This window comes from Dermacentor silvarum, chromosome 6, assembly GCF_013339745.2.
Source record: "Dermacentor silvarum isolate Dsil-2018 chromosome 6, BIME_Dsil_1.4, whole genome shotgun sequence".
In the NCBI taxonomy this organism is placed as follows: Eukaryota; Metazoa; Arthropoda; class Arachnida; order Ixodida; family Ixodidae; genus Dermacentor; species Dermacentor silvarum.
Window position 1 is genome coordinate 23,901,355 of NC_051159.1, and position 72,089 is coordinate 23,973,443.

General features: G+C 47.9%; 1 protein-coding gene across 1 annotated transcript; it reads left to right on the plus strand.

The window, feature by feature from the left end:
- Positions 1–20,585: 20,585 nt before the first annotated feature.
- LOC119455334 (39S ribosomal protein L32, mitochondrial-like) lies at positions 20,586–57,743 on the plus strand (the record flags this gene model as incomplete). Its single annotated transcript, XM_037716724.2, has 2 exons — positions 20,586–20,793; positions 57,494–57,743. Coding segments are annotated over 2 exons (405 nt in total), but the record flags the coding sequence as incomplete, so codon positions are not given.
- Positions 57,744–72,089: the final 14,346 nt, after the last annotated feature.

Consider the following 72,089-nt stretch of genomic DNA (forward strand, 5'->3'; position numbering starts at 1 on the left):
CTTGCTGTCAGCGTTTTTGACCGTCGTTGTCTGCAGTCATTCAGTGTGCTCTATTCGTGTTTGTTTGTGCGCGCTCACACCACGCTTGTTCATTCAATTAGTAATAGTCAGGCCACATTTCCAACGCACGCTACACATGCAATGCTCCCGGATCGGCAGTGCAGCGCTACAGGTGTGTCCCTTCGCACGCGCTGCCCACGGGAAGCGCTTCTCATCACACCACCGTTTCACACGCGCCTTCTCGTGGTCATCGAGTCTCTCTTCATGTCGGTCTACTTACGCCGCAGCACACCTGCTTACTTAATCAGCTCATGTTTACTAAAAATTCATATTGCTACCAAAGCCGCTCACCTTACTTCGTATGACATTGCTGTGTTGCTATCGCATTCATTGCTTCGCCCTAAGGCCGAACTGTGACATTTTTTAGCATTTTGAAGAAGAGAGAAGAAGAAGAAGAAGAAGAAGAAGAAGAAGAAGAAACGAGATAATAAGCTTTATTTAAAGAGCCGGCACGGCAGCCAATGGTGCGCGTGCCGGCGCAGAGAACGACGTCACTAACGGCGCTGCCAATGGCGCGCGCGCTGGGTGCGACGAAGAGAACGACGTAACTGATACCGCAGCCAATGAAGACCTTTATCGAAACACATGTGGCGAACGGTTTTTCGTTTCGCCTAGGCATATACAGCTTTCGCTGTAAAACAAAGGAGAGGCCCTCACGGTCACTCTAAGTTGGCGTTACTCGCCTTCTTGTCGGGGCAGATTCTCCTCTCTTGTTTCTCGCCTTCGGCGCGCAACCACGCGGGCTGCGCGGACGCGCTGCAGCGATCCGACCAACGGTCCACGGTGTCGCGATTCCGTCCCTAAGTCACTTCGTTCCGAGTGTTGTGCCTTTTAAAGGAGTCATAAGAACACCGCAAGTTCGACTGTGTGCCACCCGGCTTTTTTTTTTTTTTTTTATAAACCTGCGCATTCTAACTGCACTGCAAGAATGCACATCACGACACGGCTAGCCCGTCTGCAGTTTGCGAGAACAAACACGTATGCTGGTCTCGACATTGCTTCACTGGATGAGTTTCGGGCCGCCACTCACCGCGAAGTGACGAGCCACAGCGCGCGCACGAAAGCAGAGGAGAGCGTCGTTACGCGTTTAAGTGCACTGGCTGCGGCCTGAGGTTATTAGGGCGAAAGCCTTAGGTGTTGGCGGTGCCCTTGGCGAAACTGGGCCGTGACGAAAAATGGACGACGCACAAAAATGTTTGGATTGACGTCACATTTCTTAGGGAGGTTCTTGTAAACAAATTAAATTAGTGGCTTTGAAAAGAAAAATTTGGTACATTCAGTCTTGGTGGAATCGAACCTCAGGGGTGCGAGCACGCTTCCACGGTGCTCCACGGTTCTCGCGGTGCGTGCGTCATTGAACACGTCACGTCACAGCCATCTGGCTGACTAAAGGTGTGCGCGTGCTGCACTTTTGGTACTACGCTAAGTGTTCAAGTGTGGCGTTCAGGAGGAGTGCCACACCTGTACTCCCATTGCGGCTTGTTAAGTCTTGCAACAAGTCCGATGTATAGCTTAATGCATTACGAATATGTCTTACAGACCAGTCTAATCGGATTGTATAACTTGATGTATTACCAAATGTGCAGCAGGCCTCTTGTGTTAAAACCTGCCGAACGTTATTTGTTCTCACGGTAAGTGAAGCTTCACGGTTCTGTGGCATCCTCCGCGCGGTGCCGCGAACAGCGAGCGCATTGACCGGTGTGCGCAGGCGCAGTACGTTCCTCCCTCGAGCCTTATTCACTCTTAACCTCCCTGCCCCTCGTGCACATGATGTTTGCGGTTCGTCGGGTTCGCCCCTTTATTACTCACAGCGGCCGCTTCACTCCCATCCTTCCATATGGCTGTTTTACGCATGCCAAAATGCATCGTCCGCTGTCGAAAGCAGGACACTGCACAGCTGGCACTGACCTGCAAGGCGCTTATCATACACGCTCTGAAGCACAGCGGTTCCAGTCTGTGATGACACGTTATAGTCGGATACAAGTAAGCCTGCAGTGAAGCCCCGCCTCATAACCGTCAGCCACTGTTCCTCCGCGAGGCTGCAACTAGTTCGTGCTTCATACTTTCCCTGTTACCTAAATAAGGCGGTAACCACAAAAATAAATTATAAGGGCGTAATTTTATACGTCTTCACACGTCTATTATAGTGGAAAGTACGACAAGTACAGTCGTATCAAGTACGACGCCATTTGATAAAGGTCGCATAACATCGTTTGTATGCTTCTATGATTGGCTGGCTGAGTAACACAACCCCGCGCGGTCCGTGTGCCTTTGTTGCCAACTGCTGTTTTTTTTAATTGCATCCTCCTGTAGCAAGATCTACTAAAGACGGCAAGTATATTCCCAAATCGTCCTCCTCCTGTGGGTGGGTAAAAGGCGTATACGGGTGTTGCGTGTGCGCTCGTTTCACGCTTTCTACAGCGAAGCGGTATATTTCACCGTCCGTGCGTGTACACCGTCGCTTCGCGTAGACAAAGACAATTTTCGTCGCCAGAGCAAGTGTAATTTTGAGTTTCCGCGAAACAGAGTTGTGCTTTCACGTATGTTCAAATTACAATCCGATGCTCTCACGTCTGCAGGTTGTGTGTAAGTCGTACTTTACGAATTTTGTGACACACTTTACTTTGAGAAATTGAATCGTTCAATAACGCGCTTGCGCCAGCCGGAGGTTTTAGTAGAATGAGAACATAAGTTCACGCCTGCGTGCGCGCGTGACGAAAATGTGCACACGATGAACCTGTTCTTGATGAGCGGGCGCTCTGTCCTTTGCTTCAGTCGCACAGAGTGTGCCAAAACCACGATCTGATTATGAGGTACGCCGTAGTGGGCGACTCCGGATTAACTGGACCACCTGGGGTTTTGACGTGCACCCAATCTAAGTACAAGGGTGTTTTCGCATTTCACCCCCATCGAAATGCGGCCGCCGTGGCCGGGATTTGATCCCGCACCTCGTGCTCAGCAGCCCAACACCATAGCCACTGAACAACCACGGCGGGTAGAGCGCAGGTTCACGCGAGCGTATGCACCACGGGGCTGGTGTGTAACTCGGCAACAGCTTCGCTGTACGCCCACTTTCACAGGGAGGACTTTTTCTTACTTTTCCAGTCCCACCTAAAGTCCCTATATTGGAAAAGTACTGCCATCCTTTGATCAACGCCGCTTCTCTCTTTCCTGTATCTCCCACTGGACGGTGATAGCGCGTGCGTTCACTTCTTCATATTTTGTTTTGTTTGTTTGGTATATATTTGTAAGGAAGATGACGAACGATGACGCAGAGTCAGCAGCATCGGCAGCATCAAGCGCGCAGCAGAAGCTCGAGCGAGAGGACTGTGCTCGGTGCATCCTACGACCGCTGTCGCTACCAACCAATAAATCCCCTTTATAAGTGGTGGAGCCGTGCTGGGTAACGTTCACTCTACCATCCTGGAACTTCGTTCGCGGACGCTACCCTCTGCCATGCCGGACGCCGACCAGCAGACTCTTCCATCGCACCCGTCCTTGCACTGGCACCGTTCGCCAGCGGGAACCTCCCATCTTCAGCGGAACCGACGACAACGACGTTGAAGAGTGGCTGTCATCTTATGAACGGGTGAGCGTTCACAACAAATGGAATGACTCGGACAAGCTGGCTTACGTATCCTTCTATCTTGCGGGCGTCGCCAGTCTCTGGTTCAGGAATCATGAGAGGGATATCCGAACGTGGTCGGCGTTCAAGACGTCGATTACCGAAGTATTTGACCGGCCCGCCGTCAGGATACTCCGAGCCGAGCAGCGTTTGCGTACACGCGCACAGGACACGGGTGAGACGTTCACCAGCTATATAGAAGACGTCCTCGATTTGTGCAGGCGCGTGAACGCTGCCATGACGGAAGCGGGAAAGATTAAGCACGTCATGAAGGGAATCGATGATGACGCATTCCAGATGCTTCTGGCCAAGGACCCGCGCACTGTTGGCGACGTTATCAGCTTGTGCCAGAGCTATGATGAATTGCGAAAGCAGCGAGCTCTGACAAGGCGACATCCCACACCTAATGCGGCGTCACTCTGCAGCCTGACCACCGGCCCCGAACAAGCCTCCTTGATAGCCCAAATCAAAGATTTCGTCCGCGAAGAAGTCGCACGACAGCTGTCTCTGGTGTCCATCACTCCGGAGTCTGCCAGCACTTTGCCGTCTCCTCTCCGTAATGTGATCATGAAGAGGTCACGAAAGCGCTGCCAGCTGTTCACCAGCAGGATGCCGTGGCTACACCGTTAACTTATGCTGCGGTTGCTGCAATGGCCGCTCGCAGTGCGCTCGTACCACGTTTCCAGCAGCCTGTGCACTGCCCTCCTCCTCCTGCTCCCTGGGCCAGCACTGCCGTCGCTAACCCGTGGCGTACGCCGGACAATCGGCCTATATGCTTTGCATGCAGGTATCCTGGTCACGGTCGCAAGGTTCTGCCGCCGCCGATCGCAGGCGTTCGATGACGATCGACGAGTGTCCTATGTGCCGCCCAATCCAAGTGCGCCTTACGGACCCTTCGATCCATCACCACCTCGCTCCCAGACTAATCGCCGTCCTCGCTTCGAACGCTTCCGGTCACCCTCCCCACGTCGCCGATCGCTTTCCCCTATGCGTCAGCGACCCGTCTCTAACGAAGAGGGAAACTACACGACGCAGTTCCTGAGGCAAGAACTGCGCAAGTGTCGACATGCCGAAGTCCTCCTCCTTTACCTGCCAATGTCATGATGTGTTTGTCGAAGATGTCGCTACAGTCGCCCTCGTCGATACCGGTGCCGCTATTTCAGTTATGGATGCCAGGTTTTGCCGCTTGCTTGGTAAAGTGACGACGTCTCTGTCTGGATTGTCGCTTCGAACGGCAAGTGCTCAACCCATTCGCCCTACCGCTGCTTGTACAGCCCGTGTAACCATACAGGACGTTTTATACACGATTGAGTTCATAGTTCTTTCATCGTGCTCCCACGCCGTTATTCTAGGATGGGATTTTCTCTCACGCCACAATGCCATCATAAATTGCACTCGGGCTGAGATTGAACTTTCCCACCTTGGTGACCTGGCCTCGGTCGATGCTCATCCTGCCGCTAAACTTCTCGTGCAAGAAGACACCTGTATTCCCCCGTGCACTTCAGCATTCGTACCGGTCTCGTGTAGTGCTATATCACACGGGACGGTCTTATTCATGCCCTCTCATCACTTTGTTACCCGAAAAGCGCTTCCTTTGCCCTTTGCAGCTCTTGACCTCGCCGCCGGTGTCAGCACGATGCCCATTTACAATCATCTTTCGTCGCCGCTATCACTGCTCCGCCGCGAATGCCTTGGTTACGTCGAGTCGATTGATTCAACCCGAATTGTCTCCGTCCTCGACGAAATGCCTTCTACTGCCGTTCATGAACTGAGTGCCCTCTCCGTAGCCGACTCAGCATGGGAAGATGTGTTCAGCCCATTCATCGCCGACGATCTGACACATTCGCAGCGATCTCAACTTCTCGCACTCCTTCAGCACTTCCACCGTTCTTTCGACGTTGCGCAAACATCTCTTGGCCGTGCGTCGACAGTCGAGCATCACATCGACACTGGCTCTCACTCACCGCTGCGACAAAGACCATATCGCGTGTCTGCTGCGGAACTGTCGCGTCATTGCAGAACAGGTCGATGACATGCTTCGTCGGGGCGTCATTCAACCTTCACAGAGCCCATGGGCCTCTCCCGTGGTACTCGTCACGAAGAAAGACGGTTCCATCCGCTTCTGTGTTGATTTTCGACGGTTGAACAAGATCACACTGAAGGACGTCTACCCATTACCACTGCATCGATGATGCTCTGGACTGTTTGCAGGGAGCCGAGTTCTTTTCTTCGCTGGATTTGCGGCAGGTTCCGATGGCAGAGGCCGATCGCCCGAAAACTGCCTTTGTTACACCAGACGGCTTGTATGAATTCACCGTCATGCCTTTCGGACTTTGCAACGCACCTGCTACGTTCGAAAGAATGATGGATAATGTTCTGCGTGGCCTCAAATGGAAAATCTGTCTTTGCTATCTTGACGACATTGTGCTGTTCGCCCCTGATTTCGCAACGCACCTGCTCCGCCTCCAGCACGTACTCACTTGCTTGACCAACGCCGGGTTGCAACTTAACCTGAAGAAATGTCGATTTGCTGTTCGTCAGCTCACAATTTTAGGCCATGTTGTGTCAAAGGAGGGCGTTCGCCCGGATCCCGAGAAGCTACGTGCTGTTACTGCGTTCCCAAAACCTACCACTATCAAAGAGCTACGCAGTTTCATCGGCCTCTGCTCTTACTTTCGGCGATTCGTTCGAAACTTTGCGTCAATTATATCACCTCTCACGCAGCTCCTTGGTGGCTCTAGAGATCTCTCATCATGGTCTCCAGAGTGTGACGACGCCTTCACAACCTTGCGCCGTCTTCTCACGACGCCACCCATTCTTCGCCATTTTGACCCTCAAGCGCCAACCGAACTTCATACTGACGCAAGTGGTGTAGGCCTTGGTGCTGTGTTGGCACGTCAACCTGGCCACACAGAATACGTCGTCGCATACGCGAGTCGCACGTTAACCAAGGCGGAGGCCAATTACAGCGTAACAGAAAAGGAGTGTTTGGCCATTGTGTGGGCGCTTGGCAAGTTTCGCCCATATTTATACGGCCGATCTTTTGACGTAGTGACCGACCACCACGCACTACGTTGGCTTTCGACGCTAAAAGACCCATCGGGCCGCCTTGCCCGCTGGGCATTGCGAATTCAAGAATATGACATCCGCGTGGTTTACCGTTCCGGGCGAAAGCACTCCGACGCTGACGCGCTATCCCGATCACCGCTTCCCCCGAAGGCCAGTCACGACTCCTCCTGCGAGTGCACATCGTCATCTCTGGACTTTGACACTATCGCCTCTGCACAGCGTGATGATCCCTGGACTGCATCTCTGTTCGACCTTCTCTCGGATACGTCGAAAGTTCCAGCGTCACGAACGCTTCGGCGCCAAGTTCCTCATTTTGCGATTCGAGACCAGCTACTGTATCGCCGCAACTATGCCCCAGAGGGTCGCACATGGTTACTCGTCATTCCGCCAACCTTGCGATCAGAGATTTGCTCCTCGTTCCACGTCGACCCTCAGTGTGGCCACGCAGGAGTCTTCAAGACCTACGAAAGACTTCAACACCGCTATTACTGGCGGGGAATGTACAATTTCGTTCGCAACTTCGTCCGCTCTTGTCATGAGTGCCAACGTCGCAAAGCGCCACCGCACAACTCCGCCAGTGAACTCCAGCCTTTACAATGCCCATCCCGACCCTTTGATCGCGTGGGCATCAATCTCTACGGGCCACTTCCGTTGACTCCTACCGGCAACAGGTGGATCATCGTTGCGGTAGACCACTTAACACGTTATGCGGAGACTGCTGCTCTACCAAATGCTACAGCGCAGGAAGTCGCCAATTTCATACTACGCCGTTTTCTCCTTCGTCATGGCGGTCCACGTGAACTTTTGAGCGACAGAGGCTGCACCTTCTTATCTGAAGTCATCGAACAACTGCTTGCTGCATGCGCTATTGTTCATCGTAAATGCACTGCCTATCACCCACAGACTAACGGCACCACGGAACGCTTCAACCGAACTCTTGGTGACATGCTCGCCATGTACGTCTTACCTGATCACTCTAATTGGGATCTAGTTCTTCGGTTTGTCACCTACGCCTACAACACCGCGACTCAGGCCACTACCGGATTCTCACCCTTTTACCTTCTTCACGGCCGTCATCCTTCGCACACAATCGACACCATTCTGCCCTACCGGCCGGACCCATCCGAATGCCTGCCGATCTCGGAAGCAGCCAGACACGCCAAAGAATGTCGCCAGCTGGCCCGCCAATTCACCTCAGACGACCAGAACAGTCAAAAAGCCGTTCACGACGCCCGGAACTCGACTCCCAATTTTCTCCCGGGTGCCCTCGTCTGGTTGTTAGTGCCACACCACACGCCTGGGCACGCTTCAAAACTCCTTCCGAAGTACGACGGGCCATACCGCGTTCTCGAGAGAACATCACCCGTTAATTACCTGGTTGAGCCGCTCACGCCGCCGTCCGACATGCGACGTCGGAACCATGAAGTCGTTCACGTTCAGCGCCTCAAGCCGTATCACCTTTCTATCGTCCTTCGGGACAACTAAGTCGCCAGGATGGCTCCTTTATTTCCGCGGGGCCCTTGTAAGGAAGATGACGAACGTCGACGCAGAGTCAGCAGCATCGGCAGCATCAAGCGCGCAGCAGAAGCTCGAGCGAAAGGACTGGGCTCGGTGCATCCTACGACCCGCTGTCGCTACGAACCCCAATAAATCCCCTTTATAATATGTATATATATTGTACCGGAGCACATCGGCACCAGCTCTTCTTTGCCAGCCATTGTGGAAGACGACGTTGACGATCGTGTGGTTCGCGCTAGGTCGGTTTTCAACGAGCCAGCTTGTTTAACCACTTCATCAAGTCTACCTGCAAAATACTCTTGTTGCATTTGGTAGAGGTGCTGAGTTGTCCCCTTCAGCGTCCTGGAACTCCGCAGCCGTACGCTACCATCTGCCTTCGCTATGACTGAGGACGCCGGCCCCTCGCGCGCTTCTTCTGCTCCCACACCTGTTGTGTGCTCTGGGGTGCTTTGTCAGCGTAATCCTCCAGTCTTCAGTGGCACTGACGGTCACGACGTGGAAGACTGGCTGGCCGAGTATGAACGTGTTAGCGTACACAACAAGTGGGATGACCGCGACAAGCTGACTCATGCCATCTTTTATCTTACCGGCGTGGCCAACCTGTGGTTCAAGAACCACGAAGCTGATTTTACCACCTGATCAGCGTTCAAAGAGACCCTCATTTCGTTTTTCGGCCGCCCAGCGGTGCGCAAGCTTCGCACTGAACACAGCCTCCGCGGACGATCTCAACAAATTGGTGAGACCTTCACAAGCTACATTGAGGATGTCATCGGCCTCTGTAGGCGGGTGAATGCGTCCATGTTGGAACCTGACAGAATCAAACACATAACGAAAGGCATCATCGATGATGCCTTTCATATGCTCGTGGCCAAAAACCCACGGAGTGTTACTCAAGTTATTGAACTTTTCCAAAGTTTTGACGAGCTGCGTAAGCAGCGCATCTCCACACGTTGCCCTGGAATGCAAACGGCTGACCTTTCAGCTTTGGCTCCTAGCAGCTCTGGTATTGATTACACGTCGTTGCTGCCTCAAATTCAGCAATACGTATGCTGCACGTCAGCTCTCTCTTGTGGCATCGGTCACTGAGCCTCTCCCCCCACTGGACCAGTGGCTTCATCGGGTTATCCAGACGCAAGTTGCTGAGGCCCTCCTGTCTCCCACTTCGCCGCCGCAAGTTACGGCGCCGCTAACTTATGTTGAGGCCCTTACACGATCTCATGCCCAACCACCAGCTTCTACATGCCGCCAAGTCCGGTACGGCCGGTTTACGTACCGTTCTCGCATCCGAGACCACCTATAAACCCCTGGTGCACTCTGGACAACCGGCCAGTGTGCTACGCTTGCGGTATTCCGGGACATGTTGCGCGCCTTTGTCGCCGCCGCGGACTCTATTTTTGTGATGGCGCTCCCAACCTTAGCCATGTCTCTCAACAAGCTACACACCGTCTCGCATCTGACGCCACGGACTCGTATTCACATCACCTCGCCTTCAATTCACGCCGATCTTCTCCCCGCCGCCGCTCCCTTTCCCCCATGATTCGTCGTTCCAACCATGCCCAGGAGGAAAACAGCCACAGTTCTTGAAGCAAGAACTGCGCCGTCATCGAAATTTGCAAGGCCTTTTCTTTTGCCGTCTAACGAGATTGTAATGTTTATAGACATGGTCGCGACGAACGCTCTTGTCGACACAGGAGCAGCTGTTTGTGTGATTAGTGAGATTCTCTGCCGCAAACTGAACAAAGTGACGACTCCCCGTTTTGATATTTCGCTACGCACAGCGAGCTCGCAGCACGTCAAGCCTTCGCCCACCTTCACCGCTCGTGTTTTAATTGGAGATGCGCTCTACATTGTCGAATTTGTCACCGTTTCTTATGCACCGCATGCCGTTATCCTGGGCTGGGACTTCCTTTCCGCGCATCATGCAGTTGTCAACTGCGCTCGTGCACAACTCGCCTCATCTCCGTTCTGTGCCACAACCGCCGATGACCCTCACCCGTCTGCTAAAGTGGTTGTCGCTACTGACGTCGTCATCCCTGCTTTCTCTGTCGCCTTAGTGTCCATCACCTGTGACGCTGTCCCCAATTCAGCTGCACTTTTTGTACCGTCTGATGAATGTGCGCGTCGCCGGAATGTTGTCCTACTGTTCGCATTCGTCACACTTGATAATGATTCCAGTGCAGTTTACGCATGCAATCTGTTTCCCTGCCCTTCAACTCTATTACATGGTGAATCTGTTGGGCGTCTTGACACTTTTGATGCCATCTTTCCGTTTGGTGCACCTTGCGATATGACACCACTGCCTATCGATGCCGTCACTTCTGCCGCCGCTCCCGCCTCACCTGACTACGACGTCTTGTTGCGCAGCTTCGATAACGCGCTCCCGCAAGCTCAGCGCAATCAGCTCGTTCAACTCCTTGACCGTTTTCGGATCTCTTTCGACCTCGGCCAACCGTGTTTGGGGTGCACGTCAGCGATTGTTCACCGTATTGACACCGGTCACCATTTGCGCTGCTGAGCACGAGGTCGCGGGATCGAATCCCAGCCGCAGCCGCCGCATTTCGATGGAGGCGAAATGCAAAAACGCCCGTGTGTTGCACAACGCAAGCACACGGGCGTTTTTGCATTTTTAACGTGCACTACAACAGTGCACGTTAAAGAACCCCAAGTGGTCAAAATTAGTCCGGAGCCCTCCACTACGGCGTGCCTCATAATCAGAACTGGTTTTGGCACATAAAACCCTAGAAAGAAGAAGACACCGGTCACCATGCTCCATTGCCTCAGCGTCCCTACCGAGTGTCGCAAACCGAACGCAGCGTCATTAGTGAATAAGTCGATTACATGCTGCAACGTGGCGTGATCCAGCAGTCACACAGTCCTTGGGCTTCTCCGGTCGTACTGGTGCAGAAAAAGGACGGCTCAGTCAGATTTTGCGTGGATTACCGCCAACTAAACAGGATCACACGTAGGGATGTTTATCCTCTACCACGAATATATGATGCTCTTGATTGTCTATAAGGTGCTGAATTTTTTCTTCCCTGGATCTTCGCTCTGGATACTGGCAAGTGCCAATGGTTGAAGCGCATCACTATGTCGTTCGCGAAGGCTTGTTGTACCGCCGCAATTACCTAACCGATGGCCGCAGGTGGCTGCTTATCCCCCGTCATCTGCGCTCGCACATATGCACCGCCTTCCACGACGATCCTCAATGCGGCCACGCTGACATATTCAAGACCTACTCCTGCCTACGCCTGAGGTATTACTGGCGCGGCATGTATCGATACATTCGCCAGTACGTGCAGTCATGCCTTTCGTACCAACGCCGCAAGACTCCCCCTCATAGCACCGCTGGTCCTCTACAATCTTTACCGTGCCCTGCATGACCATTTAACCGTGTTGGCATTGATCATTACGGTCCCCTCCCGAACATTCCTTCAGGCAACCGGTGGATCTTTGTCGCCGTCGACCATCTCAGACGGTACGCTGAAACATCTGCGCTGCCAGCTGCCACCGCGACAGACGTTGCTCGCTTCCTTCTTCGCCACCTCATTTTGCGACACGGTGCGCCCCGTGAATTATTAAGCGATCGTGGCCGCGTCTTCCTCTCAAGCGCTATTGAGGCACAGCTCCAAGAATGCCGCATTGTTCACCGCACCACCTCTGCGTACCATCCTCAAATGGCATGACGGAGCGTTGCAACCGTACCCTTGGAGATATGCTTGCGATGTACGTGTTTGATGATCACTCCAATTGGGACCGCGTGCTCCCCTTCGTCACGTATGCCTATAACTCTGTGCCACAAGCTACCACCGGCTTCTCTCCTTTTTCTTCTATACGGACGTGAACCATCATGTTCCTTCAACACCATTCTCCCCTACCGACCCGACGTCTCTGAAGCCACGCCCGTTTCCGAAGCGGCTGCTTATGCTGAAGAGTGTCGTCAACTGGCTCGCTCGTTTACCCCGCAAGACCAATGTCGCCAAAAATCTCGCCATGACGAATCCGCATCTAGCGCCCACTATTCCCCGGAAATTCTAGTTTGGCTCTGAGTCCCGTCCACTACTCCCAGCCTTTCCACCAAGCTTCTCTTGAATTACCACGGTCCCTACCGAGTAGCAGAGCAAACATCTCCCATCAACTATATCATCGAGCCGCTCGAGCCATCTTCCGACCACCGCTGCCGAGGGCGTGAAGCAGTTCACGTCGCACGGCTGAAACCGTGCTACGACCCACCTGTGCTGTCATTCCCCCAAGTTGCCAGGTTGGCTCCTTTCTGCATGGGGAGTGATTGTACTGGAGCACATTGGCACCAGCTCTGTGCCAGCCAATGTGGAAGACGTTGACGATCGTGTGGTTCGCGCTAGGTCGGTTTTCAACGAGCCAGCTTGTTTAACAACTTCATCAAGTCTGCCTGCAAAATACTCTTGTTGCAATATATATATATATATATATATATATATATATATATATATATATATATATGTATATACATATATACCCCTTGCTAGCAATTTTCTATTTCTTGCACTTATATCGACACTCCAGGCAAATTTTAGGGGCGAAGCTCCTTAGGGCGTGGGTCTGTCCTTCCTCCGTATGTAGCCACCTGTAGTTTTATGAAGTGTTCACTAGATGAAGTAAGTCCGTAGCTCTGGTTGGCATGGAGACCGCTATGTATGTATGTATACGCATATATACATATATATGTATAGTATAACCGGAAGCCGACTTCCTCTTCTGTTTCCGGTTCCGGATCCGGAAGCCAGCTTCCGGCTTCCGGAGAACGCTTCCGGCATTTTCTCTCTCGTCTGTAGCTAGGTGCGCTGCGGTGCACAAGGGCGTTCGTTCCCGACGCGCGTTCTCTTTCTCTCGTTCCCGACGCGCCCTCTCTTTCTTTCTCGTCCGTAGCTAGGGGCGCTGCGGTGCACAAGGGCGTTCGTTCCCGACGCATGCTCTCTTTATCTCTCGTCCGTAGCTGTGGATTACCAGAATGATCCCCCGGTGCTTCGCCCACTCATCATCATTCACTTCGTGGATATGCTGTGATTTTTTTGCTGTTGTCGTCGCCGTGATGTTCCGTATTAATTCCAAAAGCCATATAAATGAGCGACCCATACACAGTGGGTGCGGGAAAAAGCATGTAACAGTCAGCTGAAAAGGATGGCGGCTTGATGGGCATTATCTTCCCACGTGCTCAATATTCGGGTTAATTGTAGGTCACGTAATCAAACGTGAATGGCAAGGAGGGCACGCATCTTCTCCTGTAGACCTGCTGTAGATGTGAATGACTGTGTGCGGCTGACGCTTATGTGGCCCGCGTGCCATATCTAATTGTTGGTAATCATTGGTGGGTGCAATGATAAAGGGCGAGCAGGGATGGCTGCTAACTTCATGCCCGCTTGTCTTCCTTGCCGGGCTGTCTGTCTGTGTCCCTAGTGTTGCAGAGTTAAAAGACAGAGGTCATTGCAGATCACTGACAGAGGCCGTCAGTAGTGGACATAAAAATAGGCTGATAATGATGATGAATCTAATTTTCTGAGTTGCGGTGAATAACGCGACTGTACGAACCGATCGCCTTCGGTGCCGGCGTTCTTCATAATGCTTGCGTTGTGAAAGTGAGTGCTCGAGATCATCCAGTGCTGTATTTGCAGGTTTACATGGTCCGTGCATGACACTATGCTTGGTATTTTAATTATAAGTGAATGTTTACTACAATTTATATCGCCACTATAACTAGCGTATAGACTCATGTAAGGGCTGCACTTTTCTGTTGTGATTTTGACGGGCTTTCTATGGGACCGGGCCGTTTGACCTCATTTTTCCAACTACGACTATGAAATCCGCTGTAAACCATCGCGATCGCCTCCTCTCGACATCCAGTAGCGACGCGCGAAAGTACGCTGTACGCGACAATTCGCTGTTGAGCCCGATCGGAATCAGCGCACGGAACGCGATTGCTTCTCGGTTGGATGTATGTGTGTTTTTTTTTTTTTTAATATTGGCTTTTAAGTTGGGGGTGCGGCCCTTACACGGGTGTGATCCTTACACGGATTTACACGGTAAGAATCTTCCTCTGTGTAATTGTCTGTTACTTCGCCATCGCTAATACTGCTTTGCCTTCCCGTCCAAACTGCACCTCTTTTTTCTTTTTTTTGGTACATTGAGTCCAAGTATAAGCGCTTCTGCGCATGACTTCTAGACATATTTATTCTGATTTCGAGTGAATCCGGCTTGGTATCATTTCGGTTACTGAGTGAATTCTATATACAAGGTGTTTCAGTGAACACTTTGGATTGGATTGGGAAAACGTTTATTGAGCCTCCAGCAAAGCGCGTACGCAAAGTAATTTGAAGTGAGGTGAACATACATCAACATATTCATTCTCTAGGCATAGGCTACCCATTTAGTTGGCTACCTCCTTCTCTTTAAAATATATTTGAATATATTGTGTCTGTGCATGGGGTCTTCTCAGCCAGTGGCGTAGCCAGAAATTTTGTTCGGGTGGGGGGGGCTCAGGTTGCAGCACGGCCTCCTCCTTATAGAATATGTCGAGGGATCAAATGCATGAATAATAACTGCATTGCCAATGCCATTGTATATTAGATGCTGCAAACGAATTATTGAACGCTATGCACTGTCAAGTAAAATATGTATTTTTTCATAAAGGCATATATTCGTATGCCGCAAAAATTGTGGCAGAAATAAATGATATCAGTGCTTCCGCATTTTTTTTTTGTCTATTTAATAAGTAAAGAAAATATCACTCGAGCTTTAGAACTATATCAGTTCGAAACCAGCAAAGCAGTGCATGCTGCTGATATGAAAAACGTAAAGGCCATGAAATGAATAAGTTGAGGACAAATATTTTGATGAATCTTTGCCATTCAAGAACCTTGTTTACATTTTTGCACATATGAAACGGCCAGGAAAAAACCTCAATGATGCTGTCCCTCGTTGCAATAGATTACGCAGGAGCAGCTGTAACCGGTCGTGTATTGTAATTACACCGAGATTATACTCGCAACAATGAGTACAAATAAAAAGTAGGAGTTCTGCAAAATATGCATTAGAAATGCGAAGATAGAATGGAATATACAAATGCGAAAACACAACTCGCTAAAGGGCAAAAAAGAGTCGCTGGAAACAAAGTTCACTGCTTGTATACACAAAACCTCCCAACAAAATATTTAAATATACGTCTAAGTCTACAATAAATGTACGTATTTAAGCAAACGTCACTCTATCTAATGCGTCAAACAAGACAAATAAACATGTTGCGCAGTCACAGATAGTAAACGTTGCGCACAGAAAGACAGATGATCTAGGCAAGAACAATACTATGATTGCAGAAATCGTGATATGTACTCGGGCCATGCAGCGGTCGCGATAGCGCCATGTGGGTAGAATATTATAGGAATAATGCAGAAATCAGTACGAAAATGTGTAATTTAACTGCCTGCACAGCGGCAACAATTATTCTGCACCCAAAATTAAAGGAGGGTATTGCTTCATTTCAATAAAGAAATAAAAGCAGGTAGCTAAAAAGGAAAGAAAAGGACAAACGAAAGCCACAGATGATGGCGGCAAGTTGAACTACCCAATATCCAAGTGTGTTTTTGGCAAACACCGCGTGGGCCGAGCTTTCAATAAGCAAGGTCGGTCAAAATTGGTTATTGATGTCCTCGTAATTTTCGTATTCGCATAATTTTTATCATGATGCTAACTGCTAGAATAAACGGTGAAAATTTCTGTGGTTTTAAAAGCTAATGAACAGTCATACGTTTTCATAATTAAGACCTTATGGACCTGAAGGAACAGAGCTTTTTACTTGCACTCATTTTTGCTGCTTCGCTATCTAAAGGACAAACTTCACTCAGTGGGGAAGTTGCCAACGTCTCTGTGGGCGTATAGAAGCGCCAGCCTAACCATGCGTTCCCCCGACATTGTAGAGCGCAAGTAGTTTTTTTAGTAAACTCTTGTTAAAAAATATTCTCTCTGCGCTGGCAGTGGTCACTGTAAGAGTGACGAGAGTCTGCAGCAGTATTTACATTTACATAAAACCTGCAGTCGCAATGAGAGATGGGCATCTATTCCGGTGCTAAAACCTAAAACACTCCCTCAATGTCGTTGGCATACTTGTTTAGGTACCTTGCACAAACAGTAGGCTGTTCGATACCAGCGATGTCCGTCGTTTCGTCAGCAAGTATGGAGAAGCTGCATGCTTTTGCATCTAGGCTTTCTTTGATAATTTCACCACAAATTTCTATAATTTGGTTTTGTGCGTCTGGGCTTAATTACGAGGCATTACTGGGGCAACTTTCCAAATGGTTCTTCAGATATGTATCTCCACAATCAGCTTGCATGCGAAGAAGCGCTCTGAAAATACTTGTATTTTCAGGGGGGGGGGGGGGGGGGGGCTTAAATTTTCGTGTGTGTGGAAGATTGCGAGCGCGTGCTTCCATTTCTGAACGGCTTGGACACGAATGCTCCAGTGCGCGCATGTTGGCCCAAGTTTATAAGAACATTAACCCCATATAGTCCCAGAATTGAAAATCTTTTAAAGCACGCCTTTGGAAATGTCAGTGCACCTTTCGCGTCAAAAGTTTATGAGAACTTTATACCCATAAAGTTTCGTAATTGAAATCCATGCGCTCCGTAGATTCCGCGGCCGCTGCGAGATGCCGCAACGCGCCCGCTCGTTATCGAAAAGCCCTTGAACGTTTGTGCTCAGATGAGGCTCCTTGCATTATGTGACTGCAGGTGCAAGGGCGTTGCCACGAAATCCAGCCCGAGTTCGCAATGTTTGTGCCGAAATGTCTTTTCGAGAGTGAAAAAAGACATTATAGACAAAATCCAGAATGATTCCCGGCGTCGGTGGTAGTTTTGGTCGGCAGTGCATGCCAGCACAAAAAAATTTCGGTGACAAATTCCCCCCCTCCCCCCCCCCTGGCTACGCCCCTGTTCTCAGCGGAAATTAAAAAAAAAATAGTGGAAGTGAGGAAACACGGATGCAGTATATAGCTGTTGCTGGTGCTTCTAATGCGCTTGTCCTTCTATTGGCATGATTTGCCGAAATAAAGCGAAAGCATAAATTATGAGCCATGCATGTCCGTGGCGACAATGATGCTGTTTTAGCCACAACAGAAGTGAAAACGTAGAGGCAACGCAAAGGAATCCTCAAATTATGTGGGTAACATAACTCCGGTAATGAAACTTTAGGGGGGGATTACGGATCGCTGTGCCCCCCGGAAAAACTCCGGAGGGGGCTCAAGCCACGGAGCCCCTGTGTAGTTGGCGCCTATGGTAATATGAATAAATAATCATGATGGGGAGCCTGAGCACTGCATGAAAAAAGAAAAAGTGCAAATGCATGCATCATACCGTTCGAACGGAATTTGTGTTTTGGCATCATACTTCCATGATAAGCGGCAGGTGGAAACGGGATTTTTTTTCTAAAAAACTGCCTTTATCTGTTCGGGAATACCCAGAGTTGTTCTTAATTTAGACTTTGAACCATGATGGGATCCGAAATGCTGTTCGAGTTATTTTTTAGTTTGAACTATGGCAGTTAGAATCATGCAGGGACTTGACTTTACATGATAAACACTAGAAAGCGCAACACAGCAGTCTTTTATGCTCTCTGAATTTTGGTCTATGACTGCAGGAGCCAATGCGAAAAAAAGGAATACAGTAAAAATTGCAATAACTTACTTCTTTGAACTGCTACAGATTTTGAGTGTTCTGCAAATTCTAAATTTGCAGCTCCAGAAATGACATTATTTACCTCGTTAACCTGCTCCATATTCAAAGTTCATGGCTCCAAAACCATGACTCTTCTCCAAAAATTCCTCCGAAAGCTGTTCCTGCTGGCCCACCCCTGTAGATGGTATACATACAAGGTGAAAAAAAATAAGTTGACCTGTTTCAAAAGGACATTCATATGTTGTATTGCTAAAGGATAATTGTTTCTATGGGCAGCGTAATTTTGGTGGAAAGAAATGAAGACCTCACCTGAGATAGAGGCAATTGGAATATTGGTTGCCTTCACTGCTAAGAGAAGCAACTGTCTTTTTCAATATTAACTCATCTTTTTTATTGAAATAAGTGCCTCGCATGGCATTCCCTTATCCCCATATTGAGAAATGAAACTGAACTTGAAGTGCATGCTTGTTTTGATCTAAATGTTGTGGACGCACCGGAGGAAACGCAATGAGTGTCTTGGGTACATTCACGCCAGGCGTCATTTAGATCAAGTTAAAATGCATTTATGAATGCGGGGGTTAATATACAAGCACTGAATTGTTTCACTTTTATTGGCAGAAGTGGTGACAGCAAGTTTGGTTTACATTTTGATGTTTCTAACCCATTGGTGGGGCATAACACTTTTTGGGCAACTTTAGGGTGTTGTAGGGGCTACAATTGAAACTGTGTGTTTCTGGCACTTAAAATATTTTTCTGTAAATTTTGTATTTATCGATAAGGCAGTGTGCACAGTCTGCTTACTAAATACCGAAAAAGACAAACGAACCATCCCGCAGGGGCGTCTGTGTCAGCAGGTGTTTAGTGTGTTGCGACACCACGTACCTGAGCACACGAGCTTTAAACGCTCCTGCGTGTAACCATGTCTGGGGAAAAGGGGGTCCTGGGGGTTGAGCCGAAGCCGGGTGTTGGGACTCTTTCGTTACCGTGAGAAAATGGTAGTTTTTTATAGGTTTCATGGAGAAATGTTACAGCACACATTGCAGCATAGCAAATTGTTCATGACATGCTCTTTCCATACGCTGTAAAGCAAGAAAATTTATTGGGTAACATAAAAACTCTAGAAAACGCCATTTTGGTGGCCATTTCATAAAACAAACAATAGAAAAACATCTACAAACGCACTTACATTAAAGGAAATTGAGAATATACATTTGAAAGATAAATCGCCTAGGAATATTGTCTGAAACAAATGAATGCTCAGTACACCACCATTCTTGGGAAAAGGCAGCACTTCACCTGTGCTATGTGGTTCCAGGTTGGGAAGCGTTGGCATTTCTTTTGCACAAAACATTCAAATTTGTGGCGCTTGTAACACGTCACCTTTTCGGCATCTTCTGAGGATGATCCGATGAGAAGTTGACCAGTTCATCTCTAGAGCCGCCTCTTTCCAGGACCCATCTCTCTCAGCATAGCTGGGCAACTCCAGAATATGCATTCATGCATATTTGTTTGTATTTTTCCAGATGGTATTTGTAACCTCCGCAGTGAAGAGCAAGATGAAATTGCGTGCCGTTGTAAACTGTCTTGCGCTGCTTCGTAGTGCTAGGCCAGTACATGCTCAGGGTGGACCAAGCACATCAAAGTGTGCAGCCTGCCGTGTAGCTCTCAGGTGCTCTCAGTGCGCACTAGGAAGGAGACTGCTTAAGGCCGTAACCGAAACTCGCTGGTGAACAGCTCCCGGGCTGACTCAAAGCATTGTCACCGTCAGAGCTTGAATATGGTTTGCTGTCATCTTCGGACTTGTATTTTGAGTTCAAATGCCAGTCCCCATCCGTAAATTCAAGTGCTGGTGTAGCTTATTTCCGAGTGGGACGCCTTTCTCGCGGTGCAGTTGCGCGGGACGCTGCTGCCATGGAGCGACTTTCGATAAATGCATAGTAACTTCGGCAGTGCACTTCGCCAAGAAGTGAAGCGAAACTGAAACGCTTGCAAATTGGTTAAAATTGGCTGACCTTCAGAAATGCGCTTTGGTGGAATGAAATCAGTGGTGGACTCCAAACCAAAGCTCACTACTGAACAGCTGGCATCATTTTAGGGTACTTATCACTGTCAGATGTCAAAGCCAACAGCATAATTTGATTCTTGACTTGCTGGGATTAGCTTTAAGATAGTTTTACTGTTTTTACGAGACATTGGTACATTGCATTTTATCAGCCCAAAGTATACGTAGCACATCCTCTACTGCTACTGTGATGCATTTCGCTAAAGCCTCCCAGCCCTTGTGTTCAAGGGCGCACTGGTGAGGTATGAGTGCTACTCACACGTTCAATTCATCATCCCTTTGTAATAGAACCTTTATGCTCACAGTATACATCATTATCATTATAGTCATTGTCATTGTTTTAATGCCTGTGTATTTTATGCACTTCGCAGCGACTAATTTTTGGGCTGTAGAGAATCCATACATTGTCTTTTGCAAGGCACTTTTTTGGCCATACCTGACCCTTGTGCCAATAAAATTCATAAATCAATCAATCAATCAATAAAAAAAAAACGAACCACATCTTCTGCCACATGTGTTGATTAAGAATGCTCGAGGACAGGTGTCATGTGATTTTCTGATGATGATGCAGGCTGGAGCCCTGCACTTGTGGGTGACCTCCCAGATCGGGGTGTGGTGTGGGCCGTGCCTACCCGTCGGGTTAGCCTGGAGCGCCGTTTGATGCGTCGCATCTCACACCCCTTCTTCCGCATCAAGCCCAAGGACTACATCAAGAGCTGTCATGTCTGCGGCCACTTCCACTTGGCCCACACCATTTGCGGTAGGGCTTCACTGGCATCAAGGAATAATTTCTTGACTGCAGTTGCACTTCTGCATAGATTCAAGCTTACAGAAACGCAATTGTCACTACAGATTGAAATATTTTCATGGCTCTCTGCATTATTGCTGCGAGACTCGGCTGTCTGGACTGTAAGCTTTCTTTTTATTTATTTATTTATTTATTAGTTACCTGCATCGTAGGGCATTACAGCAGGGAGGTTACAAACTTAACTAAATGCATGAACAAATTATTTCAATGCGTGGAAAAAAGCATCATTTTCTGTGATGTATACAATGCTCGATGGCGAACTGTTCCAATCTCGAACAGTTCTAACAAAAAAGGAATAACGGAAGACGTCACCCTTACAAGAAAATTCCCTGACCTTCAAACAGTGGTCCAGTCGCTTAGATATGTAATGTGGTGCCTGGATATATTGTTCGCGGTTTATACCTGTTTTAGAATAATAAATATCGTGAAAAAATTTTAATCTGATATGCCTTCTACGATCATTCAGCTCTTGCCATTTAAGTTTGTTTGCTTTCTGTCATGCTAAGCTGCCGGCTATAGTTACCAAGAACAAATCTAACTGCCCTATTCTGGATTTTTTCTAATTTGTTTATAAGCTCAGATGTGTGTGGGTCCCAACAAACACATCCATATTCAAGTATTGAACGTACATGACTGAAATACAGCTGCGTCTTTAAGTTACTCGGTAAATGACTAAAATTGCGCCGCAAGAATCCCAATACTGATGCTGCCTTATTTCCAATATAGTTAACATGCTTGTTCCATCATAAATCAGAAGTAAAACAGACACCCAGATATTTAAATTCCTTGCTTATGTTTAGAGTAAAATCATTAATTCTATACCTATACGGATGATTAGCTCGTTTTCTTGTGAAGGTACTGTGAACAGTCTTATTTATATTTAATGACATACAGTCGAATCTCGTTAATTCGAACACGCTTAATTTGAACTGCTGGTTTATTCGAACTGACGCTGTGGTCCCGTCAAAGTTATGTGTATTTCAGTGGGCGAAAACACTCTGTAATTCGAACGCGAAAGCATTTGCGACGGTTCATTCGAACATACCGCGGACCGACAATGCGCGCCGAATAACGTGGCGGCGCCTCCGACCGGCATTGCTCTGACACCGCCATAGAGCAAAAGCTTAGGAGAGACCCCTTCATGCAGCGGCGAAGGCCCAGTCTGACCAACGAACTGCCCACGCCGACAAACGCTCGCTTCCCGATAACAGCAGAAAACGAAACTTCAGGGAGCGGCCTAACGGCCATGCTAGTGGCAAAAACGCGCGGCAAAAGCGGCAGGAATCGGGGGTTTTGCGGCGTGCCGCACGAAATAGGTTCGAGACCCATTTCTGCGGCAAATGCTGCGTGCAGCGACATGAAGAACCAATCAAGAGCAACGAGGGTTAGGTCACGGAGCCATCACAACTGGACCGCCGCCGGTCCGTGCCGGGTTTTCAATCGACGATCGTCGTCTTGCATGAAACAACGAGCGCTCGCGGTGTTGCTCGCTCGCGCGTTCGAAGAGCGCGGTAGATCTTATCGCGTTGCCACGCGGCGAGACGCGCGTGCCACGGTGGCCTCGCGGCAAGGCGTTGACGTGCGGCAATGTTTTTTGCCGCTAGCGTGGCCGTACCCTAAGCTGGCGCTGGGCCGGCTGGACCGGCGGCGTCGGCACCCACGCCGGCAAACGCTCGCTTCCTCGACCTTCGCCCCTCGTACAGGCCGGACGTGTTTCGAGCAAGCTCCTCAACAATGACCACCACCAAGGCCAGGAGCAGGGAGAGCAGCGTCCGTCTCGGCTCCCTTTTTTTCCTCGATCTGGCGGCCGGCCAGTGACTCCGAGTTCGTCGCCGTGTTTTAGTTTTGCGCGGCCTGAGGAGACGCCCTAAAGATGGAGGGCAGCGACGCTCATTCTTCTAACACCATGGACGCCGATGTTGCCTCAGGTCCGGACGATGACAGCAACTGGTTTCTTGTGGCTCGCAAGAAAAAAACGCTCAACTCAAGCTGCTATGATCCCATCACCTGCCCCGGTACCCCCGCAAGACGAATGCGCACCTCCCTCCACTGCCATTTGACCACTACAAGGTAGTGTTCCGTCTGAGAGATGGTCTGAACCTCGGTGCGTGGCCTCAACCTTCTGTTGCCCAAGCCATTGGTGTAGCAGCTGGGCTTGATGCTGCTGTACTAAATGAGCTCATTATCCGAATCCGCACTGACCAAAACCTTGCGGTGATTAGCACATCGGATGAGAACTTCACGGCCGAACTTCAGAAAGTCCAATCTATAAGTTTGGGCCTCAACCAGCACGCCGTCCAAGCCTACGTAGCTGCACCTGACAACTCTTGCAAAGTGGTAGTGCCAGGCATTGAACCGAACACCACTGTGAAGACGCTACTAGAAAAATTGCGCTGCTCAGAGGCTCCCATCCTTCACGCCCGCATGATGGGATCTACAAATCACGCCCTCGTCACTTTCTCCGGCATCCAGGTACCCCGTCACGTTCGCTTGTACGGAGCAGAGCTCCGCTGTTACATATACCGACCCCGCCAACAGATATGCAGTGTGTGCCTGTCCATGGGTCATCGAGCGGATGTGTGCCCCACACCCGACAAACCCCGCTGTGTAGCCTGCGGTACCTCCAACCCACTACCAGAACATGAGTGCACACATAAATGCATACATTGTGGAGGCGATCATCCCGCCACGGACCCTCGGTGTCCATCGCGTCAACAACGGCCGTTCAATAAGTCACATGTGCTCCAGGAACGTCTCAAACGCGAAAAGCTGTGTCCCCCACCTGGATCAGCACATAGTCAGCCTAGGACGACTGCGGGCTCTCTGCAGAATCTGGACCAACCGACAAGGACACCAGCGAACTCCGCCAAGCAACCCCCAACTAGTGGACGCAGCAGTACTCATGGCCCACCTGGACATGATCGACAGGTAGACCGGGGCCGTCCAGGCAACCCCTCCAAGGAGCGCGCTGCTGGCAGTGGCCATCCGAAGGAACATGGCCAGCAAAAAGGTGGCCACAACAAAGAACAAACGGTAAGCTGGGCAGAGCAGTTCCCCCCTCTACCCCCCTCTCCACTCCTTTCCCACACTCTCACGCAAACATCAACGCGACAACCCACTCCGCAACCCATGTCAGTCGACACACAGCATCGCCTTCACAACCCACCACCTACGGTCCGCACAGACTACTGCACACGAGAGGCGTTAAACGAAATGGCAATTTCACTAAGGAAAGAATTCGCCGCTATGATGCAGGTAGAAATGCAGAAAATGAAGGATGGCATTATGGCCGAACTAACAGCTCCGCTCCAACAGCTAATCCAACAGGCCCTGCAACCTGCCGTCCAGCAGATAGTAACAGACGTTAAACAACAGATAGCGGCTGCCCTTGGCCAACTCCCTATTGCTCCACCTGCACCCAAATGTGCGTTGTCTCCCACACGCGACACACAACGAACACACCCGCCCATCCCGTTTGCTGTCACCCATAGGCGCCGACTACGGGGGGGCTCCGGGGCTCGAGCCCCCCCCCCCCCCGGCGATGCCGAAGCCCCCTGCTCCTAAAATGTCAGTACCAGAGTCCTGTTACCCAAACCGTTTAAGGTTTCTTTTGAGTTGCCTCTACATTTTCCCTTACAATGTTATTGTGGCTAAAAGCTCACTGCATCATTGTTGACGCGGACGTGCACGGCTTTTACTCATAATTTCGCTTTATTTCTGAAAATTCTGGCAATAGGAAAACAAGCGCATTAGAAGCTCCAACGGCGGCTCCCTCATCCGTATTTTTTAACTCCAACATGTTATTTAAATTTCCAGTGTGAACACCATTCACAGACACATTATATTTCAATGTGTACACAGGACAAAGTTTATTATATTTTTAAAGAGAAAGAGCTAGCCAACTAATAATTATTTCTAATGATATGGATAGTCTATGTCTAGAGAATCAATATGTTGCTGTATGTTCAACTCGCTACAAAATGCTTTGCACACTTTTTTGACACTGAAAAAGACCTGCAGACTTCAGTGACCCCTTCGGCAGAGTCTTTTATCAACGGTGTGTGAAATACACGTGAATGATATGTGTCTCAGCATTGCTTCTCTTTCCTGTAGGAAATGCTAGCGACTCATGAAAACAAAACTCATAATAATTTACAACATTTATTGGGGATGGAAACATCGCAACGTGCATGCAAAGGTCATATATATATATATATAAACAACTTGGTAACTGAAGTGAGGCCAAGCCGGATTCACTCGAAATCAGTATCAATAGCAGTCATGCGCATCCGAGCTTCTACTAGGACTCAGAAAAAAAAAGTTCATTGCACCCCCCAATGATTACCAACAATTGAATACGGCACGCGGGCCGCGTAACCGTCAACCGCACTCAGTAATTTGCAGCTGCGGCAGAGCTAGATGAGAAGACGCGTGCTCTCCTCCCTATGCGCGTATTTGATCACGTGACCTCCAACTAACCCGAATATTGACGGTGTGGGAAGATAATGTCGATCAAGCCGCCATCTTTTTCGGCTCAGTGTTACACGCTTTTTCTCCCATCCACAGCGTATAGGTTGCTCACTCTTAAGACTTTTGGACTTTATACGGAATATCACAGCGACGACGACAGCGAAAACTTGCCTGGGGTGTCGATACATGCAATTGCAGTCGCAATAAAAGGAGAAATATAAAACAGGCGTTGAGCTCGCTTCTACCGCGGCTGCGGATGTGGCAATGTGCACCGGCTACAAACACAGCATGAGCACCAACGACAAAACCAATAGTGAGCACCTCGCTTATCGGTACTTCACCAGAACCCGTCTGACGCTGAAAAGGAAGCGTATTTTCCACCGTATAAGCACCAGCGGAAACATAACACTAGGCGCGCGGGGAGACAGCGCACGCGAAGGGACCCTAGCCATCTCGGATGGCCCAAGCTTGAACTCGGCGGAGATTAACTTCAAAATGAAGTGCGTGACCCACATGGCAGAGGCAGGAAAAGTAGAAGTTGAGGACCCATGTGTTCTAGCCGCTAGGCGAAAGAAGACCCCACGCCGCTATTATGAAGGTTCCTCAGCTCACGTGTTTCCATCAGCGAGTGACATGTACCGCCAGAGGTTCTATGAAGTACTTGACACAGTGCTGCCTTCGTTAAACAACAGATATCCACCTGATATGTGGCAGCATAAGTCCCACATTGAGCAGCTTGCCATAGGGAAGGAAGACAAAGCATATATAACAGTTCTACGGTGACGACCTTGAACCAGAACTCCTGATTTTTGACAAAGATATGCTGATTGAAATTTTAAGCCAGCAAAGGTCGGCATCATTGCACACATTTGGGGACGTCGTGCACATGTTTACGGGGGGCAAGGGCGAACACCTGCGAAACCTTTTGCCGGAAATGGCCAAGCTAAAAAAATTGCATTGTCCATACCGGTCTCGTCGACCACATCTGAGAGGTCCTTTTGCCACGGCGGCCGCATTTCGATGGGGGTGAAATGCGAAAACACCCGTGTACTTAGATTTAGGTGCACGTTAAAGAACCCCCTGGTGGTCCAAATTTCCGGAGTCCCCCACTACGGCGTGCCTCATAATCAGATCGTGGTTTTGGCACGTAAAACCACATAATTTAATTTTTTTTAGAGTTCCTTTTCTTGCCTTCAGTGACTGAAAATGTACTTGCGGTCGACGACTGGACACGCCCGTTTGAACCATCTGGCAATTTTTTCACGCAGACAAAGAACTGTCCCGCCAAATTAAATTTGAATAAGATTTCCGACGACTTCATTTCCAGATCAAATGCCCTTTTTTCAATGATGTAGAAATCATTGCATCAGACAATGAACTGATGTCTTTAGTAGGAGAGAAAAAGGCACCAACTTACAAGTCAAAGCAAACCACCTTGCTTAGAAAACAACGCAAAAAGTTATACAAAGGAATGAAAATGGGTTCCAGAACAGCGCAAGCAGAGTGAGGGCATTTGGGTAAGAAAAGACGTGTGGTTGCGCTATTTGTAAAACTCCCTAGTCTATCTGTGCATATTCCTTATTAATTTTTATTTGTCGTATGCTGCATTTGCCTCTCAATAACACAATCCACGTTGTTCCTATATTTGCTATCGAGTCCTTTCACGCTTTCGAGATACCGCTGTCTTATTTATTTATTTGTTATTATGTTTATTTATTTGGGCACCTGATAATTTTTACTCTATAATCCTTTGTTCTGCCTCCGGAAAATAAACGAAACCAGTGGCATAAGGCATGCTTTGACATGTAATGAAACTATGGCGTTATGGAATCACATTATACTTACGCTAATAATTCTAGCCATAAGTTGTGGCCAGAAATTGTTATATATCGTTTAATGTTTATGTATGTTAAGTCTTATCTTCTCAATAACTGACCTTTCGTCAGGAAAAGATTTCTTGATTGTATCTTTTCTATTAAATCTTTTACAAGGCGTTACATTGCTTTTTCATAGATGTGTACTTGTGCGACTTAATACGCACAAAACACATGTATCTCCCTAACTGAAACCGCTTGGCGCATGGCTCAACCAAGAGAAGCCAGTCTCTTGGCGGTGTGAGGGGACTCAGGCTGTAAAACTTAGTTGTCTCCTACTCTGAGGTCTTGCAAACACTCATATAAGCTCGTCACTCCAGTGAACAATCTTTCGAGGTCACAGGAAGTTTCCAGTGTAACTGTTAGTAAAGGTGTATATATATATATATATATATATATATATATATATATATATATATATATATATACATAACCTTTAACCACAGCTACGGCAATCCCACTTCCCGCCACCCTCCACCAAGATTTAGAGCCGTTAGAAGTGCCTCCATGTAGCAACGAGGCCCCAGTAGTATTGGATGATCATGGCCAGAAACCTTAAGTCAACGCATGCATCCCCCCAACTCCTACGCGTGTGGCAGTGGAATTGCAGGGGCTACCGTAGGAAACGTGGAGCACTAACGCAATTCATTGCTACACAGCCGAATTCTCCTGATGTAATAGCGTTACAAGAAGTGCAATGTACTATTACACTTCCCGGCTACCATACATACACGGACGTAACAAACAATACACTGCATCGTACAGCTACATTAGTTTCTAAACATATCACCGTCATCGAACACACCCTCCAAAGCTCCTCCATCTCGCATGTACTTCTCGAGTTGGTCCCGTGCTCTCGCTCCAATAGCAGCCTGTACGTGCTTAACATCTACAGTGCACCGAACGCAAGGCAGGACGACTTTGGTCATCTATTCGCACAACTATGCAAACAGGGTAAACATATATTGATTGTAGGCGACTTCAATGCCCCCCATACGGCCTGGGGATATGCAATGGAAACCCAAAGGCCGTCGACTTGCTAAAGCTTTCGCAGTTCATCGCATGACCCTGCTGACGGAACCTGATCAACCCACTCGATTAAGTAATAGCGTCAGCAGGGACACATGCCCCGATCTCACGTTAGTCAGAAGAGTTAGTCACCACTCTTGGTGGAACCTCATGGTGAATCTGGGAAGCGATCATCATATAATAGCTACAGAGCTTCAGGTAGCAGCCACGTGCGCCCCAGAACGTATCAATAAAGATAACAAATTGGGATGCATTTAGGCGTAACCGAACATCCACTACCCCTCAAGACTCTCGCTCCCTTGAGGCTTGGATGAAGCAGCTCCAGTCCGATTTGAAAACAGCAACGAAATGCATCACTGCGACGCCGGAGACGCCGGATGTGGATCGGCATCTGCTCCACCTCTGGGACGCCCACAGGGGCTTGACACGGCGGTGGCGGCGGCAGAAGCATAACCGAAAACTTCGTCTCCGCATCGCCAACCTAGCCGCGGAGGCAAATGACTATGCGAACACCCTCACTAGTAACAATTGGCATAACTTCTGCGATCGCCTCAACGGCACACTAAGCACACCTCGAACGTGGCGTATACTCCGCGCATTGTTAATTCCCACGCAAACAAAAACACACACTGCTAACACAATCCGCACCATCCTCCATAAATCAGGGCTCGACGATACCACCCTACTGTGCACCTTACAGCAACGCTACATAACCACGGGCGCCTGTCCTACCTACCGTGATTATCCACAAGTACACAATACACCCCTAGATGTCAACATTACAGAAGCAGAGGTTAGGGCGGCCTTGCAGAACATTAAGCGTAATACAACACCCGGGCCTCATGGGATTACATACACACTTCTACGTAATTTAGATGACGAGGCCATCCAGCATTTAACTGTGTTTTACAACGAACACTGGAATAACGGCACGCTACCACAGGACTGGCGACGCGCGGAGATCATACTTATTCCTAAGCCTGGCAAGCCGCTCTCCCTCCAGAATCTCCGACCTATATCTGTGACTTCATGTGTAGCTAAACTCTTCGAACACGTTGCCCTCTCCCGAGTCCAGCCATTTCTCGAAGACAATCACTTTTTTCCGGATACACTCTTCAGCTATAGTCCAGGTATTTCTACTCAAGACGTTTTTGTACAACTTAAGGAGGACGTATTGGATAGCCCCACTTCAAATAAGGGCAATCCTGGTCGTAGATCTCAAGGGGGCTTTTAACAACGTCTCCCACGTCTTAATTCTTGACAATCTCGCTTCCTCCCAGTGCGGCGCAAGCATCTACAATTACGCCAGGGCCTTTCTTTTTGACCGCACGGAGATATTGGGATTGCAGATGTCCGGTCGGACGAAATAAGTCTCGCAGGCGGAGGAATGCCACAGGTCTCGGTCCTCTCTCCCATCCTGTTTAACGTGGCTATGGTTAAACTGCCCCCACAAGATCCCCAACATCCAGCATGCCATTTACGCAGATGACATTGCAATGTGGGCAACCAAAGGATCAGACGGAACCATTCAGGGTGCTCTCCAGGAAGCTGCATCTGTTGTACAAGACTATGCTGCCACCGGGAGCCTTACGTGCTCAGTTGAAAAGTCAGAGTTGTTAGTGGTACACAAGCGGCGCCGCAGGACCGACGATCCTTCTGATATTTCACTGTTCCTTGATGGCCGTCCTATCCCTCAGGTACCTCGACGCCGCATTTTAGGCCTCCACATTCAGGCTGATGGCAAGGCCTCACACACTACGCACCTTCTGACTCAGCAGATAACACAAATTAAACACATGATCCATCGCATCACCAATCGCAGGAGAGGCCTTCGCGAGAAGGATGTCCTCCGCATAGTATACAAGCTCTCATAGTTAGTCGGCTCACCTATCACCTTCCCTATCATAATCTCACGCTTACTCAAACCGAAAAGATGGACGTCCTTCTACGGACGGCAGTGAAGGCGGCTCTCAGCTTGCCTCCACACGCTTCTACACGACGCCTTCTTCAGCTTGGTGTCCACAACACCATAACCGAACTGCTCGAGGCCCAGCACAACAGTCAGCTCCAGCGTCTTAGGCAAACTCGTCAGGGTTGCGTCATCCTCTCTCGTCTTGGCTGCCCCACTCCTGAAAAACCCACACAGGTACCGCAACATAAACTCGCTCCTAATATTCGCGCTCTCATTAATGTGGCTCCGATTCCACGCAACATGAATCCCCACCGCCATGCCGGCCGTTGACGTGCCCGAGTTCAGGCCATGACACGCGTCTTTGGCGATGGCACTACAGACTTACAAGTTCTTTACACTGATGTGGCATGCTACCCAGAAAAGCCCGCCATGTGTCTAGCGGTGATCGACAACACAGACGCGCTCGTGGACAGTGGTTCGGCAGAGGAGGGAGCTATTGCTCTGGCCATTGTCCACGCCTCGATATTACCGTCACAGGACGCCCCTGTCACCATAGTGACAGACTCACAGGCTGCTTGCTGTGCCTTTGCGCAGGGACTTGTGGCTGCCCATACTCACAATATCCTGTTTTCTGTCTCGCCGTCCACTTTACGTACGGTGCGCATCGTCTGGACTCCTGGACACGCCTCTCTCCATGGAAATGAACGCGTTCATGCGGTTGCCCGAGGTCTGACTGGCCGGGCTTCATCGGAAGACCTGTCCAATTCAGACGACGCACCGACAGAACCACTAAACTACAACGCAATGCTGGAGTACTACCGACAGAGACGTTATACTTATCCTCCTCCCCATCCTTCACTTAACAGAGCAGATGCCGTCGCTTGGCGGCAACTGCAGACTAATTCATTCCCTTGCCTCTATATGCTGCATCTCTTTCATCCCACTCTATACCCTTCCTACTGCCCCTACTGTGGATCCGAACCAACAACCACATTTCACGTGGGAATGCTCTAGTCCACGGGGCGTTCCTCCTATCCCCAACCCCACCCTTTCCTCTTGGAAGTCTGCACTGCTCAGCTTAGGCCGGCAGGAACAGCAACAGCTGGTCCAGCGGGCTCGCAGGGTCGTGCAAGGCAATGGAGCCCTGGACTGAGGGCCCCACCCAACGAGGAAGAATTACCTTGCCTTTGTGAATAAAAGTTTATTCTCTCTCTTCCTGATAACGGCAGAAAACGAAACTTCAAGGAGGCTAATCTGCGCCGAACCGGCTGTACCGGCGGTGCGAGCAGGCGCGCACGGAGACAGTCGAAGGTGAGGGAGCTGCGAGGGAGCTGAGAAAAAGGGCGAGGGGAGCCACCGAAGCCACTGCCACCGAAGCGGCGGAGTTGCCGAGGCCAAATCCGCTTTCCTGCCGCCCTCCTCCCTCACCTTCGACGGTCTCCGCGCGCGTGCGTGCCCGTTGCTGTGTCGGTGCCGTCCACTCCCTAAAGTTTCGTCTTCTGCCGTTATCGGGAACCGAGCGTTGGCCGGCGTGGGCGCAACTCGCTATGCGCTTGCGCGGCACGAAATTTCACGACTCGCACCATTCGTTCATTTTGCTATGGTGCTCGAATACTTCAAAAATACGTCCTTCCATTAATTCGAACAAATTTTTGGGCCCCTTCGAGTTTGAATTATCGAGATTCGTCTGTATCCCAACGCACACACCAGTCTGCTATAGTATTTAAGTCAACGTGCAGGATTTGTGAATCGGAAATGGCATCTACGGCTCTATAAACAACACAATCATCGGCAAACATCCTGAGTGAAGACTGTATACCAATTGAAATATCATTAATGTACAACAAAAACAATAGTGGCCCCAACACTGAGCCTTGGGGAACTCCCGACATAACTGATTTCTGTTGCATTAAACAAAATAGGTACCGTAAGAATTGTTTATTCCCTTGCATAGCTTGAAGATTAGGGCAACCTTAATGGAAATTGAAAATTTTTGTGCAAACAGCTTGAGCCAGAAGAAAAGAAACCATAGTTGTTGACTGCAAGGAGGCTTGGAAGCCCACGTTCGAGTTTTTTTCTTCCAACTTTTGACTCGTTAAATTTTTAATTAGCTTAAGGTGGGGGTACCACGGCAGCCATCTTGCGAGTAGTTCAGTAGTAGGATGTTCTGGCGGGCTAGTTGGTTCATAGCTTTTACGTTTTTTTATAACTGCACGAGAAAATGAGGACACGAAAGAAACAGAACACTGCGCTCGTGGTGTCGTGTGTGTTTCTTTCGTGTGTCCTCATTTTTTTCGCGCAGTTATAAAAACGTCTAAAAGAGTAGTTCAGATTCTACCATCAGACGACTCCACTCATTTAGGAATGAAAGAAAAAAAATGTTCTTTGCTGATTCAACACAGGTTGGGACAGGGAGTCTGCTTTGGTCGGGAAAAGTGTTTCCCCCACCCAACCACTTGCATTTCATGAGTGATGAGCGCTGCATTGGCATGCACCTATTGTTGTGCTGTAGCTGTGCGCACTATCAATAGGAATACAACTGAACATTGGCACGACCAGTTCCTTCTCACGGTGAAGCGCGCCCTGCTGGTCGCCTGCATTGAATAGGGTCTATTTTGTAGTAGACGTAGCATGAGGGGAACAGCATGCAGAGGAAAAGCACTCTCGTCCATCCACCCAGAGCGCATCATCCACAACCATCAAAATGCACAGAGCAGCCCACTGTGTTTGTCACCTCCTTTAGGGTGGCATTCCTGACTGTTGCGATGCTGCCACGAGCAAAGGACGAGAGCAAACAATTTTATTTGTGGTGCTGAGAACAAAAAACAAGAGGGTTCTGCTGGCCGGATCGTAACTGTCTTGCAGACGGCTAACAACTGAACATCGTCCAGCAGGGGTAAACAGCTGTGGACAGCTTAGTAGGGAGATGCATAGTGTGAGAGAACAAAGAAAGGAGTAAAGGGACTAATTACATTGTATTATTTATATATGCTGTGGAAAGTTCCGCATTGTCAGTGCTGCCCTCCCTAAGTTTTCGGCACATACGTGGCGTGCAGCCGGGTATCAAGAACCGACTGCTGCAGACAGTTGCACAGGCTCTGATGAGCTGCATGGCCTCAGTAGAGGTTCAGTGCTATCAGCAGGTGTCCGTGCGCAGGGTAGTGCAGGCTGTGGACACAAGCTTGCATGCGAGTTTTGCCTAGTGTCCACGAGCTTCGCCATGAGGAAAATATAGTCGGGTACAACTTTAGAAGACAGGAGGAGGCCCCGCCCAGTTGACCGAAGCGCAGCAGCCAATTCCTCCGCGACTCAAGAAATAGTCCCGCTCAAAAAATTGTGACTGCTTCTAAAACGCGTATTTGTCGGTATAAATAAGATTTGTGTATCTTGACGAGTGGTTCGGTAAAGCTATCATGATGGAAATGCTACCTCACATGCCGGATCGCGAGAGAAAAATAACTCCGTGCCTTCTACAACACTGTGCGTCGTCTGCTACGGAGCAAGATCGACGGCACCGGGTGTAGTAGTCGCTGGCTTAATAGCATAAGATTCATATATACTTTTTGTGTGTTTGCACAACCTTATTTTCTTAATGTGTTGGGTTTATTTTTAATTAATATTTTTTTCTTTTTTTCTCGCGGTTGCGAACCTGCGATCTCGTGAGTTCGCGCACGATCGCGCGCGGCATTCCGTGCCAGTTTTCAGCTATGGAGCCTAGCAACGTGACATCGGAACGCAATCCTTTGTTGCCGAACGAGCCTTGTGTCGCCTCGATGACCACACCACCAAGGAGTCTCGGCAAGAACAAGAGCGGCCACATCCTGAACAGCGATTCACGCAACATGATCTACACGTTTTGGTGTAACAGGCAGCCTGAACGCAGCGTGGAGGACACGAGCAAGTTTGTCGCCGACATGCTCGGTGTCAGCGAAAGGACTGTGTTCAGGGTGAGGGAGGAAGTTAAAGCTTTGCATTTTTCGGGTGGCAAACTGACGACGCCCTCGCGAAAGCGCCCACGCAATGCGGAGAAGAGAAGACGCAGCGCGAAGTTTGACAGCTTCACGTTGTGCGCGCTGAGGTCGTGTGTGCACGATTTCTTTCGCCGCAACGAGATACCGGCGGTGTACTGTGCGTCGCCTGCTTGCCGAGATCGGCTTCAAGCGCGAAAAGAGAAGCCGCAACTCGCTGCTTATCGACCGGGATGACATCACCAATTGGCGGAATCGCTACCTCCGTGACGTGGAGCGCTACCGGGCGGAAGGCCGAAAGATCTTCTACCTGGACGAGACATGGCTGACGGCAGGACACACTCGGTCAATCGTGTGGACAGACACCGTGGTGCAGAAGCGCGGACGCCTGTTCGCTCGAGCAAATGGCCTGACGACGGGTCTAAAACAACCTTCTGGGAAAGGTCAGCGCCTGATCGTGACGCACATCGGCAGCGAGGATGGTTTCGTCGACGGCTGCTTGGATGTATTCAGAGGCCAAAAGACAGGCGACTACCACGAAGAAATGGATGGCAATTGCTTTGAGGGCTGGTTCAATGACGTTCTGCAGAAGTTGCCAGCTGGTAGCTTCATTGTTTTAGACAATGCACCTTACCATAGCCGGCGAGAAGAGAAAGAAGAGAAAGAGAAAAAAAACGGCCTGGAAGAAGGAAAAGATAAAGGAGTGGCTCACAAGCAAGAACATCACCTGCGGTGAAAGGATGATAAAGAAGCAGCTGCTTGAGCTGGTGGCATCTGTAAAGTCACGCTTTCTGAGCTACATCGTAGACAACACAGCTATAAGGGCCGGTTGCATTGTACTCAGGCTCCCGCCGTACCACTGCGAATTTAATCCCATTGAGCTTGTGTGGGCCAAGGTCAAAAATGGCATCGCTGCGGACAACAGAGACTTCAAGCTGTCCACGGTTGACGTCATCTTGAGGGAGAAAATCAAGCAGGTAACGGCGGAAGACCGGAGGAAGAGCATTCAGCATGTGATGGACTTGGAGGCAAAGTTCAGACTTTACACGTCTGGGAGTGAGCACATTCAACCCATCATCATCCAGCTGGGTGAAGATGACACTGAAGAAAGCGACTCCGACTGCGAGCTGTCTGGCATTGAGCCACTCGACGAAGCATAAAGGCTTCTTATTAACAAAAGAACAGCCCTTATTAGGGCTATCAAAATTTTGCCGGTGGGTTCGCAACAGCCAACCATCCATTCCGTGACCTCTCAAATAAGTAAGCAGTTCCATTTATGGCATATTCCTTATAATAGAAGCTCAATTTTGATAAGCAACGTCCTGCACACATTGTGCTCGATTTAAGAAGTGGCATAGAAACACATTTAAATGCTGGCATATCTGAATTGAAACACTATTGTTAACCCTGATTATCGTTGGCGGGCTCAAAATGCTCATTCGGGCAGCCACCGTCCAGTTTGACACGCCCCATAGTGAAATAGCAGTAGTCAGAGCACGCTTTATGGTTCTGTTAGCAGTCTGCACTGCAAATCACAGTCATGTCATAGCGAGTGGTGGTGAAATAGCAGCAGACAACACGAAACCAACAGCCACTATCAGCAGCTTGAATGCCAAAGCACATTCATGTGGTTGCATTGTTTATTTTGTTATCTGGCTCACACAAGTAATGCGAATAAGAGAACAAATATAAGACATCATTAGCTAAGTGAGGCCCAAAATGCTCATTCAGGCAGCCACCGTCGAGTTTGACGCGCCCCATAGTGAAATAGCAGTAGTCGGAGCACGCTTTATGGTTCCGTTAGCAGTCTGCACTGAAAATTGAAGTGTTGTCATAGCCAATTTTCAATTTATTAATCTGACTCGAGCAAGTGATGCGAATGCAAGCACAATTATTGTGCTTAATTTTGCTAGCGTTTTTTTGTCATATTTACATACCGGAAAAATGCTCAGTAAAGTTGAACGTGTTTTAGTGAGTCACTTTGTTCACTACAAGCCGTAGGCAAAGTGACAGACAGATTCAGACAGTGGTATTGGGGAAGTAATAAATGGTGAAAGTTGCAAAAGCTCTCACAGCACTGCTTTGCTGGACTCCATCCACTAGAAAACTGCATTTGTAATGATGAAAGCGTCAAGACAGGAAATGATACCCCACTGCACAATGTTATATATGTGTACCACCACATGTGACGGGCAGCAAAACCATCTGTTTATTAAGACTGAATGCAACAACATAGCAAGGTGCTGTTTCACAATATGGCACCTTTTCATGTGCACTTCTGGCAAGCTACCGTATGCACTGATGCATAAACACATTAACAGGGGTAAGAGATGAAGTAACTGTGCAAGCCACGTGATGCTTTTAACATTTTGTATCTGTCAATGTTTCTGTTGTCACAGCTGATAGAACTTTCTTTGGTGCAAGTTGGTTAATCACGTTGCAGCAACAGCACAAGAAGCAAGGTCAGAATAGTAGGAGAAAACAAAGCAAGGTGACAGACTGAGGAGGCAAGGTAGACAAGAGAGAATGGCTTTAATGACATCGAAGAGGCCAGCCCTGCTATTCACTGGACTTGGTGCTTTGAATGAGACGAGTTAATGGAATTGTAAAGAAAGTCGTGGCTGCAGCATGCTTACAAGAACAAAAGCAAAGATAAAAGAATAGAAATAGGAATAAATACATACACGCACGGAAGAACTCACATATTCATACACATGAACACAAACGCGAGCACGAAAACTAAGATTTAAAATACAAAAAAGGGCAAAATAACAAATATACATAAACGCACAAGAAAACACGCACACACATTTAACGCAGAAATAACTCCACAAAAGCAAGGACAATTAGTAAGGGGCCCTCTGGTGCCCCAGTGAATGCTGGTTGCTGTCCAAAGACTGAGTCAGAGCCCAGAGTTGTCAAAACACAACGGAATATATTCTTCACATATGGCAGTTACACACACACGTGCACACTTAGGCTAGACACGCCGCAATACAATTCAGATGGGTATTCACAAAACACAGAATAATAATAACGACAAGCACTAAGAGTCCAACACGTAAAGTACAAAATGAATAGGAACACTAAGTGTCCAATCGTATGCACCCGTGCTGGTCCTGAGCCGGACGATCTCGGGAGTAGCTCGAGGCAAATCTCGAAGAAGAAACTTCTTCTGGAAATGCAGACACTCGATGAACTCGACGACTAGCTTGCCGGGGAATCATCATCTTCCGCAGACAGTCAGTCTTCACTTCACCTCTCTTTACCGGCGCGGTCTGATTGCCCTTCTGATTACTGCACGGCGTTTTTATAGCCTTCACCGAGGGTTTTGGAACCTTCGGTCAAATTGGGGATCTCGTAGCATGGCCAAAGCCTGGGAATCTTCTAGTCAATTCTTGCATCTTCGACCGCTGCCGTCGGAATGTAGTTGAGGGGGGCGACTCATCTTTAGGCGCACGCTCGCACTGTAGTAATCTCTCTCTCTCGACTCGCCGGGTGAGAAGGTGTCTTGGGGCGCGCTCTCTCTCTCGTTACCATCGCTTCTAGATTGCGTTGGCTATTTGAGGCGTATGCGCTCTCCCCCTCTGTTGATGCTGGCACCGGGCCGGCGTGCTTCTTTCGCTGGCTTGCATGACACACGGTGCGCTTTGATTATGCGCTCTTTTTTGACGTATGTACACGAAACGCACTTAAAATCGAAACATACAAACTTTCTCTGACAGTACGTTACGTTTCGTAAAGATCGTGATGATGCTCTCACATCATCAAGCGGTGTTGCCATTCTAATTCAAAAATGCATAGCATAGCATGTTTACAGCTACAAACGCCCCTTGAAGCAGTGGCAGTTCTACTTGTTCTCCTAAACAAACTCATCACCATTTGCTCGCTTTACATACCCCCACATTTACCACTTACACAAACATGAATTTCAGTCCTTTATAGATGAATTGCCAGAACCTTATCTCGTTCTTGGCGATTTCAATGCACACAGCAGCCTGTGGGACGACTCTCGTATCGATGCACGAGGTCGTCTTGTTGAACAGTTTCTTTTCTGGTGCGTGTCTCCTAAGAAGGAACCTACGCATTACTGTCTTGCAAACACAACTTTTTCTTCTATTGACCCTAGCGTAGCTTCCCCGTCTATATTACCTGAACTTAAATGGAACGCTACCAACAATCCTTACGGAAGCGATCACTTCCCAATACTACCGAGAACATCCAAAGAAAACGAATCCACCACAGGCACCTCGGTGGAAGGTTGATACAGCCGATTGAGAGAAATTTCAAACTCTTACTAGCAGTGGCGTAACCAGAAATTTTGTTCGGGGGGGGGGGGGGCTCAGGTTGCAGCGCGGCCTCCTCCTTATAGAATTTGTCGAGGGATCAAATACATGAATAATAAGTGCATTGCCAATGCCATTGTATATTAGATGCTGCAAACGAATTATTGAACGCTACGCACTGTCAAGTAAAATATGTATTTTTTCATGAAAGAATATATTCGTGTGTCCCAAAAATTGTGGCAGAAATAACTGATATCAGTGCTTCCGCATTTTTTTTTGTCTATTTAATAAGTAAAGAAAATATCGCACGGACTTTAGAACTATATCAGTTCAAAACCAGCAAAGCAGTGTATACAGCTGATATGAAGAATGTAAAGGCCATGAAATGCATAAGTTGAGGACAAATATTTTGATGAATCTTCGTCATTCAAGAACCTTGTTTACATTTTTGCACATATGCAACGGCCAGGAAAAAACCTCAATGACGCTGTCCCTCGTTGCAATAGATTGCGTGGGAGCAGCTGTTACCGGTCGTGTATTGTAATTACACCGAGATTATACTCGCAACAGTGAGTACAAATAAAAAGTAGGAGAGAGAGAGAGAGACGTCATAAGGGAAAGGCAGGGAGGTTAACCATGCTGAGCCCGGTAGGCTACTGTCACCTTTACTTGGGAGTGCGGAGAGTTGCGTGCATGCGCTACTCTCGATGGAGGAGAGACACGACTGGCAGCATGGCAAACGAGGATTTAATACGTACAGGAACGATGAACGCACGCGACACACAACACTAAAATCGTAACTCCGAACTAAAGGCACGCAAAACTAAAATTGATTCAACAAAAGTCTTCACTGGAACTCAAACAACAAACTCAGATTAACTAGAAACTACTTAAACAAAACTATCTCAGTTTCGGAGCCTCGCTCCGCCTTAGAGTCTCTCGGTCAGTCTTAGCGCGGATTCATCAGAGTCTAGCCACCCTGCCTTCGGCCTAACTGCGTCGCAAACAAAAACATGGGCTCTTACGGACCGCTGACTTGAAGTTCCTTACGTCGGGTCCAAGTCGTATTCCTTCGGGTGTCGATGCTGCCGTAGGTGCCGACGACTCGCGTTCTCTTTTGTCGGTGGTGGGCTCGACGGTACTTCGTTGGTGATGAGCTCGTCAGCGATGGCGTTCGTCGTAGCTTAGGCCCACCTGCCTAGGCCTAGCGTCGGGATGCGTCGCAACTTCTTCAGGAGTGCCGACGTGTCATCCCGAGGAGATTAGAACGTGCCGGTCTGCCACAGAAGGGGGATCCTCTCTGGGGTGCCTGGTCCTGCCGTGAGAAGCTGCAGCCCGTCCAGGAGCCTCGCCCGAACTTGCCGAGGTCGACGGCCACACCTTGGACGGCCAGCGTCGCGGACTCAACCAGACCCCCAAGTCTCCCGTCGCCAGAACGTAGCTGGAGATGCGACCTTCCTGACCCGGTGCCACGTTGAAACTCCACGGACAGCGCCGTTCATCCCTCGACTATGCCTCGGTTCGTGCGCCTCGCGCGCTCGCGCCGTTCCGAACATCGGGCATCGCGTGCTCTTCTTTTTCGCGCCACAGGCGGCCTCTTACATGTGACATAGGCCCCCTCTTCAAGAGTTTTTTCCCAAAAAACTGCTTACTCTTGGCCTGCTCTGTTGGGAACAGGACTCCTCTTCTGTGACTTGTGTACTTCTTGTGTACTCGGAGCTCATTACTGATCACCGCACTTTCACGCACATTTCATCTTACACCACACACTGCACTGCACTGTTCGCAATGTTCACAAGTTCATTGACCCAAACACTTCTACATGAATAAATCCCGCATCCAAACACATTTTGCAATAATCCAAACACCCCACACATATGTACTGATGTTCTCCCCCTATACACTTGTTATCTACACACAATTGCACCGTTGTGAACTCCTAATCTTTCCTGGTCCACACATATCACTTCTATCTGTGCTAACGCATCAAAATCATTAGGTTTTCTACGCCGTAATTTATACAATTCTCCTTCCGATGTACGTAAACTCGCGCTTCTTGCTTTAATCCGTCCGCAACTCGAGTTCGCCCCCTCCATTTGGTCACCGCACCAAAAATACCTAATTAACAAGTTAGAATCTATCCAGAACAGAGCCAGTCGATTCATTACGCGTAATTACAGCTACCCATCTAGCATAACACAGATTAAACAAGGCCTTGCACTCGAGCCACTAAAAATTCGTCGTGACATTTCCCTTTTATCACTTTTCCACAAACTCATCCACACCAGCATGATGCCATCTGTTCACCTTAATCTAGCTCATCGAACTTCACGCCGACTAAATAACAACTTTAGCTTATCACGCATGTACGGTGAAATCGACGCTCTCAACCTTTCGGCCCTTCCACGAGCGATTCGTTTGTGGAATGACCTACCAGATGATCTCGCATCAGAGCGGGACCACGCAAAGTTCTTAAACAACATAAAAAAATATTTATGCACCGAAATTTGATGTATGGCGTTTTCGCGTTCACCCGTGCCTACAATGCATTGATTTTTGCTGCTTCGCTGTCGAAAGGACAAACTTCTCTTGGCGGGGAAGTGGAGCGAAGCGGTCAATGACTTCGGACACATTGATGCTGACGTCTCTGTGGGTGTATAGAAGCACCAGTCTAACCATGCATTCCACAGACATTGTAGAGCGCAAGTAATTTTTTAGTAAACTCTTGTTAAAAAAATATTCTCTCTGCGCTGGCAGTGGTCACTGGAAGGGTGACTAGAATCTGGAACAGTTTGTACACATTTACATAGAACCTGCAGTCGCAAAGAGAGAGGGCATCTATTCCGGTGCTAAAACCTAAAACACTCTCTCGAGGTCGTTGGCATCCTTGTTTAGACACCTTGCACAAACAGTAGGCTGTTCGATACTACAAGCGATGTCCGTCGTTTCGTCAGGAAGTATGTAGAAGCAGCCTGCTTTTGCAACTAGGCTTTCTTTGATAATTTCGCCACAAATTTCTATAATTTGGTTCTGTGCATCTGGGCTTAAATACGAGGCAACTTTCCAAATGGTTCTTCGGATATGTATCTCCACAATCAGCTCGCATGCGAATAAGCGCTCTGAAAATACCTGTATTTTCACCGGGGGCTATGCTTAAATCTATAGGGCCACTGTCCCTGTGGCCACGGAGAGCCAGACCTTGTAGCCCGCTAAAAAAATTTCCTAAATAATAGGCCATTTCATTTCTCCTGTTTTCTCATATTTTACTTTGCCTGCCCTGATCCAGCTGATCGATCACATTGGGCACGCTTACTAAAAATGTTCGGAGAAAATTATCAGCTGCTAGCTCACAGTCACGATAATATTTACTATGTTCGTGTGTGGGGGGGGTGGAAGATTGCGAGCGTGTGCTTTCATTTCTGGAACAGCTTGGACACGAGGGCTCCAGTGCATGCATGTTGGTCCAAGTTTATAACAGCATTAACGCCGTAAAGTTCCAGAATTGAAAATCTTTTAAAGCACGCCTTTGGAAATGTCAGTGCACCTTTCGCGTTAAAAGTTAATGAGAACTTTATACCCATAAAGTTTCGGAGTTGAAATCCATGCGCTCCGTAGATGCTGCGGCCGCTGCGAGATGCCGCAACGCGCCCGCCCGCTATCGAAAAGCCCTTGAAAGTTTGTGCTCAGATGAGGCTCCTTGCGTTATGCGACTCCAGGTGCAAGGGCGTTGACACGAAATCCAGCCGGAGTTCGCAATGTTTCTGCCGAAATGTCTTTTCGAGCGTGAAAAAGACATTGTAGACAAAATCCAGAATGATTCCCGGCGTCGGTGGTAGTTTTGGTCGGCGGTGCATGCCGGCACGAAAAAATTTCAGCCCCCCCCCCCCCCCCTGGCTACGCGCCTGCTTACTAGTAGTATCTCCTAAAGTCACATGTCTTCGTTAGGGAATGATGCTGCCGTGGAGTATTTTACTATCTTAATAATTGATGCCACTTCTAAATGCATATCTGAAGTGGTGTGGCATGCAAACGCCGTGTCCCATGGTGGAACGACGAATGTGGGAACGCTCGTAGGAAACAGAACAAAGTGTGGGGGCTGCTACGTGATTCTCCCACTGCCGAGAATTTTATCAATTTTAAGAAGGTAAAGTTCCAAGGCAGGAGAACACGGCGACAGGCCAGAAGAGAGAGTTGGCAGAAGTTTTTATCAGGTATCAACTGGAACAGGGTTAATAAGGTAAGAGGACGACAAACATATTGTCTCTCTTTGGTAAACGCACAGGGCGACAGCTTGGAAGACCGAGCGAACTTCCTGGGCATACATTTTGAACATGTATCCAGCTCATTGCACTATCCTGAAACATTTAAATGATACAAAGCCAGAATAGAAGAACAGAAGCTGGAACGAAAATGCAGAAAATATGAGGCATATAATGAGCCATTAAGATTAGCTGAGCTACAGGCATCACTAAACTGCTGCAATAAATCTGCCCCAGGAGCCGACCATGTAATATATGAAATGTTGAAGCACCTACCCTCTGAAACACATAAAACCCTTCTTTCCCTCTACAATGCTTTATAGTCTTCCGGCGAGATCCCGTCTGCCTGGAAAGAGGCCATTATAATTCCTATCCTGAAATAGGGCAAGGATCCATCGTCCGTTTTAATTTACCGGCCTATAGCACTAACAAGTTGCCTCCGCAAAGTCTTCGAAAAAGTGATAAACCGCCGCCTACTACATTTCCTAGAATCGAACAAACTGCTTGACCCATACCAGTGTGGTTTTCGCGAGGGTCCATCCACCACTGACCATTTGATACATATTGAGGCACAGATACGTGAAGCTTTTGTTCGCAAACAGTTCTTTCTGTCTGTATTCCTAGACATGGAAAAGGACTACAACACCACATGGCGGTTTTGAATAGTGAGACCTCTTGCACTTTGGCATACATGGTAATATGTTAAATGTGATAGAAAGTTATCTGTTGAATCGCTCATTCCGTGTTCGAGTTGGTAATGTTCTATCACGACCATTTGTACAGGAAACCGAAGTGCGACAGGGTGGGATGCTGAGTTGCACTTTCTCATTATAAAAATGAATTGCCTGCATCTGTGCATCCCACGTAACATGTTTTATTCAACGTATGATGATGATATACAGACAGAATTTAAATCGTGCAATCTGTGAGCGGCAGGTTCAGCTTGGTCTGAACAAGGTGGCTAAATGGGCAGACGAGAATGGGTAATGTCTAAATCCACTAAAGAGCACCTGCATCCTTTTTTCTAGAGAGGACTGCACCCCGATCGCGACATTGACTTGCAGGGACAGTGTCTACCTGTAAAAACGGAACATAAATTTTTAGCATAATTCTTGACACAAAGGTAACATTTGAAGCACACCTAAAATGTCTAAAAAAGAAGTGCATGAAAACAATGAATATTTTAAAAGTGTTGTCACGCACTACATAGGGTAGTGACAAAAAGTGTCTGTTGAATTTGTATAGAAGCCTCATACGAAGACACCTAGACTATGGGACCCTAGTTTATCAGTCAGCCACCCCAATCACTTCAGTAATGTGGAAAGTTGGGTGAGTTGGTGATTAATCATCATACCGTATTGGTGAAGCAGCGCACTGACAAGGACAAAGTGGAGAGACACGACACTCGCTGCTACGTTGAAGATGCTGGACCCCGTCCACCATCTAGGAATTTGCCATTCTGCAGGTGCCTTTAGGACAAGCACTGTAGAAAGCCTTTACATGGAATCCAATGAGTGGTCACTCCACTTGCAGAGGACCTACGCAGTTTTCATGTATTTCCTTAGAGTGAACGCAAGCAGTGAACATCCCACATATTCCAGCGTAAATGATTTGTCCAGCTCCCACCTCTTCCATAACCGGCCTGCAGTAAGAGAGCCCTTCTTGTTGCGTATGAGGAAATGGGTGACCCACTCTTTGAACATCGTCTAATGACACCCACCGTGGCAGTGACAGATTGTAGACTGTCTTTTATACATGCTACGAAGCATGCCCTGGTTACACACATTTTGGATGCGCTTCCTTGAACTGCAGCATAAATACTGCTGTCCGGAATTTCATACCGATGCATCAAAGTCTCATGCTGGCGTCTCGTATACAGCGGTCGGCCCATCATTTTCGGATGCCGAAGCCCTGCACCCCCAGTCGAGCATTTTCACAGCAGAGGCTTATGCAATACTGTTTGATCTTATAAACATCAAAGAATTGAAAATACCAAAAGCAATCATCTACACAGACTCGTGTGAAAGCGTTAAGATTTCTCAAATGGCATTAGTAATAGCATCACTTTATTCACTCATATGTAATATTTATGCGTCCGGGCAGCATGTAGTGGTGTGCTGGGTGCCAGTACATCAAGGGTAATGTACTGGCAGTCCAGCTTGCCACATCTATCAAGGCAAAAGCTGGCAACGCATCTATGCCCGTCCCTGTTCTCGATATGAAGTCATATCTACCCAAGTCCACTGGCAACGTTTGTGGGATGCCCAGACCTATAACAAGCTTCATTTAATTAAGCCTCGCTTAGGGAACTAACCATTGACCATAAAATCTAAAATAAATGATGTCCTATTCGGTAGGCTCAGAATAGGACGCACTTAGGGCATGCACAACTACATGTTGTCTGGAGGCGCACCTCCGACCTGTACTAGATGTGGGGAGGCACTTACTGTGCTACACTGTCCACTAATAGAATCCGAAAGAAAAAGCATTTTGCTCAGGCCTATAGAGAGACGATACCCAGCTATGTTTTACATAATGACACTGTATTTCATCACGATTCAGTTTTAGCCTTTTTAAATATCGACATCGACATCTTGCAATTTCTTCGCCCGAGAGATTCGTAGCGGCATCCTCTTCAAGAGGATGCTTCTGCGACAGACCTATATGTATACGTGTCAGTATACTTGAAATGCACTCTCCCCCCGGGCCCTTGCTTATAAGGGTCCTTGTGAGGCAGTAGTGTCTTGTATTGCCTATAACTTTTATTATGCTATTTTTATGTTACATAATTATATTTATTGCGCACCTATCACGTCATTGTCATGATTTTATTCATTTTGTCTGTTTTACGCACCTTTAGTGCGCAGGATTTTAGGCACCTTTACAGCCACCCTACACTTACCCACTGTTATTGCTCGCTGAGTACACCACGTCTTGGCACTCTTTGGCCATAGCTGGCCCTTGCACTAGAAACCAACATAGATCATTATCAGCACTGCTTCGGCCCTGCCACAGAGCAAAAGCTTAGGAGAGACCCCTCAATACCGCGCGGAAAGAAAAAAAAATACTTTGCGGAAATTTATTCTCTCAAATGGCAAGGTAGTCGTTTCTATGTTGCGCCGGAACACGCGTGTACGTACCTACATCTCAGCCACATGGAGAAAATGGCAGTGAACCTTTCTCCTTTCTGCTTCCTTTATTTTCTGGACACGTGTTGACCTTGAATGCTGTGGTGCAGAAGGAAGCGGCGGCGGAGGTCCAGTCTGCCCAACGAAACTGCCCAAGCCGGCCAATCTTGCTTCCCGTTATTGGCAGAAAACTTCAGGGAGCGGGCTAAGCTGGCGCCGGCGGCAGGCGCGCACCGAGGCAGTCGAAGGTGAGGGAGGATGAGGGGAGCCACCGAAGCGCCAGAGTTGCCGAGGCCAAATCCGCTTCCCTCCCATCCTCCTCCCCATACCTTCGACGGTGCCCGTGCGCGCCTGCCACTGTGACGGCGCCAGCTTACCCCACTCCCTGATGTTTCATTTTCTGCCATTTTGGGGAAGCGAGTGTTGGCCTGCGTGGAAGTTTCGTGGTCCTCACTTGCTGTGTTGTGTGCTTGCGCGCCACAATATTTCACGACTCGCACCGTTCGTGCATTGTGCTATGGTGCACGAATACTTCAAGAATAAGTCCTCCTTTTAATTCAAACTTCCTTTAATTCGAACAAATTTTTGGGCCCCACAGAGTTCGAATTATTGAGATTTGACTGCGGAATGTCCACCGACAGTATGGAGTGTGGAATAAATTACGTCACTATCTCTTTGGGTGCAAGTTCACGGTCATGACCGATAATGCTGCACTATCATGGATGTTTTTCAAGCAGCAGCTGAAGCATGTTTGCCCAGTCGATTATCACGCTGCAAGAGTAAGGTGGCGTGCGCCACCGTGCTGGGGGGCTACGCAACATCGCTCATGCTCTCTCGGGGTCGCGTCTCAAAATGAGGACGGTTGCATTTCTTCTTTCAACAAGGCTTCTCCAAAGCCCAGCAGGACAAAGACTTAGCATCAATCATTGTCTCAATTGCTGTTACAGGAAAAGATTTGACATTTGTAATATTGTAATATTGTAATGACATTGTAATACCACTGGAGAGATTGTGTCTCTTTGCCTGACACCTTTCCTGATAGGTAACTTTCTACTTTTCTTGTGGAGAACCAAGGTAGCTGTGGAATGCTTGTAGATATTTGCTGAGATATTCACGTATGCCTCCTGTACTCCTTGATTACACAATGCCTCTATGACTGCTGGTATCTCTACTGAATCAAATGCCTTTTCATAATCTATGAAAGCCATATAGAGAGGTTGATTGTACTCGACAGATTTTTCGATTAGCTGATTCATGACATGGATATGATCCATTGTAGAATATCCCTTCCTGAAGCCAGCCTCTTCTCTTGGTTGGCTGAAGTCAAGTGTTGCCCTGATTCTATTGGAAATTATCTTGGTAAATATTTTATACAATACTGAAAGCAAGCTAATGGGTCTATAATTCTTCAATTCTTTAATGTCTCCCTTCTTATGGATTAGTATAATGTTGGCATTCTTCCAGCTCTCTGGTACACTTGAAGTTGTGAGGCATTGCGTATGAAGGGCCGCAAGCTTTTCAAGCATGATATCGCCTCCATCTTGGATTAAATCTACTGTTATTCCATCTTCTCCAGCAGCTTTTCCCCTGTTCATGTCTTTCAAGGCCCTTCTAACTTCATCGCTAGTTATAGAAGGAGCCTCTGTATCCGGTTCATCACTATTTATCATCACTATCCGGTTCATCACTGTTCATCTATTGACAGTATGATCACTTGCATTCATGACGTCTTAAGACTGAAATGTCGATATCGGGTGGCCATGCTCAGTAGAGGACGGAAAAAACAGGTGTGCTGACATACGATGCACCCGCCTTTCTAATACAATCTGCTTCAATTATCTCCCTAGCATCCTGGTTCTTATTTTTGGCTAATATCCTACACATGTTCAACGGTTTACGCAACTTCTTTATTTCACACTCATGACAATGCACTGAAAGATTCTCATCACGGTAGTTTCCCACCTTCCTCCTGTGTTAGTCTAGAAGTCTTTCATTGGGACCGATATAGCTGGAACCACACAATAAGGGAATACCGTGCCAGCCACACCTGTTACAATAGACGTTTAAATAGTGCAAGGCTCTTTCTTTTTCTGGAAAGTTATTTGGCAATGTTTCTCTAGCTGCTCGGGGGGTGGTAAGCACCACTCTGACATTGCTACGATTTCCTTTCTTTAGGCGGCGCGAGGTATTGTGCATGTACGGAATTACTACAGTGCAGAATATTCTTGAAAGCGCCTTTCCTTTCCCGTTTGTTTTTTCGACATCCCTTCAGCTATAGATACTAGAACACTGTCAGCATAACCTGCTGACACATGTCGTGTCACTTGCCTTTGGAAACTGACCTTCTATCAACGCAAGCTGCTGACACCATGTCTTGGAGGCTTATCGCGCCATTTTTTATTTTGATGGTCGTCCCCTAGGCCAGATGTCAGTGGTCACTTACCATATATACATCGGAGATGCCAATCCCATCCGTCGACGTCCGTACCGCGTTTCACGTGTCGATCGTCAAGTTATGCAAAACGAGGTGGACAAAATGCCGATTAAAGGGGTCATCGAACGTTTGTCTATTCCGTCGGCTTTCCCAGTTGTCCTTGTTAAGAAGAAAGATGGCAGCTGGCGCTTTTGTGTAGATTACCAACATCTGAATAAGATCACGCGCAATGGCGTCTACCCGTTGCCATGTATTGACGCCTTGGACTGCCTGCATGGAGCACTTGGAGAACTGTTTAACAGATGTGAATGTGTTGCATGTGTGTGTCCTATCCTAAGCCTGCATAGTGCCACCTCTCCTGTCCCGTTGCTCGGTAGCAGTATCATGTTGAGAAGCAGTTTGGCCAATGTTTAGAGCTTCGCACGGTGGTGTTGCGATAGCAGTATCTTGTATTTAAATACACGATGCATTCTTTCATGTATCGAAAATACAGATACTGATACACATCTTGCCAGATGTATCATGATACAGATACAAGATACCCAAAGAGTATCGAAGATAGTATCTAAGATACATGCATCTTCAATAACGCCCAGCACTGACGTGGGGAAACATTCAGAATGATGGCCTAAACCATTTTTCCATACATAGATTCATTAATATCGACCAAGCAAAGGCATATATTGAGCCAAAATGTGGTGATTGACTGTCCGTCATTTATGTTCTAATCATGTGCAGGAGGCTAGAACCAGAAAGGAGACATCACTTTCCAGAGCTGTACAGAAACCAAATACCTCTGCACCCGTCCTTCTTTCCGGCGACTACCAAATGTTTTCACTAAAAAGAGTTTTAAACTTTTTAGCGAGTGTAGGCTTCCTACAGTGCAATTTCATATTTCATTGATCTCAGCCTTGTCTTATTCCTGAGGAAATGGCTGAGCTTTTTTATCTCACATATCAGGCGCTCCGCACTCCTTGCCCTGACAAGGACTGTTGCTGAGGCTGAGTGACCTTGTAAAGGCCATAGGCTCATTACTCAATTAATTTTAGGCCCTATACACCATTGTTCCTTATCCTTCGCCTTGGGTACTGCTTACTAACCTGACTCGACCCCCAACCCTGTGTTTGGCGCTCTTTGGCAGTTGTCGTTGCACCATAAAAATCTACTAACTAAGCTGATACTGCTGCCACTAAGCCACCTGAATAAAACTAAAGGGAGCGACATTCTTTTTCTGCCCTGTAGCGAGGGCAGGCGAGTTGCGTCCTTGTTGTAGGAGCAGAGTCACGTGGTGGCACTTGCGCAGTCTCAAGCGCGTGAATGTCTGCACGCAGCTGACCTTTTGTGTACCTGATTTTTTGTTAAGAAGGGGATTCTAGAAACATAATACAAAATACTCTGCTTTTCTCGTCAGCATGCACACAAGCCACTTTAAGCTATTTTCCACAGGAATTTTCTATTGTCTGACCTTAACAGGTTAAGTTAAGAATACTTCATGCCCTATTATCAAAGCTGTATCATGTTTCTACGTGTTCACTGTGATAGTGTGATCCAGAACTGCCTTTCTATTGTCATGTGGTAGTGACGGTCAAGAACACAGTAGCAAAACTGTGAATGACAATCCTAACTCTTTATTGGGCGAACCTGTGCCCAGAAAACAGGCTACACTCAAAGCACAATGATAGTGGCGAACACAGTCGGCGATCGGCGAAGTCTGATATGCGGGTCAAGTGTGTCGGCTTTTGAAGCGAAAGTTTCATTACGCTACCTCGGGCAGCCGTCGGCGACTCAACAGTTTTCACCTTGAGAGCTAGAGGTCAAACCACAAGAGAGCATTAAGGCACGTTTATAGTTCGACGTTATCGGCACGCGGGTCATCAGACGCCGGGCAGTTGGAGCGCATTGGCTGCCCGTCCGGTCGCGCATTGGCTGCGGTAAGACCCTACCGGACGCGCAGCCTATGCGCGTCCGGTAGGGTCTTACCGGTAGCCACGGTAAGACCCTTCCGTGTCTTACCGTGGCTACCGTAGCTAATGAACACTTTAGCAGCAGATAAATGGAATATTGTTACACTGCTCTGCAGAACAAATGAGGAAGAGGAGCACGAACTTGGGGATGAAGAAGACGACACATCAGTGACTGACCTGCTGTGGACTTGACCTTGTCAATCGTGTGCATATTGTAAATACAGTTTCTGACTTGCATCTTCCTTCCACTACATATTTGGTGGAAGTGCTGCTGTGCACGACGGAGCTCCGAAGTGGACGTAGACTGACCACTAACAACATGACGACCACTGGAGCCGGGGCTAGGACAGCCATCATTCCGACAGGAGCAACTGCTAACACAACGCCGACAGTCATCTTGTCCCAGCCCCGTGACAAAGGAACGTTTTCCGGGCCCGACAATCTTGACGTTGATGTGTGGTTCCAAATGTAAGAGAGCACGTCAGTGCCCATAACAGGTGGGATCAAACCATTATGCTGGCAAACATAATTTCATACCTGCAAGGCACGGCAGTGGTCTAGTTTCGAAACCAAGAGGAAGAAGTGACAATCTGGGAGCAATGCAAGCTGAAACTCAGTGAATTGTTTGGCAAACCTGTTGGCCGTTAGCGAGCTGCGCAAAGGGAACTTGGGTCCCGCCGACGAGACGTCAACCGAATCATATGTGACATATTCGTACATACAGGACGTTCTTGCCCTTTGCCACAAGGTCGACGAGCAGATGTCGGAAGTAGACAAAGTGAACCACATACTGAATGGCATAGCAGACGATGCTTTTAACCTTGTACAAGAATTTTTCCACCATCACCGACGTCATTAATGAATGTCAATGCTTCAAAGAAGCAAAAAGTCGTTGCATTGCACACCAGTTCACGTACCTTCCCAATACAGCTGCTACGTTGTCGTGTGAGAACCTTCACTCTCCGCTTCAGCCGCCAATGCCTGAGAGCCTTGTTCGTATCGTTCGCTGAGAGATCGAAGCCACGGCACTGGTTGCCTTCTCGACTGACCATTTTCTTTGTGCAGTCTGTCGTACGCATGGAGTTTGCAAACCTTGATTTTTTTTTTTTTTATGTTTATCGGCACATGTGACAGTGACAATGCGGGGCACGTGTTCAGGATCCTTAATGAAATATATGCTGCTTGCTTTTCCAGAAATAAACAGTTGGCAGTCTGCGAGAAAAAAAAAACTGCACTGATGGTGTCATGTGTTCGTGTGTTCTTGTTTTTTCACGCAGTTATATAAACGTCTAAAAGCTATGAACCAACTAGCCTGCCAGAGCATCGTAGAGGGTACGGCATTTCGGTTGGTATAGCACAAGTGGCGGCCGATGTTCTCGCCGCGCGGTTGAGCGTCGCTTGCGCTACACCAATCGAAATGCCATCCCCTCTTCATTACGACGCGTGCGCTATTGGCTGCCCTCTTCGGTGCATGCGCAGAACGATCCCCAACCCACGCGCCGCTTTGAACGGCTGTCTGCGATCGTCGGCGAAGCGACGTGGGCGCGTTTTAGGGCGCACGCCGCTGCAAAGCTGCGCGGTCAGCGCGACGACACCACCGTGGCCAGTCTGCTCCCACGAACTAGCACTCTCCCCGTCCACGATGACGCGGAGTTGGAATTGAAAATGGTGGTGATACTAAAAATAACATTATATATAAGAGCACTATGCTCTTGGCTAACTAGGCGGGCAAATTTTCAGCTATGGCCTCTTCTGATATGAAACAAACGCGCTTGCGTCAGCCGACCTTGAACCTTCGTCCGCATTTGCGAATTTTTTCCCGCCTGCCGATAGCGTCAGTCGATGGGACGCAGCGTTGTGAGTGAGGTAGTGCGCAGTGCTCTCATCGGTTTCTTTATTGCAAGGAAAATGACGGAGCAACTGGAGCAGCACTATTGCATCAAATTTTGCCAGAAACTGGGCAACAGCCAAGTGGAAACCATTCGGAAGATTCAGATGGCTTTCGGTGATGATACTATGAGCAGCACACAGATTAAGGAGTGGTACAACCGGTTTAAAGACAGCCGCACATCGGTGGGGAGTAAGCCACGCTCCGGTCGGCCATCAACATGCCGAAATGACCAGGTCATTGCCGAAGGGAACGCTATGGTGATGCGGGACTGTCGTGTGACTATCCGAGAAATTGCAGAAGAGGTGGGCATCAGCACTTTTTCTGCACATTGCATTATGACCAAAGATTTGGCCGTGAAGAGAGTTGCGGCGAAATTCGTGCTGAAGCTGCTCACGGTGGAGCAAAAGCAACTTCATGTTAAAGTCTCGCAGGACATGCTGGATTCCATAAACAGCAACCCCGACTTCATGAACACCATAATCACTGGTGACGAGTCTTGGGTGTATGGGTACGACCCAGAAACCAAATCCCAGTCGTCACAGTGGAAGCATTCCACGTCACCAAGACCAAAGAAGGCCCGCCAAGTGCGCAGCAACGTCAAAGTGATGCTGACTGCTTTCTTTGACTCCTGCGGTATGGTACACCACGAGTATGCACCACAGGGTCAAACAATCACTAAAGAGTACTACAGGGATGTCCTCCGTCGCCTACGTAATTCTGTGCGGCGCAAGAGACCGGAGTTGTGGTCAACAGGAAATTGGCGCATCCTTCACGACAATGCTCCGGAACATTCCTCGCACTTGATTCAGACTTTTTTGGCGGGAGAATCAGACTCCTGTAGTTCAATAGGCTCCTTACTCTCCTGGTATAGCCCCCTGCGACTTCTGGCTGTTTACCAAAATCAAGAGGCCATTGAAAGGAGCGCGATTTCAGACAAGAGAGGACATTATGGCTGCAACGACAGCTGAGCTAAGCTCCATTCCAAAAGAGGCCTTCTTGGAATCTCACAGGACCGCTGGGAGAAGTGTGTGGAATCCCAAGGAGACTACTTTGAGGGTGATTAGGCTTCCAACACTCCAGTGATGCCTGTTTTTTTTCTTCGGCCAAAGGTCGGATACTTTTCTAACAGACCTCGTATATGCCCTTCCTTGGTTGATATAATGATTCTTCATAAAATATGAGTGGAAAACCGGTTTGGTAGATGTTTCGGAATGCTTCCCCATGTTCACATCTAAAATACATACAAGGCTGATTTGTATGCTCAATATATGCCTTTCCTTGGCTGATATAATGAATCGCCATAAAGTATCAGTGGAAAACCGGTTTGGTACATGTTTCAGATTGTTTCGCCGAATTTACATGCAAACTAGATATAAAACTAATTTGCATGCTCAATATATGCCTTTACTTGGTTGATATAATGTATCTTCATAAAATATGAGTGGAAACCAGTTGTGGTAGATGATTAGGAATGATTCCCTCCATTTTCATGCAAAGTAGATAACTATTTAGGGAAACTATAATTGCGCTAAAACGAGACACGAGAACGAAGTGGACAGGACGATCGCAGTCCTGTCCACTGCGATCGTCCTGTCCACTTCGTTCTCGTGTCTCGTTTTAGCGCAGTTATAGTTTTCCTAAATGTCTTACCAACTAGCCCCCCATCAAACGCTTCTAAAGTAGATAACTCATTTGCTGACGAGCGTGAGTTGAATTATACTTGATTATTTGGTGTCTCGTGATGGGCGTCTGGCATACCTTAGAAGAAGATGCGAAGCACTCCTTGAACCAAGTAGCAATTCGCGCAGTGCTTTCTGCTTTTCCTCCAAAAGGCCTGAATTGATGTCAGTATTGCTGAGTGTCTGGGCCTACCATTGTCATAGACGCAAAGCATTCAGTAACATCTGCTATGGGCTCAGCGAAAGCGATAGCAGTGGGATGAAATAGGTGCGGATTTTTCTGGTTGAAATTCGCCACGAGGAGTGCAGAACGTCTACCTTGAAGCATGATGAGACTGCGGGCTACCATCCCCATGAGTCAACAAAAGAGAGAAATTGCCCTGTGCAACAGCTTCGCCGTCACCTAGATCGTCGCACACGACCGCTACCAGGACACTTGCGCATGGTGGTAACATTACACTGTTGGCTAAACTCGAAGCGCTTTACGACAACAAATGTCGAGGCTGTTCGCTGCTCTTCCTTTCGAGAAGGTCACTGTGCACTCTCGCAGAAAGTAGACACCCAAGATGAGGTCCCAAGACATAATTGCGGAGTATAAGACAGCTGGATGGAAACGTACACCCACGAATTTGTACTCTGTGCACATGCCCAACGGCGTTACGATATGCCCGCCAGCAGTACGAATTTGCGTTCCAGACTAAGGCGTGATAACTTTATAAGTTTTGTCGCTAGTTTGAGTAGTCGACAAAATTGAGTAGTCGGCACCTGTGTCCAACAGGGTGACCGTCAAGCACAACAGGTGTATCTAGAGAGTCTGTCACTGAGTTAGCTGCTGTCGTCGTTGAATCGCGTTTAATAGATTGTACTCACGTCGATGGGAGGTCTTTGGAAGGGCGATATTCAGCGGCCTCGCCCTCGAAGGTCGCTGTTCTTAGCTTTCCCAGTGAGGAGCGGGGGAAAATCGCCTGGTAAACGGTGAGCGCGCATGGGAATAGTGACATACCCTTCTGGTTCAAGTATTCTTCAATCGCCCTAGGCCTTTCTCCGTATCTGGGCCTTGGTGAATTCGTGGCAAAACCTTGCCATCCGAGGCGGCGGTATGGACATGCACCTCGGACGGCAAGGTTTTGCCACGAATTCACCAAGGCTTCGCCACAGTGATAGCAGAAGGGTCATCTGTCTGGGGTACACGAGATGTCAGATTTCCTCTGGAGCAGGCGCTGATCTTCCATACATTGGATCGCTTGCACTGATGGGAGCGGGGCGTATGTTGTTCCGTAAGACGTGGCGGGAACAAAAGGCGTCGGAACGTGGACTCGCTCCAAAACGTCTGCATACGATGCATGCTGCAGCTGTGTTGACACAAGCAGCATATTGCTGCTTGGGAGGGGGATCACTTGCTGAACGTAATTTCTCACGAGAGCAGAAATGGAACCCAGCGTGGTCTGAGGCGGGCAGCAGAGCCGTTGAAGCTCATCTTGCACCACAGAGTGGATAAGGTCCCGAGGAAAGTCATTGTTTCCAATGGCAATCCAGTGTGTTGGTTAAGCAGCATTCGCTTGCCTGTCATACAAAGCTGAGCGCTGCTGTAGCTTCTTCTCGATCGAGGTGGTTTTGGTTAAGAATTCAGCCATGCTCTTAGGCAGGCTTTGAACAAGGCCAGCAAATAGCTGTTTAACTTCAAGCATCAAATGGCACATCTCTGGCATGATTGGGTCCACCCAACGAAAGAGGCGCCTCATATCCTTGACGGCAGATAGATGCTGGAGTGGAGTGCCCATTCAGTTCGTTCGCGGTGATCAGCATTGGTGTAGGTTTCCAGCAAGGAACAGCGGAACTAGAGCCATGATGACTGTATAAACGTACACTCGCCAACTGAAGAACACAAAAACAACAGATTGACGTTTCGGCGCCTAGCACGGGTGCCTTGTTCACAATGAACGAATGCATGGTGAGCCATGATGAGCCCTTCTTGATTCTCGTACCAAGTATGAGCACCGTCCTCGAAGCTGAAGTACACTACATTTCTCAACTTCGCCGTGTCACTCCACTCGTTAAATTCTGCAACGCGCTCAAACTAGGCCAACCAGTCTCCTGCATCTCCATTGAACACTTTCGCCACTAGTAGTAGGTTTTGAAGCAGGTACTGAGTTGCCGTAGTGGCCGTACTTTGCATAACGGTCTGTGGTGACATAGTATGTAGTATGCTTTATTTCCACAAACCAAAATACAGTATTGCTGAGGGAAAGGGGAAAAACAGCTCGTGGCAGCTTGACCAGCCCCAAATACCTGCAAAACAAAAGGAGCAGCAGAGCAGAAATACAGTTTTTCTAATTGATTACAATTTAATTCAAGCTCTATAACATACCATATGTAAACATCTCGTCGACATTCCTTCCGAAAAAAGTCCTTCCATACCGGCCCATGAGAGGTGCCAACGTTGTGCTGGAAAGATCATGCTCCAGTGGCAGTCCTCGGATTCGCCTGCTGGCCTGGTGGACAGGTGTGTTCATTGGTATAGGGCTGGTACTCCTGCTAGCAGAAGAGGTTTGTGGCATCGGATGAACCGTACCCCGCACTTCCACCAGTTTTGTCACGAAATGAAACTTAAGAAGTGCACAGCATCAGCAAGACACAGACAGCTGTACAAGATGGCGTTGATCCTCTAAAGCCTGCGTCCTCAGTCTCCATGTCTTCTTTTTCAGCGCCCGCATCTTGCAGAGCAGAAGTTGTAACTTCTTTCTTAGCGCTGGCTCGTGACACTTAGTGGCAATATCTTACAGATGCAAGTAGTTCTCAAACATGGTATTAAACTGCATCGACTGCTGAAGGCCGCACCGAGTGGATGGTACTGACGATGCAACGAAGCGCTGGAGAAGCAAGCAGGCATTCAGATTTGCTTGTGCCGTACATACCGAAACATGACATAAGACAGTGGGCCTATTCGATTATCCACCTCTGACAGTCCCGGGCTGTCCGAAAGACTGCATACGCAACGCTCATTGACTTAAAGCACCGTCTCGGGCAGTCCGCGACTGTCAGGAATGGATAATCGAAAAGGCCCAGTGCTGCTACTCCACAAGACGGACACTTGGCGCACTTTAAAACGGAGCTGTGAAACAGATGCAGACCTTGCTTCATTTATCCAGCCTCTTGCCCCCAGCATTTACATTACATATAACTATTGGGTCCATATCTGCCAGCTCTGAATTTCTGGTAAAGTTTACAGTTTTTTGAAGTTCATGTCATTCTTGCTTCTTTTTCCGTCTCTCTTTCTTGCAGTGTTGGTAATTACGAACCAGTGCCAGGCTTGTTCAGTTTACCGTTCTCCTTAATGTTTATGAATCTGGGCTTGTAATTGCTTGGCTCACTGCTGAGCTGACAACGCTGTCCAAATGCATAGTCAGATAAGTTTATCCCAAAGCATGAAATGCAGAGTCTGTTACTTGTAGGTTCATTGTGTTGAAGCATATTGAGCAGGACTGGATCTAGTGAAAAGTGTTGTGCTCATAGCCGTGATGCCATCAACAAAGGCAGGCTTGGCAGGAGTGTTGTGCCAGCATCCATTATGTGATGTGACAATATTTATTGTAGCTACATATAACAAAGTGGTGGTGTCTATTCTTGGTGTTTTGTGCTACTCTCACCCATTTGACTTTCGATGACTTGATGTGCATTATGATTTTGTTGTTCATTGAAAACAGATGTTGAGCAAAAATGGTGGCCCCCCTGTAAAGGTACTTTGCTGTGTGTTTCAGGCCACTGCTATGACAAGGTGAAGCAGGAGACAGAGCAGCTGCGTGACACCATAGCCAAGGAGCTCAAGCTGGAGCCAGTGGAAGAGGAAGTGGTCATTGCCTACCAAGGAGATGAGAAGCAGGGAGGGCGTGTGGTTGAAGTGGACCGCCCACGGCCAGCATGGTTTAGCAAGAACTTGATGAAGCAATCTTCCTAGTTATCAGAGTAGTGGTAGACTCCTTGTTGAATAAATATGCCTGTGTGCTTGTTTTTCCTTTGATTTACCCTAATAGCCCATATGTTGTAATGATTGAACAAGGTAGCTTGATTCCCTGCATTGAACTTATGGTTAGCACACTTCTGTCTAGCTCACACTAGCAGCAATCTTGCACAATGAACATTATTGACCTAATCAAAATTGTATTATTTAATTATTTGTCGTATTTAGTATTGCTTAATTGTCACCGCCTTGGAAGGCGGTGACAATGTACATGACCAATGGGAGCAAAATATCTTGCACAACTTTGTTCAGTTCAGTATATTGTCCTTAAAGGCTCTCGGAGGGAGTATTGCAGAAGGGATTTATTTTACATATGTTCCTCATCATCCACACATCATTCGAACAATGATGACCAGGTGATAGCAAAAATGACAGTTGGGAGGTCGTTCCAGTATTTGACAGGTCGAGGAATGAACGAGGAGGGTGAAATGAGCCGTTCGGGCGTGACTTGCTGCTGATATTGGTGCGGTGAGAGATGAGGGCTGCGGGAACGATATAAGGCACATGATGAAGGGTGCTGAAAAAACTTGTGATAGAGTTTAAGACTAGCAATGTGTCAGCAATTAGATGTGTTTATCCGGATTTGGCTTTCAGTGCAGAAATGCTGGCTTCATATTGTCGCGGTACATCGCGAACAGAAGACAGGAAGACGTTCCTCAAGAACAGCAGCACAACCTGTTCAAACAGAACAGACACTTCTTCTTCGTCCTCTAAGAATGCCACTGACCCACTAGACGGAGTCCGTTAATGCCCCCATCGTCGTTGTCGTCTGCCTAGAGCACGTGCGTCATTTGTCCCTCCCTAAAAGAGCATCGCCCCGATGCTAGACCAGAAATGTCACTTGCGGAAGTCAGGGCCCTTCGCATAGTCATTCGCTCAGATACGGCTTCATGCGTGCAACATGCACAAGTTAAGGGCGGTGCGGGCGGCGCCGCGTACAGTTGGGACTATCGGAGACGACCTCGTAGGTGACATCACTGGGTCGGCGCAATACTTGATACGGGCCGAAGTATCGCCTTAACAGCTTCTCGGAGAGGCCTCGTTTCCGTACGGGTGTCCAAACCCCACACTCAGTCGCCGACTTCATAGGTTATGGTTCTACGGTGAGCATCATAGTGGCCTGCTTCGTAGTCTTGCTGCTGGCAGATGCGCAAGCGCATGAGCTGCCGAGCCTCTTCGGCATGTTGGGTAAACACATTGGCGTCCGTGTCAGTGTCGTCAAATTCGTGTGGAAACATTGCATCCAACATCGTTCGCACATCCCAGCCATGAACAAGGCTGAACGGAGTCATGCGCGTCGTGTCTTGTTTCGCCGTGTTGTACGCAAACGTGATATAAGGGAGGATGTCATTCCCAATTTTTATGTTCGACATCCACGTACATTGAAAGCATGTCTTCAATTGTTTTGTTGAGGCGCTCCGTCAATCCATTGGTTTGTGGATGGTAGGCGGTTGACTTCCGATGAGCCGTTCCACTTAGCAGCAAGACATGATCTAAAAGCGCAGCCGTGAATGCGGTTCCTCGGTCGGTTATTACGATGAGCGGTGCGCCGTGTCGCAACACAACATTCTCGATGAAATATCGCGCCACCTCGGCTGCTGTGCCTCTCTGGATGGCCTTTGTTTCAGTGTAACGTGTCGGGTAGTTGGTTGCGACAAGAACAAAGCGATTTCCCGCAGTAGAAGTAGGAAGTGGGCCCAAAATATCCATTCCGATTTGATAAAATGGTGTTCGAGGAACCTGGACATGTTGTAGGAGGCCGGCTGGTTTCGTCGGGGGCGACTTGCGTCTCTGGCAGTCGAGACAAGTGCGAACGTGATGTTTCACGGCGGTGGTAAGTCTCGGCCAGTAGTAGCTTTGCCGCACTCTGCCCAGTGTTCGCGTGTAGCCTAAGTGACCAGAAGTCACCTCGTTGTGACAGGCTTGAAGTACTCCCATACAAAGAGCTGCAGGAATGACGAGCAGATAGGGGGACCCGGTCGAAGAAAAGTTTCTTTTGTAAAGGACGGGTGGGCCCGTAAACGAAACGATGACAATCCTCTAGCAGAAACTCTAGGTGCTTTCGCAGATCTTCCTTCTAAGTAATTGGTTAGACCAAGCAACTCAGGGTCCCGTTGTTGTTGAGTGATGGCGGAGGTGTCCAGAACACAAAGAAATGCTGTTTCATCTTCTTCGAGTGAACAAGCCGACTCTATCGGTGATCGAGACAGGCAGTCAGCATCCGTATATCGCTTCCCCGACTTGTACATGACTGTCATGTCAAACTCCTGCAGCCTTAGGCCAATCGTCCAGAAGGATCTTTGAGGTTCGTCAACCAACACCGTGAATGGTGGTCGCTGAGAACTTTGAATGGGCGGCCATACAAATATGGGTGAAATTTCATAACCGCCCATACCACGGCGAGGCATTCTTTCTCAGTTGCGGAATAATTTGCCTCTGTGCGCGAGAGCGTTCTGCTTGCGTAGGCAATCACTCTTTCCGTGTCCTCCTGCCGCTGCACAAGAACAGCTCCCAAGCCAACATTGCTGGCATCAATGTAGGAGTGGTCTCTTCAAAGTGGGCAAGCACTGGAGGTGTCTGGAGACGTTGCCGCAAGACGTTAAATGCATCTTTCTCTTCGTCGCCCCATACAAAAGCAACGTCCTCTCTCGTGAGGCGAGTTAACGGCGACGCGATGTGAGCAAAATCTGCAATAAACCGCCGGTAATAGGCGCAGAGACCGAGGAAGCGCCTGACAGCCTTTTTATCGGATGGAAGGGGAAACTGTGCGACGGCAGCAATTTTTTCAGGATCCGGGCGGACACCGGCGTGGCTGACGACGTTACCAAGAAACTGTAGTTCTGCAAAGCCAAAGTGGCACTTCTCCGGCTTCAGGGTGAGGCCGGCGGATCGTATGGACTGCAGAACCGCTTCAAGCCCTGCGAGGTGTCCTTCAAACGTTGTGGAGAACACGATGACGTCGTCGAGGTACACTAAGCAGGTTTTCCACTTCAGACCTGAAAGCACAGTATCCATGAGGCGTTAGAACGTAGCACGGGCAGAACACAAGCCGAAAGGCAAAACCTTAAATTCGTATAGGCCGTCTGGCATCACAAAATCAGTTTTTTTACGGTCCCTCGGGTCTACCTCAATTTGCCAATATCCGTTTTTTAAGTCCATTGAAGAGAAGTAATGTGCGTGTCGGAGCCTGTCGAGGGAATCGATACGGGGAAGCGGGTAGACGTCTTTCTTTGTCACCTGATTTAGTTTTCGGTAGTCCACACAGAAACGCAAGCTGCCGTCTTTTTTCTTGACTAGAACTACAAGGGATGCCCAGGGACTCGTTGATGGTTGGATCACGTCGTCTTCAAGGCATTTTTGTCACCTGTTTATTTATTTATTCATATTACCCCACAGGCTCCAGTGGAGCATTGAGTAGAGGGGGGGGGGGGGGGTTACAGAAAAAAAGGCAATAAATAAGGCATAAAAATAACTACATAGTAGGAAAAAACAAGTAAATTTGTACATTGGAAGGGAAATAGGAACACTGGTAATCATAAAAAAAAGATTTATTAATACAGAGTCAAGAGAACATATGAAGTTGCAATTGTTCACGAAATTTGGCAGAATCTTTTATTGAAACAATATCATTTGGAAGGTTATTCCATAGTGCGATGGCGCGTGGCAATGCAGAATTATTGAATGACTGTGTGCGGCCAAAAATGCGCCTGAAGCTGAGATGATTATGGAGTCGACTAGATGTGCGAGAAGGAATTTCAAGTGACAAACGGCTGGACCACGAGTTATAGAAGTATTTATGAAAGAGGCATAGAAGGGCAACAGAGCGGCGGGAATCCAAGTCAGGAAGGGCAATATCACGTTTAATTTGGGTAATGCTAGATTGACGACTGTAATTAGAAGTTATAAAGCGGGCAGCACGATTTTGGATGTATTCCAATTTGTCTATTAGGTACTGTTGATGAGGAGACCAGATCGATGAAGCATATTCTAGTTGAGGGCGTACCAATGTTTGGTACGCCCTCAACTAGAATATGCTTCATCGATCTGGTCTCCTCATCAACAGTACCTAATAGACAAATTGGAGTACATCCAAACTCAACTAGAATATGCTTCATCTATGTATGATTATGTATGCTTCAAGTATGTATGATTTCATGTTCTCTGGGAGCCACACGATAAGGATTTTGGTGAATTGGTCTTGCCGTATCCTCTTTAATTATTCGGTGCTTTGTTAGAGGCGTCCGACCGACACGAAGCAGTCTTTGAACTTGGCTAGTAGCGTAAGAAGCCGTTCGCGTTCGTGCTGCAGCCAAACTGTGCTGACGTCAATTGCAGGAGCTGGGTCTTGTGTAGGCGCTTCTTCGAGTAGTGAACAGCAGCCGCCAACATCCGCAACACCGTCAAAATAAGCCACAGCCGTGCCTTTTGGAAGGTGCCGTCGCTCTGTGCTAAAATTTGTTAGCAATAGATTCGTGCGCTCGTCGGTGACATTTGCAATTCCTCGTGCGACAGAGATACCGTGAGTAAGCAACAAAATGGCTGTTTGGTCGGCAACTCCTTTGCAATGAAACGGTACGTCACACGCCACGAAAATAAGGATACATGACCGATGTGGGATTACGACGTCATCCTCTGTTAGACGAAAGGAGTTGCGTTGCAGGCGATAAGCAATGAACTAAACCAAGGCTCTTATAAAACGTCACCATGCGGTCTGGGATGTTAATTACGGCGCCATATTCTTTTAGAAAATCCATTCCAATAAACAAATCTTTACAGCACGCGGAAAGAACGATGAAAGCGGCCACGAAAGAAGAAACTCTAATGCTGATTCTAGCAGTACATCTCCCTGTAGGCATCAGTAATTGTCCACCTGTCGTCCTTATGTGAGGTCCCGTCCATGTTGTCTATACTTTCCTCAGGCGGAGGGTAAGGTCCTGACTTTTTATAGAGAAGTCGGCACCAGTGTCAACTAACGCTGTCACCGGCTGTTCATCGACGAAAACATCAAGGTCGGCGCTCACAATTTCTTCGGGGTCGGTGGTTATCGGCTTCTTGGCGTCCTGCAGCGGGAGAGTTGGGGGCTTTTTATGGTGTTCCGGCAGGCCTGCAACCTTACCCCCAGAGGTCGCCGCCTTCAGTTTCCCCTGTGGGGGCTGGGCGACCTTCGTCTTTGAAGGTCAGCAAAAGTGCGTCCAGCAGGCATCTGGCGTGGAGGGGTTGGAAAGCACGACCGACGACCGAAATCGGTTCGATCATTGGGCACGGATGCGCGATTCGGGTGCGCTATCGGAGGTCCCTGAAAAGCAGCGTCGTCGCGGTGTAGCATGGAGTTGTCATTTGCATGTCGAACATCAGACCACGGACGAAGAGGTCGAAATGATGAGTCGCGATGCCAGCAATGGCGCGAAATATGGCCGGGACCTCCGCAGTTAAAACAGAGGGCGGTTATTGACGCTGCGCCACGCGTCGGATCTCCCAAAGTGTGGCGATCTCGTAGGGTGGTTTTGCGGCGTGGACCAAGGAGCAGCGAATGACGGCTGGCGGTATGACTGCATCGGCATCACGGACGCGCGCCTCAAAGCCTCCCCAGTGAACCATTAATGTACCATAGATGTCCATAGAACATCATGTTTGAGACATTGCACACATCCTATAGATATCTATATTTCTCCAAACATTACAAATACGTACCATAGATAACCTAAGTCCCATCCAGATCACGTTGCTGTAACATTGAATGGATGTCGCAGCTGGACATAAGTAACCTCTAATAGATGTTCTTTTTGGGGGTGCAGGAGGTCCATAGAACATCTAGTGGATCTTTCCTGTTGACGCTATAATGAGCTGCATACCTGCAAGTGCCACAGCAGATGTACTATCGAATACAAATGAAATGTGAGCAGCAGAGTGTGTGGCCAAAGCGTAACTAAAAGCACAGTCTGCGGCGTCGGCCAGCGATCATTTTTCACATGCATGTGGTTTCGATGCGGAGTGCGGGGCTGCTTGTCCTAGTGCGTATTACGTCACCTGTATTTTGTTCGAAGCTTGTATTCTCACCTCGCCATTGCAGCGCCATTCCTATCTGTGATTACTGTTAAGGTGGCTAGCACTGTAGTTGCGCATCCAATGCGATACATTTTTCGTGCTATTTAAATTACAATCAGACACTGGTAGCTTTGATGGTGGTAACAAAAGCAAAGCAATGCACGTTAGCAAGCTGGGTGCCTGCCAGCTATATCACACTACAGATGTAGCGATGGGTTCTAGCCACCATAACAGTGGGTATGGTGCCAGGTGGGTATGGCACTGCTGCGGAGAGGTGAGAAAACAACTTTTGGACAAAATACGGGCGACGTTTATCGCAACTGGGCGAGCAGCGCTGCACACTTTCTCGAGAACTACATCCTCACGCATGTGCGCGACTGACCGACGACATGCACCATATACCTTTAGTTATGCTTCGGCCACACGCTCCGCTGTTCGCATTTAATTTGTGTATTATTTAATTTGTGTATGTATGAAAATATTCATTACAAGTTCTAGCTGTATACAAACAGGTTAAACGTGGACCTAAAAAAATAAAAACAGATTCTTGAAAATTAAACTTCACTAAAACAAAAGTAACGAGAAAAGCATGTTAACACTCAGAAAATGACTAGTAGGAACAGTACCACAATTATATTTAAATAGAATAAAACTAATTAGTAGGAGGTAATATCACATACTAATTAATGACCAAAAGTGCATGGCCTGCTTGCCAGCACCTGCTTCTGGGGCCACCGGATTCAATATAGAACGCCAGTACTTTCTAGCTGTATTTAAAAATACCTGGTAAAAGAAATTCCATGCAAGCAGATTCCCGAGATGGAATGTTCATCTTGATAGGTAACTTGGGGACGTAATCTGAAACGTTCCACTTCGGCGATATTTCGCTTTTTCGCCTCCAGGCGCGCGCTGATTGGCTGTTTTAGCAAAATTGGATGAGCTGATTGGCTGGTTGAGCCCGACGTCATTCAATTTTGCTCAACCAGCCAATCAGCGCGCATCTGAAGGTGAAAAGCGAAATATTGCCGAAGTGGAACGTTTCAGAATACGTCCCTTGCTCAGGCAGCTTCTCACACCACGAAAGTGCCAATAACATAATGCTGCCAGAGACTTAAAAGATAGGCATTGCAGATGAGAAATATCTCTGACACTTGAAGAGGAGCGTCGGAAACTAAGTGATACAAACATGTGCGAAAATGAACCATCAAAACGTTGCCCTCAGAATATTTCTATAGACACCCTGCAATGCAGTTTGGCTGTCGCGCCACCTAGCAGCGGCGGTGAGCACCCGCGAGTAGGCCCTCATCACCATTTCACCTTGGTCCGTACTGCGCCTGAAAGTTTCCTTTCCCAATTTTTCATTGGATTCACCGCGACTTCTCGGCAGCTCCTCCGTGAGAAGTGTGAACAAAAAGAACATGCGCGTATATCGCTGTTTTAGGTATTTTCACAACCGTGAAGGGGATGTCGGCATCAAATTGTGCCGCTTCCCTTCAAGATTATGGAGAGAAACCCGGCGGCTAAAGTGGATCGCCGCGGTTTGGCCCGTCATTTAAGTGTCGCTCTTGCGAATTTCTGTTGAACTAAGACGCAAATGCAAAAATGAAAAAAGGAAAAAAAAAAACAAAAGAAAACAGGAGGCAGCATCCATGAAAACGCACAATAAAGCGACAACTGCATTAACACGCCTGATATGATTCCCGCTGTTGTAAATTGGTTTGGATAGTTGTTTAGATAGTCTCGCTCTGAAACAAATGCGCAGTGGTTGTTACGTGTCAAATCTAGCTTCGTAAGCGCTCTGCGTTGGACCTTTGTACGCACTGTAGTTCTTGTTGTAAGCCAACGTGCAGCTCCTTTCTGCGCCTGGATCAAGACGCGACTGCTGAAACCGGGCTCATTCATGCTGATGTTTTCCCACGTTTAGAACAACAGAACTAAGGCTGGAGTGCACCGCAGTACACATCGAGTATTCGCAAATTAGCACTTCTCTCGCGCACGCTAGCACACATTTGTTCAGTCTTGATGTTGCTTAGTGTCAGCTGATTGCTCTCTGTTATGTTTCAGCGGTGATGACCTCTCACACTGGAGCCCGAACGACAACACCAGAATATGCTCGAGGCACTTAGTCAACGGAGAAAAAAGCTCCATAAAGAATCATCCAGGTTACCTGCCAACTCGCCAAAACCTCGACAAATGTGATGAGCAAGGCACGCCCGAAGTATACTGAAGCTACAAATGATAGTTGAAAAATGTCTGCGGCTGTATTTGCCCATTTAAGCGGAATAAATTATGTATTTGTTAACTTACTTTGAGTTCGACGTCGTAAACATGCTTTATTTGTTGTGACAAGAACTTTGCTGCGATGTCCATCCTGTTTACTTTTTTGACACGATATACATGGTTGTTGTCGTAAAGTTGACGTCCTTTCCCAAGTGTCGGTGGTCGAAAATGGGCCTCAATGTTTTAGAATGCCCGACTTGTTTCAAACAAGTGCCGCAGAAGCATGCATTTGTAGAAGTGACCACCTCGGTGTTTCGCGGAACTGACACGGCGGCGCTAATGGCTGAGCCGATCGCTGCGCCGCCTGACCATTGCAGGTAGCCTATAAGCGCTCCACAAGGCGAACAAACATACCACAAATAGCAGTCAGAAGCACAGCTCTAAATTTCAGTATGCAACTGTACAGTTCTGCCTAGTGTATACGTACTTGGGCCATGGTCAACCGCGCAAAAGTCGAAAAGACACTAATAAAGCACACGCTGCTCGCGCGCGGAACATTGCTGTGTACTTGCATCGAGGCGCGTGCTGCTGAATTGATATCAGTGGTGATGCGAAGTCAAAGCTATTGCGAGTTCATGCTTCTTTTTTTCTTTATAAACTGTTGTAATACATCCGTGATGAAAGAAAGCGGCTGGTCATGATGGTATACCCACTAGGGTATTAAAAGACAATATTGACATTCTCTGCAGTCCCATATGCCGTGTATTCAATCTAGCGTTTGCCTCTTGCTCGTATCCAGATATATTAAAAAGAGCCAAAGTCGTTCCCGTATAGAAGTCGGTGATTCGAACCAACCAGAGAATTATAGGCCAATTTCAGTTCTGAGTGTGATAAACAGTTTTTGAAAAACTAATTTCCAACCGATTCAAACGCTTTCTAAGCGAAAACAATGTAATTTGTCCGCAGCAGCACGGCTTTGTTCCCTCCAGATCGACATCAACTGCAGTCTTGACACTTACGCAATTAATAAATTCTGCACTTCATCAAAATAAACTAATTATAGGAATATTTTTGGATATAAAAAAGGCATTTGATACGGTTTCCCACTCTATACTATTGCAAAAACTAGAAAGTTATGGAGTTACAAATAACTCCCTCGAATTTTTTTCCAGCTGTTTATCCTCACAGAAACAAATGGTAGTAATGGGTGATTATTATTCTACATACAGCACAGTCACCAGTGGAGTCCCATAAGGTTCTGTGCTCGGTCCCATATTATTCTCATTGTACATTAATGACCTCCCTAATTCTCTACAGAACTCAAACGTCCTAATGTATGCAGATGACACAGCTTTATTATTTACAGGAGACACACTCCCTGCACTGCAAACGGATGTCATGGCAGAGTTATCAAGAATTTCCTCGTGGTTTTTAGAAAACAAATTAACTTTAAATAGCATTAAGACAAAATATGTAGTTTTTTGGTCGAGGAGAAGCAATGTTGACACCAGTCAAATAAATATTAGGTTAAATAATAGCCCCATCCAAGAAGTTGATTCGTTTAAATATCTGGGCGTCATATTTGTCCAACATATACATAGGGAAGCCCATATTTATAGTGTATGCAAGAAGGTCGCATACGGTTGTTACTCCTTAATAAAAGCAACACAATATTTCCCTCGTGAAGTACTCAAATCCCTTTACTATGCATTTTGCCATAGCCATATTAGTTAATGTTTGGAATCATGGGGCATGACTTAAATGACGTACTTACAACCTCTACATAAACTACAGAAAAGGACTCTGAAAATAATTAGCACTTCATCCTACAACACTGATACTTTTAATGATATTTTCCAAACACAACATGTTATCGGTTAAGGCACTATGTAATCATAAGATCTCAATTTCAGTTAATAATATTTTGTGCACTAACTTTCCTATTCCTCGAAACGTCTTTTCTTTGCCAACTCGCAGTACTAGACATGCTCTGAAAGGTAACCTCAATTTACCAAAGTGTTATAATGTATATGGCGAAAGGGCAAGTGAATTCAGTGGCACAAAAATCTGGAATATTTTACCCCTACAGTTTAAAACCGCACGTAATTTCAAGCAGTGTAGCAAATTCTTTTTTCTTGACAACCAGAATCTCTAACTTACTTGCATCAACTAATTAGGAATATTTCTCAATGTTTCTTGTCTGTTATAAATAAAAACATGTTCCGGAATTCTGCTCTTAAATTCTGCACTTGACCTCTCTGTTATATTTTGACACTGGACCAGAAACTAGCCTTCCCTGGCTATCGGTCCAGATATCTGTGTAATCATGTTCATGTGAAGAAAGAATAAAGCATTTGCACTTAATAAAAAAAAGTTCAATGTTACGTATTCTCAACAGTGTACTAATAGATATAACTGAAAAATAAGGCATCTTTGTATAAGAAAAAAAAATGACGTAACCGAGACCGAAAGCATAGAGAAAAAAAATGACAGCAGATCCACGAGGTGAATGATGATGAGTGGGCGAAGCTCCGGAGGGAATCATCGGATCTCCCGCTTAAGGGGACGCTAGCACAAACGCGTTAGAAACGTGCAGTACTCTCTAGTAAGGGGGAGCGGCCACAGCGTCTTACGCAGCCATTTACACATGCCGGAACGTGCACCGCGTTTGCCGACGCCATCACATGACTGCTGAGAGAGTATACCCCCCGTATTCATAAACGCTCCTCGACTTGAACTTGACTTGCCACCGCTTTGGGCAGCGCGTTCGAAACGCGTTGAAGGTAAGGTGGAGAGGCCACAGCGTCTTACACCAGCTTCTTACACGGGCCGTAACGCGCTAGCACAAACGCGTTAGAAACGCGCTAGAAACGCGGCCTTTCGTTAATGTTGGGTATTTATAGCGATCGTGGTGCGTTTGTCCATGTCCGCTTCGTGGCGTAGTGGGCTAACGCCGCGCGCTCGGAAGCGAGGGGTCCCTGGTTCGATTCCGCGCTACGGACACAACTTCGGAATTTTTTTCTCATTTTTCTCAGACTGGTTACACACTACTACTACTACTACGACGGGGACGGAACGGGTGCCGCTATAAGGAGCTTCGCCCCTAAAATGCCGAAAGTATTGGCTTTTGCGCGCAGTGTCCAGCAGCAATTTTACTTGACCTCCAGCAGTGCGTGGAAAGGTCGTGCTAAATTGCAGAATAAATGCGGTCATAATTGAAATTGTGGGCTTTAATACTACAGTTGAATCTTTTCAGAATGAACAGATGAATATATCGCAATTACAGGTACACATTTTCCCTCTCGTAGGATCTTGAACATGCACAGTGATGATGATGTCAAAAAACAAAGTAAATGCCCCGCTGCAGGGCTGGAACAGGCAACAGCGCAACTTTTGCTCTCCTAGCTTCCCATTGTTAGGCATTAGAGACAACTTGCTTGTATTTCTGCGCATCTACTCACAACACACAATGTACGATCAATGTGCGAAACCATTGAATGTGCAAGAGATCTCCAAATCACAAATACATTCGATGTCTTTTCGATGACCCTCGACTGCCACGTACTAGTCGAACATATACTATAGATGTAAACTAGGCGTCGTTAAATGTCTTGGATATTTGGTCTTTTGTGGTACGTCCAATGGATATTTGTGGTTTGCTGGGTCCTCTTGTGGCGGCGACCAAGGAGCGGCTGTCGGAGGCTGGTGGTACGGCGGTGTGGTTGTAACGGGTGGGGGACATCGGACGGCGGCGGCGTAACTCATTGGACGCTGTTGGTCTTGAAGATCGGCAGCCGGGAACACCTGCCTGATTTCGTTGCGTACCACTTCGGTGATTGCCGCGACGGGTGTATCCACTGTCGGTGTCAGAATTCTGTGAATTTCTTCTCTGACGAGCTCTCTGATCATTTCACGCAAGGAGCTCTGATACTGCGGAATCAATACGGCAGCATTGATTGCGGGGCTGGTGGACAGTCGATCGTACTGCCTGCACCGTTGATAGCCGCTCAATAGCCACAGCCTCTTTCATAAAATCAGCGGCAGTGACTGGATGATTTCGTACAAGCCCCGCGAACAACTGCTCTTTTACACCTCGCATGAGGTAGCGCAGCTTCCTATCCTCGGTCATGTTCGGGTCGGCTCTACGAAAAAGACGGGCCATGTCTTCGGCAAACATTGTGACCCATTGGGTTGTTGCACCCGTAGCTCCATCAACTGCTGGGCGCGGTCGCGTCGGTCGGCACTTGCAAAAGTATCTGTGATTTTCTGCAGAAAGTCATTCCATGTCGTTAGGCCAGCTTCGCGGTTCTCGTGCCAAGTACGGCCACTGTCGTCAAGGGCGAAATATACGTGAGAGGGCTTCTGCTGCTCTGTCCACTGGTTAATCTGTGCGACGCAGTCGTACTTGTCAAGCCAGTCTTTAATGTCTTCGAAGGCTGCACCGCAATAGCAATCGGTAACCAGCGGATGAAGAACGGTTACCTGTTGCGGACTAGGAGACCGACTGCTTTGGGGTGCTTGCGGTGAGCTGGTTTCGGCCATTGCCAGATGTGTGGAGCTCCTGGAAAGATGTGGTTGAAGAGAGGAGAACTCCGGGGCAAGGCCTAGAAGTCGACGACTGAAGCGATGCACAGGGGTCGTAATTGGTGACAATGCGTCCGGGCTAGATGAACGACTCCCAGAAGGAGTCCGGAGCGTCAGGCGCATTCAATGCCCAGCGCCTCCACCAGTGTCACGGTACAACGCGAACAGAAGACAGGGAGACGTTCTTCAAGAACAGCAGGACAACCTGTTTGAACAAAACAGAACAGGGACACTTCTTCGTCCTCTAAGAATGCCACTGACGATGATGATGATGCCTCAATCAATGGCACAACCTAGGGTGCCTCGATGCCAGCGCCGCCGTTCAGGGTGATGCCATCCTATGACCGCCCCCGCGCCGTCGCTTTCTCGCTGCGACACCATCTTGAATCACAGCGAGCGGTTGCGATTGCTTGGTGCCGGTGCTTAGTTCGAGACACAGTGCGCGCGGATGCTTCGCTGACGCTTAGACTTGCTGGACAGTGTTCAGCCGCATGAATGACAAGCTTGTCAAGTGCATCGAGTCGACATGGCGGGCTGTTGTGTTCCCAAGTGCACCGGATCGACGCGTAAAGGGCTTCGTTGTTTACGCTTCCCCCGGGACCCAGAGCGAAGGAAGAGATGGGAAGCCCAAGTAAAGCGGTATCACTGGAAGGCAACGGATAACTCCTACATTTGCGAGGTAAGTGTCAAGAAAGTTTAAACTATAGCACCGTGTTTTTCATTTAAATAAGAAAGTATTCTCTGATACTCGCTCACGTACCTACGTTCGCTCACGAACTAAGCACTGCACCGATGCTGTCTGAGTAGCCTATGGTTTGCGAGCGCGCGTCGCATAGGCTTTTGCCGTTTTGATCGGTGCAGTCTATGCGAGTAGTACCCTTATTTTAAGGACTGACGAAAATGCTTCGCCGCGAAATAGTCTTACATTAGCTACAAATCGTCATGTAAACCACCTATTTAACTTTTTCACGGGAAGCACACATCGTGTGTCTCTTGTTTCTTTTTTTCCTCAGTTACTTTTTTCGCTACTGGTTATTTGGCACTAAATAACGCAGTGCAACTTCTGGGGAGAGCGGCTGTTGTGTACGTGGCAAGCAAAGCATTGTGATTTTCTCTGATTTCTCAGCAGATATCTTGCGGATCTCAGGTTGTTACGCTATATAGCTGATTTTTTAGACGAATATATTTGTAGCGTGGTGCTCGTAAGCCAATGGCCATTCGTGCTCATTCCCGATCGTAGTGGGTAGTGTGACGGTTTTTAAATGCATGTGCACGGTATGCCCAGGTGTAGTAGAGTTAAGGGGCATCATGGGACCAAAATGTTTCGGCGCTTTCTAGCATGGTGTCTGTTATAGCCTGTGCATTTCTTCGAAACGTGTGAAGCGAGGTAATACAGCATTACTTCTGCGAAAATTTATGTTTAAGCACTGTTATGGGTTCTCTGTATTTACAAGGCAACTTTTCATATCAATAATCACTTTTGTTGT